The 72,089-nt window shown below is 36.6% G+C and overlaps 1 protein-coding gene across 1 annotated transcript; it reads right to left on the minus strand.

Moving 5' to 3' along the window:
* Nucleotides 1-29,622: 29,622 nt before the first annotated feature.
* Nucleotides 29,623-32,876, minus strand: LOC149143374 (adenylosuccinate synthetase, chloroplastic-like). The gene is made up of 4 exons (XM_089453205.1): nt 32,272-32,876; nt 31,488-32,180; nt 31,049-31,360; nt 29,623-30,144 (listed from the first exon to the last, which is right to left on the minus strand). Exons 1-4 carry the CDS (start codon nt 32,602-32,604, stop codon nt 29,974-29,976), a joined length of 1,509 nt encoding a protein of 502 aa, XP_089309331.1. The 5' UTR covers nt 32,605-32,876; the 3' UTR covers nt 29,623-29,973.
* Nucleotides 32,877-72,089: the final 39,213 nt, after the last annotated feature.

Raw genomic sequence — 72,089 nt, forward strand, 5'->3', positions numbered from 1 at the left:
AATTCACCTCCTCCATCTGACCTTATAAACTTTATCTTGCACCCTATATGATTTCTGATAGTGCCTTCAATAATTTGAACTTATCAAATGCTTTTGACTTATTTCTAAGGAATCTTACCCCTGTTAAGCTAGAATATTCATCAACTTCTAACATGAAATATTTTTCTCCTCCTGGTGCTTTTGTTCTGGAAGGACCACACAAATCCATATGTACAAACTGCAAAGTCTTACAACATGACAATTTATCCTTGACATTGAATGAATTTTGGGTTTGTTTTCCCATTTGACATAACTTGGAAGTAGGGTTTTCAGGTTTCTTTATCTTCGGTAGATATCTAACTCCTCTCTTCTTACTAAGCCTGATGATGTGACCAAAATTGAGATACCCCAATATCCTATGCCATATCCAAGACTCATCTTGTTTGTTGGTGTAGCACTCTTCATTATCTTCCTTCAATATATATATATATATATATATATATATATATATATATATATATATATATATATATATATATATATATATATATATATATATATATATGCATATATATATATATATAGAGAGAGAGAGAGATTTGTTTGAACTTCTTTACTCAAAACTTTCGCAGTTGTTGTTAACTTGATTTCAAAACACTGATATTTGAAGAGAACATCACAACCTCTATCACACATCTAATTTACACTCACAAATTATGTTTCATACCATATAAAAATAGTACATCCTCAACCTTTCCTCTTCCATTATTTAGACTAATTGTACCCTTTCATCCAATTCTTCCTAATGCATCATTTCTGAATGGGACATTTCCAGTTTTATTTTCATATATGGATAAAAAAATTCTTTCCATGTCATATGTCTCGATCAACCCATGTCCACATACATTTATTGCTTTCATCTTGAGCATACAAAACTAGGCCACACTCATTAGTTTTCTTCTCTTCTTTCTTCTTTATCCATTACATACATTCATTTTTCTACAATTGTTCTAATATTGTGATCTACTACTTTTAAGTTGGCATTCATACGACTTATGCTCGAAATTATGATAGTAGAAACACTCAATGATGTCAAAGAGAGGGGAAAATGGGTTTCTATCCAGATTCATGTTTACTTTGATGTTTGAAAATATATTGTTAGCTTCACTTTTTTTATGATTCCTCGACCCATTCCTTCTCACATAAGCTTTGAAATTTTTAGCTTTACGTCCAAAATTTTTATAATAGTAACAATACCCATAGAAAAATTTCCATACCTGGTAGTTGATGATACCTGAGGATAGAACGATTTTGGAATTTGATAGCCTTATCTCCTAAAGAAGTACGGTCTCCGATAGTTTGTTGTTTGTTTGTCTAATCCTTTTTTCTGTTGCAATTTAGTGGAAGTGATTCTTTATTGTTGCTCCTTAGGTGTGGCTGTGTTTCTCAAATTCTTATTCTCAGACTGATGTGGACTATCATTGTCTCCCTTGACAAATTTTACAAAAGTAATTGTCTTTTTGTCCTATGTCTTACTTTCATTGGATTCTCTTTCATATCCTAACCCAACTTTCATAAGAGGATACCTTTGAGCATTTAATATCACATCCAATTTTTTGGATCCTTTTATGTGTTGAATATTCATGTTCAAATTAGTTTGTGCCTTCTCCATATTTTTCTTCAAGCTTACCACTTCTTCCAATATTTCACACTCCTAACTTTTCTCTTTTATTTGTTGCAACAAAATATCTTCCACCTTCTTTGCTTATTGAATTTCAACCTTCAGCTTGATAATTTCCTTTGAATTTGATTCTTCTTTTACATATTTTAACAAAATCTCTTTCTGCTTCTTATTCTTTTGTTTAAGTCTATTTATTTTCTCCAGGGCACTGATCAACTCCCCCTCAAGGTCTACCTCACCTTCTTCATATTCATTCAATTCCTCTTCCAAGTTTTTTAGAGTCGTCAGGATAAACTCACTAGCTCCACCTTCAATAGAGGATTCACTGGAATCTTCAAGTGTACTACTATATTCTTGCACATAGAGACCCTACGTTTTAAATCATTTCTCTTTCTTCATTTTATTAAGCGTTTTCTTTTCTTTCCCTCTAGATTGATTTTCTTATTTCTTGTAAGGACGTTTGGAGGCATAATGCCCCACTGTTCCACAATTGAAACACTTAAATGGGAGTTTTCATTTGTAATTAACTGTACCTTTCGTAAATCTTATGATAAATTTCACCTCTTCTTCGTTAGAGTCTATGCATAAACATTCCTTGTCTTCTATGGACTTTTCTACTTTAAAAGTTTCATCTCTAGAAGCTAACTTTCCTTTTGAAATTCTCATTTCATATGTCGTCAAAGAACCAAGTAATTGATCCCTGTTTAGAGTCTCAAAGTTGGTTGTCTCTTCTATAGATGAAACCTTAGGATTAAACTTTGAAGGTAATGACCTTAGTATTTTTTTTACTATTACACTCTCTTTGATTATTTCTCCTAGAGCCATCATGACACTAACAACTTCATCTACTCTTAGAAAGAACTTAGAAATATCTTCATATTCATCCATTTTTAATGTCTTAAACTACATTCTATATACTTGTACTTTGGCCATCTTTACTTTTGTATCTCCTTCATGGATATTTTCTAGTTTATTCTAGATTTCTTTAGTTGTTTTACAATGTATTACCTTAATAAATTCTAATTCACTTAATCCACTAAGGAGTGCATTCATAGCTTTTGCATTGGCCATGAATTCCAATTTGTCATCTCTATCACCATTCATTATCTTTGGCTATTCATATCCCGCCAACACAATAGACCAGACTTCTACTCCAATAGACATTAAATATGTCTTCATTCTCACTTTCCAGAGTGTATAGTTTGTGGCAGTGAGCAAAGGGGATTTTTTTATTGAGCATCCTTCTTGACTAGTCATTCTAATGATTTGGGACCTCTTTCCATTTGTTATGCTGATGTTGAAGGAAACTACTCTGATACCAATTGATGAATATTTAGCAATTACTAAGAGGGGGCGAATCAGCAATTATATTTTTCCAATTATTTAGCTCTACTTAATTTGATTTTTCAAATATCTCCTTGTGCAATTAATGGCTTATGTATATGTTCAGCTATTAATTGTTTCTTTTGCATTTACTAGAGAGGGACATTTTCATATATACATATTCAAAATTCAAGAGCATTCACACAAGTGGAACATTCAATAAGAAACACATGAAGACACCAGATATAAGTGGAAACCCATAAAGGGATAAACCCACAAAATTTTGGTTGAAAGTGATGTGAAGGCAAGATCCTACTCCCTTATTAAGAGGTTGTTGCCTCAAGGAAGCTCCAATTGCCACAAAATTTTATGCAAGCTACGACCCACAAGAGGCTCATACCTCAATAGACTACAACCTATTCTTTATCAAGCTACAATTTGAAAGGATATTGCAATCTCCCAATCACAATACAAAATCAAGTTTGCTTGTTACCTAATATTAATTTCTCCCTCAAGTCTTTGTTCATCTTCTTTTCTTATATTCTTTAACTTTTTTCCTCTTATGCAACTTTTCTCTTTTTTCTCCTCACCATAATGTTGCTCATGAACACTCTCACACAAGATTCTTAACATCAAAAAGTTATTTTTCTCATTCAACAATGCATATTTTATAAGCATAGTTTATTGATTATTTGTATTTCATGCAAGAATGTGAAATGAGGAGTTGTCTCTTGGTCTTCTAAGGTTCTTCATAATCTGCCTCTTTATTTCTAAATCTAAAATTCAGTTCAAGAATTTTGTAATATAAAAAGTAGTTGAAATAATATAGGCTAGCAATAATGATTGCAAAAGACAAATCTTGAAAACTTTTCAGATTTTAATTAGCTACATTTTTAGTTTTATTTCAGATTTCTACCAGCCACATGTTAATGACTTTGAGGATTCTTCTGTAATGTATTTAGCACCAACAACATGAAGATTCATGAGTTTCATGACTTGTAATATACTATAATATTGTAAAATTGATTCTATTTAATAAAAGCATCCAATTTCCAACTTATGCCTCAAAATCTCATGTGTCATATTTCATTTTAAATGTAACCAAAAGTAATCAACCTTTGCACTTCACATGTTGGGTTGTGCCACTATCCTTCTAGGGTCTCCAACTTGGGTTGGTCATGGATGTCTCAGAGCCTTATGGTGTATAGGAGTTCCATTTTTCGTTGGGGATTTAGGTACTCTCCAAACTCCACACACAAACATTTGTGCCTACACTCTTACCTCTATAGTTCTAGCCTTTCACAAGGAAACCCAAGGAGAATTGCACTCACAACATTGTAACAACGTGCATATCAACATGCCTAGATGCCACTTGTACCATTATCTCATCAATACCTTATCTTCCATAGCCTTGGTTCTTCAGGACTACACACAACACCTTTGTTGGCTTCCAAATAATGTTGTCAACTTGTTCCCATGTTCACCATTAACCACTATTAGTCATCTAATTCATGTTATGGAAATAGATTACTCCTAGTATTTATGCATGCACATCCATTAATGTATGCACCTAGAATATCTTAATGCATCTACCATATCATTTTTTAAAATCTATTCAATGTACATGCATATTTGAACTATTTCATCTCTTGAATTTTTATCATGCCTATGCTATTATTCACCATCATATGAAAACTTCTCAAAACAATAAAGATTCAAGCTAGCAAGAGATAAGTTAAGGTATTCCCCCTCACAGTTATGGTTACATCACTCGGCCATAAAAAATTTCAATTCTGTTGGCCCGCTCTAGGGAATCCAGATGCAGTTTTATATTGTTCCATTAAAATCAAGTCAATCTTCAAGTGTCATTAGTGTATTCATACTATTAACAAAGAAATTTCACATAAGTACACTTGCATGCATAGATATTAATTTAAATCTTAAATTCTTTCTTATACTGAAGCCCTTCCTGGTTCAATGTTGAACCTTACTGCTGATACCACTTTGTCACATACCCCTACTAAATTTATACTAACCACACTTGCAAAAATGTGATTTTCATCTCTCAGAATTTACATGTAAATTTTTCTTCAAATACTTTGTATACAACCAATTAAGTAACCCATTTCTTGTAGACATTTTGTCAAACATGTTGAAATAAATCAAATAAGAAACATTTCTCCAAGTTCCACTTGTAATATAGTAGCTGAAATATACCACTCTATCATGCAACTTTTGATTTATGTCTTTGAGGTATTTTATCAAATATTTTGTATGAAACTTGTAATAAAACACCTTTAACATGTTTCTACAAATACTTTGCATGCAAATAGGCATATATCAGCTACAATAGTACTATCATACAACAATACTAACATACATCAACACTATTCCCATCCACAAAACATCATTTTCATTGGGAATTTAATCAAATAGTTTGTATAGATTGGATCATTCAACCATTTATGAATTTCTTCAAACACTTTGCTTGAAAATTAATATAGAAATTTCCTCATAAAATTTATCCTAAAATGTAGAAGTCCAAGTTCTGAAAATTAAATCAGCTGATCAGTGGGATTTTCCCTCGCTACGGTCAAAGTTTCAGCCTCTGGAACCTCCCAGATGAAAATTTATAACAAAAAATCCAGCATGCCATGTTTGATGCATGATTTTAAGAGCGTCAAGGAATCTTTACTTCCTCTAATCATATATCCTAAAGTATTGTGACCCAAGATTTGAAAGTTCAACCAGATAATCAGCGAAATTTCCCCTTGACATGATCCATTTTTCAGCTTCTGGAACCTCCATGAAGAAACGTTATAGCATAAATTCCAACATGACCTATTTCATGCATGATTTTAGGAGCATCCAAGAAGCTCGACTTCCTATGATCATATATCCTAAAATATCGCCACCCACCATCTAAATTTTGGATAAAATGATAAATGGGATTCCCCTTACTATGGTCCAAGTTTTAGCTTTTGTAACCTCCCAGAAAAACATTTATAGTAGAAATGTCAGCATGACAAATTTAAAGATGCATTTAGGAAGTGCAACTAACTTTGATTATATTTCCTAAAATTTCACAATCCAAAATCTGTAAATTGAACCAAAAGATCAGTGGGATTTTCCCTCACTATGATCTAAGTTTTAGCTTCTAATACCTCCTAAAAGAAAAATTATAGCAGAAATTCCAACATGTCTTGATTAAAGAAGAATTTAGGAAACCTATCTTTGTCAACTAGTGTTGTTACAAAAATTAATAATATAAAAAGCTACAACCAAATAGTATAACAGCTACAACCATGATAAAAGTTTTGAAGGGTAAATGCACGTACATATAAACATAATGAAAAGAGAGATGAAATACTCATGCATGTCACTAAACTATCTATGCTAGAAATACCATTAACATTGAAATAAATATTTATCTATTGCAACCAAAAAAAAATTGGAAACTGGAGTGGTTGGTGCAATGAGATGTTATCTCCTTCCCTTGTTGGTTTCAAATCTCACAGGATACCTTTGGTTTGTTGTGATAAGACTCAAGGAGTAGGCTCCCCCACCATTGTGGAATCTCGACTCTTGCTAGAATCATAAATTCCTGGTATAGTTGGCTTACAAGATGTTGGATATACTCTTGCTCTTGATGTTATAGTGGTAACTGCAAGGCTTGATCTCGAGTCTCACCAAAATTACTTCAATAAATTATTGATTTACTATGGTATAAAAAATAAAAATAAAAAAACCTTTAAAACTTAAGTTTAGAAATTAAAAATATTTAATTACAATAAAATTTTGATAATTATATTAACTAAATACTCCATCGTTCTTTAAAACTATTTAATTAAAATAAATTTCTAATAATTATGTCAATCAAAAAATATATCAAACCAAGGTAATACATCCCAGTCAATTAAATAATCTATCAAACCAAGGTAATACATGCCAATATGAAATAGTGAATATAGTAAAGATCTTCAATATACTAAAGTGAGAAAATTCCTTTAATAAAAGTTTTATTGAATATAGTAAAGATCTTCAATATACTAAAGTGAGAAAGTTCCTTTAATGAAAGTTTTATTGAATATAGTAAAAATCTTCAATATACTAAAGTGAGAAAGTTCTTTTAATATACGTGCATTAAACACGCGTAAATCAAAATTGTTAATAAATCATTAGATAAATTAAAAATAAATCTCCAAAATTTAAATAAAAATTATATACAAATTTTTTTATCTTAAAAATTATTAACATGTTTAATTAAATTTCACACATAAAAAAATAAATAAATAAATAAATTATATATATATATAAATTTCAAAATAAATTCCTTCACATATAAACATAAATTTACAATATCAATATAATTATTTCTTATTTCATTCACTAAATTATAACTCAATAAATACCTATACTTTATAAATTAAATATTATAAATTAAATATCGATTTATTAAAAAACCCATAATAATACTAATAATATTATATATATATATTAAATACAACTTATTTTAATATTAAAAAATTAAAAATCCAAACATTGCACTTTAAAAATTAATAAACTAACCTAACAATAAAATAGAATATAATTTAACTCCATATTCATGTATAAAACTAACCCTGCAAATAATCTATAAAATTACCTACGATAAAACCTTGTTCGGTTTTTTATTTTATTTTATTTATTTATTCCCTTATATTGTCCAAATACCTACTTTAACCACTATGACAATACGTAATTTGCTCTTTAGACTAATAATCATTCAAAATATTTGAAGACTTACGATTTCAACAACCATCTAAATTTTCTAAAGATTTTTCGTTAATATTATTATAATTGGATAAATAAAAAATTATGATAATCCAATATTATAACAGTATTTATAATACTGATAATAATAATTTAAATGTAATATCTTTATATATAAATATTGAAATTAATATTAACCATAATTGAATTTATACTATTTAAAATAGATAAATTAAAGGTAAAAAGCTTATTATAAACTTAAAAAATAGTGTTAATTAAAAAACTTCTATTTTGGTATTATTATTTTATATTTATGTGAAGTTTGGGATTGAGAATTTTGAAAAGGATAGGGTATAATTTATTATTTTTAATCTAGAGGTGTTTTTATCTTTTTATGGACATATTTTCTAGTTGATTTTGCTCAAAATCCAAAAAGGATTTAGTGGAATTGTAAGTTTGACTTGTGTAATTTGTTTAATCTGAGTGTATGAGGTTTTTTCAAAGTGCTAAATCTATTTATACATTTAAAAACACATTTCAAACAATAAAAATTTGCAATCCCCTGAAAGATTCTATCATTCGAAATTAGCCAAAAAGGCAAAAACATCGAATAGTTAGATTGCGCGTAATATTAATATTAAAAGCAATATACCCTATCCTATTGTCATATAAGCGAACCTCTCTCCCATTGAGTGCATGAGCATGGTTAGGTACTTAATCTACAAGAACAAGATAAACAACATTGATGACAAGAGGCTCCCAAAAATTACTTTCAACTTTAGCCATAATCATTGACCACTAAAGTGAGGATGACATCAAAATGCCAGGTATTGGTTAAATCATTAGGGCATACAGGGAGCTGTCATCCTACATGATAACACCAATATTACAAATATACATTTAAATTTAAAGAGAATTTGTAATACAATAAAGACTTAGACGATAAAAGGATTCTAAGATACTACAAGGAGGTGGTCAAACCTAATTTAAAAGATTAGAAGTATCTTTTAGTTGTAACTAACACAAAGAAGAAAATCAACATAGCTAAAATATTAACGACTTCGTCTAGCTACATAATAAAATCGGCATTGAACATTTCCAAAACATTGTGGGACACAAAAACTTCTTGTGACACTAAAAAGATTAAAGATGATATATATATATATATATATATATATATATATATTAATGCTTGGTGTACGCTCAAATTAACATTTAATTTCAAAATATTTATTACAATAATGACTTTATAACATTTTAAGTCATCAAATCTATGATAATCTTGAAATGTTGTTGTTGTTGTTGTTGTTGTTTTTTTAACCTTTTGAATATAAAAATAAAATTATGATGATGATGATGATGATTAATGTCCATTAAGACCAATGTGGTCTATTATACCTTAAGAAAGTAAGAGATTAATTATGACCCTTTGATAATTTATTTTTATGATCAAAAAGAAGGGAAAGAAGTGCTCCTAGATAACTGTTGTTTTGTTGACTTAACAAGTCAAAAAGGTTACTACTGTGGCAAATGTCTTGCAAATGAGAACGGATGTGACTAAGAGTTGGGCAGTCCAAGAGAAAGTGTTCTTCATCTTTAACCCTCTTAGTATCACAAATGTGACAAATTCTTTCGTCCGAGGGTGTTTTGGGAACGTTGGTTTCACTCTGAAACTCATGATAATTAATTTTAATCTTTGAAATGTTGATTTTCTTCTTAGCACTAGTCAAGACAGAAAGATAATTCTAGTTAGCAAGAGTCGAGTTGATCACCTCCTTATAATACCTTAGCTTCCTTTTTCCCTCTAACTCCTTATCATCTCACAAATTATCTTTAAATTTGGTGGCAATAGTATTTTTAGCATTATCCTTATTCTCCAAGATGATTTACCTTTTAAAAAATTCTATAAACAATTATAATATTAAGGATAATTATCATCATTAAAATAAAAAGGGTTTTTTAGTATTAATAAATTAATGCTCTGAAATCATTTTAGGAAAGTGAAAATCGTCTTTTTTTTAGTTTTATATTTTAAGTGAGGTTAACTATCATCATTACTAATTATTAATTGACCACTCAATTATAAAAAATTATTTAGAAAAAAATAATAATAAAAGTTCATCTTAAATATAAATTTATCAAAATAAATAAATTAAAATTCAATCTATTAAAATAATTTATATTTAAAATTATTTAATTGAGTTAAGAGGCGCTCTCCAAGCCAACCCAGTATGGTAGACATGTTGTAATGTCATGTAAACATTTTGTCCCACTTGAAATAAAATAAAATAAAATAATTAATAATTATAATTATCAATAAAACTTTTTGACTAGACCAAATTACATAAAACTTAAACTAAAAATAAACTTTAAAAGATAATATAAAATTAAGAATTATAATTATAATTATAATTAATAATAATAACAAAACTAGTCTAGATCCATTTTAACTCTAGATCTACCAAGTACCAAGAGGGATCAAATCTCTTGAGATGTAAATGCAAATCTCTTTTAGAGTAAAAAGAGATTTGATTCATCTTTGTGTTTGGTAGATCTAGAGTTAAGTTGGTATTTTTGAGTTCAAGCTTATGTGATTCATAATGTAGTTCTTCAGGATCCATCACAATGAACAATTTTGGGTGGAGGTTTGAACCAACTAGTGTGGTTTATCATTAAGATAATGATGAAGGATCAAGAAGAACTAAATAAAAATATTTAATATTTTAAATTAAAAAAATCAACATTTATGATAAAAATAGAAATAATTTATGTAAATTGGTTCACTAATAGTTTTTGAAGTAACCATTCTTCAATATAGAATAAAGTAGATGTAGAGAGTTCCCGTAAGATAGTTTAATTGGTGATTGTTGTTTTATGAAGTATATTATATTAAATTAAACTTAATATATTATATTAAATTAAGACAGATAACAATCCATCAGAGTATTATCCACTTATTGAAATAGATTCAACAGCGGCTAGATCCAGAGGAAAGTTGTGAGCATTACGTTCGTGCATAACTTCCATAACTAAACCATGATATATCTATATAATTAAATTGGTATATGATCCGATATAATAATAGCTACAGGCTTTACGGGAAAAAATATATGGATGAAGTGAAATATCTAGTACTTACGGAGAAAAGTATTCGTCTATTGGAAAGGAACCAATATACTTTTAATGTCGATTCGCAATCGAACAAAACAAAGATTAAAAATTGGATTGAACATTTCTTCGATGTTAAAGTAATAGCTATGAACAGCTATCGCCTCCCTGAAAAAGGAGGAAAGAGAGAGTCAATGATAGGACATCCAATACGTTGTAAACGTGTGATTATTACACTTGGAACCGGTGATTCTATTCCACTCTTTTCAGAACAATAAGATTTAAAATTTGAAACTAAATGGCCATTCGTTCATATAGAATTTTAACTCTGGATACACGCAATAGATATGTATCAGGTTTCGATGGAAGAGTGCAGTTGGACCCGCAGAAGAAATTGACCTCTGGATTGTATGACTGATTTTTTCTGCTTTTCTTGGCCTAAGATTCAACAGATCCTCTCTGTTTATCGGGAATCAGAGATGAACTAATGGACAAATTATTGATCATAAAAAAAAAAAAAACACACAAATTTTTCCAGCGCTTAATTTTTTTTCGAGTCAGAAAAAAGAATTAGATCCATTCTTTCATTTTCATGGTTCATATAATAATTCTGATTCGTTCTGTCCGACCATTTAAGAAAAAATGGTCAGATTCTTCCTATCTTCTTGGAGGAACATCTAGTTTTAACCTATGGCAAAATATGATACAAGATGTAGAATCTTTTCACATTGATGAAATAGAACAGACAGATTGGTTCAATTTTTGCCATATCCTGAAACTTCATTGAATCAATCCATTCTTTCTTTTTTACGAAAACGGAATTGAAGAAAAAAATTTATCAATTAATAGTTAGGGGATACATACGTATTCTCAACATTGTGGATCGACTCCCATCATTTGTATTGAACCAATATCTATTCATGCAAATCATAAAGAAAACATTTAATTATTTGTGTTGTATCTACGCTAAGATGTTGGTCTCTTCCCATGAGTTCTTCATCATTTTGTATGTCTTTTCCATTGGACAATCCTACATGATCGTTCTCCAGATCAAACCGACTCAAGATTCGAAATTCTCTACGAAATTTTGGAAGCAAAATATCTTCTAAATTGAGGGAACTAAAAATCTTTTTTTCATCCCCCGGAATTTTCCCGGGTTGCACAGATCCATCATAAAAATCTCCATCTATCCATTCCCCGGCTCTTTTTTTAAACTTCAATGAAATACTTACGATTTTATACATCGGGAATTGGTCATCCACTATACTTGATAAACGATATGGTTGGAAGACCATTATTTTTTTATCTTCCCTTATTTCATTATCATTGCGTACATTTCCCCGAAAATTCATCTGAAGAGAAAGTTCTTTCGATATTTTATTTGCACTGTTATTCCTCTGAATAGCAATGCAAAAGGCCATTAGACTCAGGTCAATATTTCCCTCTTGGATCCGAAGATATGTTCCTGAATCCTTCATTCCGGACATAACCCTGCCAATATCCACCAAATAGAAGAAACGTTCTTTCCCTAGAACATCTACTACTTTGCATTGAAAAATACCTTTATTAGGTTTTTTCTTTCCATCAGTTTGTTGATCTTCTACTTGACCATCTTCTACTTGACCATCATCTTGACCATCTTGATCTTCTACTTGACCATTTTTATCTTGACCATCTTCTACTTGTTTGTTCTGAACCCCTGATCTAATACCTATTATTTGTTCTAGAACATTTGTTGTTTCCTTCCGTTCTTCTTCCTCTATCTTTTTCCACTCTCCTTCTTCCCGTAAAAGTGAATTTCCTGGTATGAATTTCGATTTAGTTTCATAATATATATTCTTTATCCCCGAAAGTTCCAGGAATAACCAGAAATTGAGATCTAATTTGGATATTCTCTTCTCGATTTTCGGAGAATCCATAATGCCAACATTGTCTCTTCGCGTCTCATCAATCCCCTGTTGATTCGTAGTAAGATCAATCCTTTTCTTTTGCCTATCAATACTTGTTGTATGATCGTAATCACAAGAACGTATAGCATCGTAAATATCAACAGTAGAACGAGGACCATTCACGATATTGAAATCGGTACCCTTCCAATCCTCCTCGATAATATCATTAAGAAACTTTTCCCTGAGAATTCCTTCACAATCGGTAATATCTCGCTCATCTGGTATAGCAAGTTGTACTTGTGGTCGGGGAATATCTGTCAAATTGAGAATATCCGAATCTTTTGTAGAATTGAGATAACTATATGATAAGAGATCGTATCTGTAACGTTTGTTCATTTTCCGAAGTAGTCCCAAAAAAGGTTCCATCATAGTCACAAAAGTAGAATCTTCTTGTTGTTCATAAGGAACGAATCGTTCTTCATAACACGTACATTGCTTATTTACTCTATTTCTCCATTTATTTGGGTTTATCCTAGACTATATCTGTGGGGATAAATTGTACCGGTCAAGACATCTCAACCATTATTTCTAGTCATTCTCTTTCAGAGCTTGTGGTTTTTCGTGATCCAATATTCTTTGTATATCTAATGCCCTTATCTACCATATCTTGTGAAATATATATGCTTGGGACATTGAGAACATGTTTCGATCATGACGAATTTCAAAATCTTGTATTTTTTCGTTGATTGAATAGTAGTTGGTAATTTTACCTATATTGATTCTTGAAATATCTTTATTGATAATGAATATTCGTCCGTAAATTGTTGTTATATTCCTCGTGGATCAAATCCAAGCAGATTGAATCCAAAATTTGATATTTGACGCAATGAAACTAATAAGACTTGGTAAGAGATCTCGGTCCATTCTTTTGATAAAAAAATTCATTGAATAGAACATTTTTTGGATTAATTGTACACCTTTATTTCAAAATAAACCAGGTATTTTCCGAATCTGAACCAATCGTTTTTTTAATGTTGATCCCAATATATTAAAACTTCCCTTCAATCTGGTATGAATCTATGAATCCACCAGAGACATTCCAGTTATAGGAGAGCTATTTATGATCGCGATAGATTCGATCCGCTCTTTCATTGTGGTCATCCAAGCATTTTGATCTTTCACATTAATTGTTTGGGTTTCATATCCAAATTGATCATTAACTTCGGATGAATCATTTGCACTACCCATAGGAGTAGTCTCACTTAGTAATTTATTTTGTATCTGGTCATTAAGTTCACTCTTGTCTATATATCCAACTCGTGGAACGTGTCTTATTCCTGTAGATCCCATCAATCGTCTCTTCACTTTTTTGAAGATGGGTTTTAAAAATTTGGAAAAAATTCCTAGCTTTGAGTTTGGATCACCAAAAGGTCTGTCAGTTTCTAATCCAAAGGTCGTTAAATAACTCCAACGCAATCTTTTTGCAGATTGGGGTTTGGATCTATGCCAAGGCTTCAAACAAAAAGGAAATAGAAGCTTTATCTGCATACCTTGTGTTTCCCATTTGTATGGGAATTTTGTTTTAGACAATTCAGTACCATCAGAAGCACATATGACATGCATTTCTCTCCTCATTTCTTCCCAATCTTTGGAAAATTCGGTGACTTGAAATAATAAAATACGACCCATATTTTTGGCTATAATAAGTGATGGTAATATCATATTTTTTCTAATATTTGATTGAGCCATTAATAATAAACCTCTGAAATAGTGCAATTCTGGCCACGCTAAACATAAGGACTCAGCAATTGTCTGCTGGGATAATGGATGTTTGGCTCTCTAGATTTTTTCCCTAACTTCTTCCTTGATTTGTTCCTTATCCCCTCCACCAGAATCGGACGTGTCATAATAATCTTTAGGATAAGCGGGTATTTCTTTTCTTTTCAAAAAGAAAGGGGAATGTACATTCGGTTGTATCCTCTTCCATATCATAATTTTCCGTCTTTTAGCACATATGGATCCTTTGATTAAGTTCCGACAATAATCTGCCTCGACAGAATAACGATTTTGAACTATCCTATTCGTCTTTGCCCAATATCAAAGGTCATTGTATCTTTGACCTTTCTTGAAAGAATCCTATTCGATGGGAATAGAATTGGGTCTACGTCATCATATTCACCTATTATCAAACCAGAGGACCATCGAGGCACATGTTTCCGAATTTCTCTAATTTGGAGAGGTTCATTTAATAGTATTTCCCTGTAAAGGGCAATAAAATCTTTCTTTTGCATTGAATCATCTGCATCCGTAGATAAATTGTCGCGGGAATTTCGTAATATTGTCCACTCATATTGCGCCAAAGACTCGAAAAGGAAAAGCAAAGTCTTGTAAACGAAAAGATGTTCCTTATTAAAAATATAAAGAATCAATTCCATTTTTATGATATCTGTGGGCGAAGGGTTACTTATACCGTCAATTTTGGTGGAAATATAAACTAAATAGTTTGTGTAGATCGGTCCATTACATGAAGCTATTTGCCGTGTGAGACTTATATCGGATACTCTCAAGGCTAATGCCAACCAATATCTTGGATAGAGTTCTAGGATCTGATCAGAGGGCATTTTCAATCTATTTGAAGAATCTAGACTGGTTATAGTGATCGGGACAAGCGAACGAACAGTATTTGTAGGTAAGGGCTCCCAGAGTAGTTGAAAGGTTTCGTGTTCCAATTCCTGCCAAAGATAAGAGATATGGTACCCATACCCAAATGGATCATTCAGGAATCCCTCTTTACGGTCTTTCATAGATATCTCTATGAAATCTGAAAGATTCGAAATGATCGAATCGTTCAGCATTTGGGGGGACTCAAATTGGTTTATTGTTCCACGGAATGCCCCACTAAGGAATGGATCATACATTTCAGTAAAAGAATCCCCCTTAGAATTGGAGAATTTCACTCTCCTTTCTATAACATTTTCAGTGGGAGATCCATGGCTTAGAGCTTTCACTCGATCTGAAAATTCATTCCCTAAAGAATCTATTTTTCTTTTCATGGTATGATTCCATCTATAATAAGGATCCTCAGATGAGCAAGAAGTATATAAAATATCTCTATATTTACCAAGATTTTCCCCAAGGACCAATACACTAGGTAAAAACGTAAAAGAGATTCTTTTTTTTCCATCACTTGAGTATGCACCAAAAAAATATTGAGACTTCGGTCCTCACAGGACCTAGGCGAGTAAATGGGCTATTTCCAATATATCGTATCGGTTGATAAACCCTATTATGATCAAAGCACATAATGGGCCATGGTTGCTGGAAGAACTTTTCTTCTTTTATAAGTTCTTGAAGTTTTTGTGGATCTATAACCACAGAGCAGTTATTTCTAGCCATAGCCACGGAGCGGTCATATCTAGCCATAGTCACAGAGCGGCCATTTTTGTCTTCATCATTTTTACCTTTAAGAAAAGGTAATGGGGCTCTACCCAAATAAAACGAACAATAACAAAGAATAAGTAAACTAAAGGTTCGATTGATATAACGTCTTAATAAAGTATAATCGATAAGTGAATTACGATCTATACGGAAAGATACCCATTTTATAAAAATTGTTAATAGAATATGACCGCCCAACCAACCGCAAAGACCACTTATCATAAAGGATATATTAGGGCTGTAACGAAAAAGAAAGAGGTTCGCCAGTCTTGTTAATACCGGATTTGCTAAAAGAATGGGATTCAACAATTGAAGAATTAGACCATCCATAAATAGACTTAGAGCTTTTGGATTGTTGATCGAATTCATGAGGTGCGGAGATTCAAAACTTGAAGGTTTGTCCATAATTTGGAAAAACGAAAGAACATATATGGTACGACTAATAAAGTTATTGCATAAGGTTTCCACAGTGCTACATAGATGGGCGAATAATACATGGACAAAAATCCTATTAATTGTCCCGTAATATAACCACTTATGGCTATTATACCACAGCCAAGTTTTCCCAAAAGGAAGGATCTCGTGGAATATATTTTAGAGGGACCAAAAGGCAATGTAGCAAGAAATCCATAATATAGCCCAAATATGATGATCGGACCTGAAACTTCTACCCATGAGGATAGTGGACCCAATAGTAGACCAAGTACTTTTGTCATATTAAAACTCCCTTTGATCTTGATCAAAGAATTATTTTGATAAATTTATGATTTTATGATATATATTATTTCTAAGTATAGAAATAGTTTTTATATTATATAAAGAAATATTCGATTTAACATAATTGATTTATAAGTAATATTCTAATATCTGGATATTGCATATGCTATTAATATATATATTATCTGTTATCTTATTTAACAGGAGTACTGGTATATAACTCGTTGTTCTTTCGAACCAAGGTGGTCCGATCCAAGTTATCTAAATTTTCGTTACGTCGTAGAGGGCGGGTAACCAATTCGAGTACATCTCTCGCATTGGCAAATGCATGAATATGGGCAAAAGTAAATTCAACTGACCATTTAGTACCAATTCCTCTCACCCCTAACGGGTTAGCATGAGCCATTCCGGTGTGGCTAAGTCGAGTTGTAGCTCGCGCATACGTCGTATCTGATTCGAATTGTCTGGTTTCTCTACAATTCTTGGTATGGGCATACACATTCTTATACATGTATTTTGTAATAGCACTAATTCAGCAGCTTGATATCATTTATCCATATATGGAATACCAATTTCATAAACGATCATACCACATCTGATTGAGAATCTGGCTATAGATATTTCTATTAGATTATCTCCCATGAAAAAGACCGATTTTCCGCGTACCAAATCAAGATAATCTTTTAAACTCTCCCATATCCATTCCTCTATTTCCTCCAGACTCTGGGCCTCAATACCAAATACAGGACATCCTTTCGATCCAAGCACATGTTCCATCCGGACCAATAGGAAAAGGAGCTACGATTAATTCGCATTTTTTTTGTCTTATCAAAGTTGTTGTTGTACGACTAAGAAATGGGTTAACCCCACAAACATAAACTCCATCACCCAATAAAGGGAGATTGGCATATCTCTGAGCGGGCAACCAACCTGATACTTTGATGAATTGGCGTCTTAATTCTCTATCAAGTTGAGAAACCAAATTCGAGGGTAAAGACCCAAAAATAACTAAGGGAGGATGATTTGCATATTCCACCAAATCATTTTCCTTCAAAAGAGGAAAAGGGAATAACTTGGTTTTAGTTTCTTTTGATTCACCAATGGGGAATTCTTGGTCTGGACAACGATATGCCATTACAGCTAAGACAATATCTTCCCCCTGAGTAAAAGCATAATCCAGTCCATTTGCTCTTGCCACTAGAATTGGTACTCCAATTTCATATTCCAATTTGGGTGCCATACCTTCCAAATCCATTTTTATTATTTCTGTAGTACAGGTGCCTATCCATATGATGACGCTGGGGTCTCTATCTTTTCTTATCTGAATACAAAGCGTTTTCAATTCCTCCTAATCGTTCAAATGGGCCGATATATCTCCTCCTTATAATTCTGCCATTGCATAGCGGGGTTCTACAAAAATCATAACTCCAAGTGCATTTTGGAGAAAATAACCACATGTTTTTGTGCCCACTACCAAAAAGAAATTGTCTTCAATCTTTTGATACAACCAGGATACACAGCTAATAGGACAAAAGCTATGATAATTGCATGTTTCACATTCAAGCGTTATAGTTTCAACAATTTTTGTCGACATAATAGGGAGAGAATAAAAGGCTAAGGATAAATAAGGAAAAGAAATAATGAATAAAAAAACTAGTAACACAAAAGAATGATAACAAGAAATAATCAAATTGTCAACAAATTTACAACAAATTGTGGAGAAGTGGAGAAATTGTTGATTCTAAATCCTCGTAAACCCAAGTAAATTTTCCTTATTATTTTTTTTCTGTCCCCCACCACCAATGGGATTTAGATAAAGATCAGAGAGTAAACTGAATAATTCCCGATCTGGAATCTCTTTTGGGACAATACCTTCTGGTTGGGACAATATTTGATCTGTTATGCCTAGATAATAATGACAAACATAGTTAAGGGATGGTTCAGATCCAACCATTTCAAATAAGGTTTTACCCTTTACTCTGGAAACTCAGATATCGTCAATAATAGGTAATACTTCTATTACGGGCATTGGACAAGCTTATACATATTTATTTATAAGATCTCTTCTAGATGTACGATTTCCCACCAAGCCTGCTAATCGGAGTGGATGTGTACGAGCTTTTTCCCTTATAGAGGCAGTAATATGATTAGCTACAAATAATGCATCGAATTCATTATCTGTAATAGTAACACAATAATCTGCATAGTTCAATGGAGCGGAAAAACCTCCACAGACCACGTCACCTAATACATCGAATGATATAATATCATATTCGTAAAATGCATTTAATTCTTTTAACAACTTTACAGTTTCTCCCACCACATAGCCTCCAGACTCGGCTCCTGCGGGTGGACCCCCTGCTTCCACACAATCCACCCCTCCATAACCCTTGTGAATTACATCTTCGGGCCAAATATCCTCATAATGATAATCCTTGGATTGTAAAGTATCTATAATTGTAGGTATTAGAAATCCTGTAAGAGTAGAAGTACTATCGTGTTTGGGATCACACCCAATCTGTAACACTTTTTGACCACGTCTCGCTAGAGCGACTGAGATATTACAACTAATTGTTGATTTACCAATTCCGCCTTTCCCGTAAACTGCTATTTTCACCACCAATCCTCCTTTATCTAAATCTAAAAGTTATCTCTTTATTTCAAGGTTATATATAATCGAATTATTATTTTTTTAAGTAATACCTAATATTGAATGGTAGCAATAATTATAGATCCTATTGTATTTATAGGTCAATACCTCTAGGGTGGGGTGTCCAAGAGTTGATAAAAAACCTTATTGAGTTTCTCGTTTATACACTGATGATCATGAGTCGGTCCAAAGAACAAGAATCTTGCCCGTATATAGGAACCCTCCGTTGTTACTCAGTAGCTCAGTGGTAGAGCGGTCGGATGTTAACTGATTGGTCGTAGGTTCGTATCCTACTTGGGGAGATCCGTTTTATTCAAAATAAAGCTCGTTTTTACCATTAGGAGTAAGTCAAACGTTACCTATCCTTGTTCATAATATATGAATGCACAATCGCCACAGGATCAAGATAGGATCCCAGTTGTCCAGGAAAGGCAAAATGGAAACAACGGTCTCTTCGAAATACTGAAAAGTTCGGAGAAACAAATCCATTTTTCTCCTGATGTGATGACATTTCCAGAGCTGAAGGTGAAGAGGCCTCTATTTGCTCGACCCGTTACTAGTCACTTGACCCGTTACCAGCTGTTAGAACTATAAGTTCGTTCCCTGGAAGTCAGAATTGGATCCCTGCAGGCTGTCAATCTATTTTCCCTCATATTTTCCCTCGGATTTGGAAGAATCTCTCGTTCTATAACCCTAATCTAAATCTAATAATGAGGAAGATTTATAGGAGTTCAAACAAAAATATGTTGGTTACTCTCGGACGTACCGGGTATCATTTTCGATAAATGACCCTTTGTGAAGACTAAGTTCCATAGCTTTACGTCTGCTATCCCAATCATAATCTCCCTACCCCTGAAAGGCCTCCCTTTTGTCCCCTTTCGAGGTGGACGAGAAGGGATTCGAACCCCCGACACCGTGGTTCGTAGCCACGTGCTCTAATCCTCTGAGCTACAGGCCCCGTCTCCGCTGGATTCATTCCCAGGAGTCCCTCCCAAAAGGAAGGGATTCCTCTCTTCGGGGTAAGAGGATGCAGAAGCAAATTTATCGCATCGCTATGAGCGAGCGCAGGTATTGCGTTTCAAATAAAAGTAAAGTGTGGAGTGGGAAAGAAAACATGTAAGAAATGGGTTTCAAAGAAGACGACCTTCTAATGAGAAGAGGCATTAAGCTTTTTATCATCCTGGCACCGAGCTATTTTCCCGCAGGGCTTCCCCTATAGTATCATCACCGCAGTAGAGTTTAACCACCAAGTTCGGGATGGGTTGGTGTGGTTCCTCTACACCTGGGACACCAGAATTTCAAACCATGAACCGGGAAGGGCATAAATGCAAGAAAGGCATATTGGCTAATGATTGCGAGGCCCCAATTCTGAAAAGGATTAGGGCCAGGTAGAGAACCCTCCTCTGCCCTTCTATCCAACGGAGAGGGAGGGCAGAGCTTTTGGTTTCATAGTTTCATGTTGTCAAACAATTGAACAAAGAAAAGAATAGATGGCTAGTACCCGATCAGATCGATCGGGTCATGTAGGAACAAGGTTCAAATCTCTTGGTCTGTTAAGATGCCTCAGTTGCATACATCACTGCACTTCCACTTGACACCTATCATAATTATAAACGGCTCGTCTCGCCGTGACCTTATCTTGGATTCTCAATACTTTTGTCGCTCCATCCCCTGCACAGAGAACCCGTCGTTGTCCCAGCCATGTTCGTGACTAGGGTCTCTCAGGGAAATAAGAATAGGAGAGCACTCATCTTGGGGTGGGCCTTCTACTTATATGTTTTCAGTAGTTATCCGCTCCGCACTTGGCTACCCAGCGTCTACCATGGGTACGATAACTGGTACACCAAAGGTGCATCCTTCCCAGTCCTCTCGTACTAGGGAAAGGTCCTCTCAATGCTCTAACGCCCACATCGGATATGGACTGAACTGTCTCACGATGCTCTGAACCCAGTTCACGTACCACTTTAATGGGCGAACAGCCCAACCCTTGGAACGTACTACCGCCCTAGGTGGCGAGGAGCCGACATCGAGGTGCCAAACCTTCCCGTCGATGTGAACTCTTGGGGAAGATCAGCGTGTTATCCCTAGAGTAACTTTTATCCATTGAGCGACGGCCCTTCCACTCGGCACCGTCAGATTCAAACCCTCGATACGAATGATCCGTACTACGGATTAGCAATCCGCTGCTTTGGTCCGCTCAACCATCTCTCCAAGATGGAAGAGTTCATGTGTAACAAAATGAATGGAGTAAAGGTGTATACCATAGTATGTACAGATTGTATTGGCAATATAATGAATATTGCAATTATTCGGTTGGATAAAGAACAATCCAGTGAATCATATTGTTCATTTCGTTAAAAATAATTTTGTATGACTGTTTTTTTCTGATTTTTCCTGCTTTTCTTGGCCTGTTGTTTTATGAAATATATTATATTAAATTAAACTCAATTAACTCTTAAGCATTTAAATATCCTAACAATAACAAATCAAATCAAATCATTAATAATTTTATTTACTGTGTTAAAATTTCACATCATTAAAAAATATATAATAATAATACTATTATTATTATTTACATATCATTAAAAACAAATCATTTTTGTTTTCTTTTATAACAAGTTTGCAATCTCCAATATACTTCATAACTTTTGAAACTAAACCTATATATATATAAATCCTCTTCATTAACTAAACATGTCAAAATCATCGGTTACAATTTTTGAAACTATCATTATAAACCTTGATCCATGTGCAATTCAATTTTGAGACTGTCATCATAAGCTTTGATCTACGAACATTGATAGATAAATTACCTTAAGATGTCCTTTTCCCTTGAACAAAAATGGCAAACAAAAAAGGTGAAAATGTAATTTCGTATTTTAATAGTACATTTTCCCTATTTTAATTAAAAGAACTCGTGAACAAAATCGCTAAATGCTTTTGAAAATATTTTTTAATATTTAAAAGAAAATAAATATCTAAATATTGTGTTGGAAATAATATAAAGGGCAAGTAAAAGAAAAAAAAAAAGAAGCAAAAAGTCATTAAAATATCATCATTAAATCACATTATAAAAATTATAAAATATTTAAAAGAGAATAAATATGGGCAAGTAAAAAGAAAAAAGAAGAAAGAAGCAGCAAAAAGTCATTAAAATATCATCATTAAATCACATTATCATATCAAACAGAAATTAAAGAGTTTAAAAAAAAAGAGATGAGAAAAATCGAAATAAAACAAAAATTAAAACCTATAAAACTTTAAAAACAAAATATTAACTAATTGCACTACATATATAACAAAATTTTAAAATTTCTCTTGAAAATATAAATTTATAAGAAAAATAAATTAAAAATACAATAATAATAATAAAGATTTACCACTTTACTTGGTTCCAATGTATTAACTAAAATTACTTTATCTTATCTAAGAATTTGTATTTCTTGGACATGAGGAAACATGTTAATAACCCCAAACCTAGAGATGTACCAATAATGAAACCCTAATCTTAGTTCAAGGGTCTCCAAGGTCCAGAACCAAAAATACCTTGAAAGTATTAACTAAAATTACTTCATCTTATCTAAGAATTTGTATTTCTAGGACATGAGGAAACATGTTAATAACCCCAAACCTAGAGATGTACCAATAATGAAACCCTACTCTTAGTTCAAGGGTCTCCAAGGTCCAGAACCAAAAATACCTTTCGTTCAAGGGTCTCCAAGAATTTGGTTTTTTAGTTGAAAGGTCTAAAAACACTTGACGATTCCCATTTGTCAAATCAGATACTCCGTCAAAATAATAACAATTTTCTGGCAGTTAAGTGAACGGTAAATCTAGTTTTGATATAATCAAAATATCATTAAAAAATTCTTGTAGTGTCTAAAATGTTTTCAAGCCCCTCATCAGATTGTACTTCCTCATTCCAAACCAAAAACTGACCATTCAGACGATCAACACATCTTTTACCTAAAATAGAATACTTTTGCACATGCTAATTTTCACCACAGTGCAATTTGATTTCTTCTCTATTTGAAGATCGGAAAGAAAAAGACAGAAAGATCTTCGGATGATACCTTCACTGGTCATGGAACCCATTATCATCATGAACCTTTTAATACATGCTTGACATTCCTTTTTACGACCCTTGGGCATGGCAAGAGCTAACCAGCCTGCCATAGGGCATTAAATGCCCTTATGGAGGCCCCTTTACCATGCATGCCCATGGGCTTCCATGCGAACATACTCCGGCATCGTGACCCTCATCGCATCAAATTTTCCGGGAGCGGGTGACCCACCACCTCCCTGCTGGCGCCCGCCATGCTGGCACATTTTCAAAATGAAAGCTCGCGCCAAATCAGCAACCCGTGTTCTGTTTTCATTTTGTTTTCGCTCCCTTGCTCCATTCGCGCTCCCTTGGCTCACCTCGCAGGTCCTCTGCAACCCTCTAGCAGTCACCGCTCCCGCTCACGGTGCTGAATCCCTGCCTCCTGTGTGCGCTAAGGTGTAAGGTGATGCTCTGTAAGCTTACAAATATTCCAACCACATTCATGATTAATGAATAACCTTTTCACGCCTCGTCTTCATAAATTTCTTTGTTGTATTTTTAGATGATGTCATGGTCTATGGCAAGAACGATGCAGAGACTAAAACATATTTAGAACTCCCTCCATGCTAAGTTGAATGCCAAGCATTCAAAATATGATTTCTTCGAAAAGCTAAAGTGATTAGGCACAGATTGAACGAAATACAATCAACCCTGCAAAAAAATGTAGCTCTGAAGGAACATTGACAACCTTTTTTGACAATATACAACAGCAAAGGAGCATCCGATGTTGCTGTCCTCGGATATTGCTAAAATACTAAGGTGCCAATTTTTGGTATGGAAATGGAAATGGAAGTAAGATACATGGAGGGAAAAGAAAAATAAAATTTACTCCTTCCAAGAGTGTACACCTCTCATCTAATGATATTACACAAAAATGATGCCACCAATCATCTCATTCACTCAAATATTGTTTATTCCACGAATCTGGATGTAATAGAAGGTAAAATCCCCTTATAACTGATCACAAAATTAAGTACTTACCAGTGAAGACAATACACAAGGGGTTCAGCATCTGGTCGTGACCCGCTCTTTTTCGTCTGTCATCTTCTATCGATCGACTTTCTTTTGCAGTAAGCTACATTAGCAGTTAGGGATCTGTATGTTTCCAGGGGTTTTTTATGTTTTGACGCTTGTTCTCATAATAACGCCTATTATAAATTAGTAAATTACAAGTTTCTAACGACTGTTGAAGTTATTCAAAATTGTTGTACAATCAAGTGTTCCCATGAATTCCACTCATTTAAATCTGAACACAAAAACAGCAGATACCCGCAAAAACAAGGTTTAAAAACACAAAACAGACCCCTGATTACTCGAAATATTACAGGGATCTCAGAGAATAAATAAATCCCTGAAAATTGTATTAAGTTTCTCAAAACAATAAGAGAAGTTCCATACCTCTTTAAAGAACTGTGGATGGGATCGAATTGTATAGAATTGTTACGAAGAGTATCCTAGTGTTTCTGTTTCAGAAAGGAATTTCGGGGTCACCCTGGATGTCTTCATTAGAAAGATAATATAGCTGCTAAATAGACAGCTACAACGTCAGTGACAACAGGATGGGCTGTAGCAAGGGCGAAGGCACGTCAATTTCTTATCAGTACAAATAAGGTTTTTCACAAACCTCTTCTTGTATGAAAATGTCTTTGTCATAAATAAAGAGTTTTGTGATTTGAGTGACCCCTATATTTACTAAGAGGTAATCACAATTGACATGTTATCTTGCCAGTTGTAGTATTGTGCTCGTCATTCCAGGGCAACAGAGTATCGGATTCTGTTCTGCGTATGACCATGACATGATATCTTTGATTCCTATATTTTGTCTTCAAGTTCTGAATTATTAGCTATACCAAAAAAGAAGAAAAAAAGAAAACTAGCTATCTTCAAGCAAAACTTGTGCAACAAATTCCTTCTTTATTAGGAATCATCTATTACGAGCAAGCTCCAACAGCTGCCAGTTGTGGCAGTTCATTACATGTACGGGCAAAGACTCAAAGCTGGGGTTCTGTTGTGACAAGTACTGGGGATACATGAATCTTTGCTTTCTTGTTTAAATAAAGGAGTGTTAGTGGTATTCAAATAGAAGGAAGACAAAATCAAGGCAACAACTGGCCATTCATTAGCCTAAACAAAGGAATTCTAATTTTGCAAGACTGACAAAACTTGGTAAAAAATACAGATGGCAAAGATCAACAGGAATAAAATTGTTTCCAAAGTTACGAACATGAATATATCAGTAAAAAGGATAGCTGGTTAAATATGTGGCCAAATTTCCCTTTTTAAAGAGAGGTGGAAAAAATTTCAGAGCTCTATCATCAACAACTCAGATTTTCAGGATGAGGATCAACAGTTAAAGAAGCATTATCTAGATTTCTAGGCAAATAAATTTCTATTAATTCCATATTGAAAGAGAATTTGACTCCAGAAGCTCCAAATGCAATGACAGAGCTCCCACAGGCTCCCAAGGCACTATCCTGATTATAACACACTCCAAATTCATGATTATATCAAGTCAGACTTGCATTCAGAATTTGACCCAAACAATGATAAAACTCTATAGGTGCATTTTGACAGTGTTCCCATTTTCGACCCTGCTGATGACAATGAAGGAGATGAGGACAAGTTTGACCTTGTACTTAATTTGAAGCAAGGCGGTGCCAGGTTACTCATCGATTTTGAAGGCCTTCTTGTATATGATAACTACAATTACTGCAATAAATAAAAGCACAAGACATTTTTTATGCCAAGTTCATCCCATGAACATTGTACAGGCCCAGGGAATTATTTTTCATTCATTGTAGACCCTTAGAAGACACAAATTTTGATTATATTGATATGGCCAATGGATGTTCATGTTCGGCAAGTTGTGAATACAGAATTGAAGAAGCCCCCAGCCACAAAGAACAATGGTAAGTTCCAGGCAACCCTGTCATTGTTCAAAGTTATGATAACTAGATCTTAGGAAAGATTTCTTTCCAGTTTTGAACAACATTCATCCCTTCATTTCCCAACAACAGAACAATGATCCAGGAGATGTGGATTCCAAAATAGCAGATGAACAGGAATATGTGCCAAGTATTATTTCATTTAATAAAGTTATAGTGGATGATGTGTTGTGTCGTTGCTGCAAAGGGTTAAACTGTCTTAATGATGGCTATGTGTTTAGTCAATCATGCATTAAGATCTCTGATAAAGTTTATCAATATATAAATGCTAGTAATCGACCACTGGTTTGCTTAGAGTTACACCAGTTCTTGGAGCAAACATAGCGTGTAGACTATGCCAAAAGATAAATGGCAATTATTGTCTAGAAGAATTTACAATAGCGTTGTGAGGACTACCCTAGATGCATGAAAGACGCTGGCAAAACAAGTACTGAAATGCCCAAGATCCTCCGAGGTGCTGGGGGTGATTATTGTGGGGTGATTCTGAATGAAGGAACAAAGTATAATGCATCGCCATGAATCTGTAGAAGTCAACTCATGCAGGATGTGCTATGAGAGGGCTTCAACATTCCCTAGGCATTGCAATCAACAGTTACATCGTGCATTACCTTTGCCATTGAAGCATTGTGTGTGCCATCGGGATCATTCACTTCCCCACATTGAAGCATATAAACTTATGATATTCATCTGACAGATAACTCTTTGGATTTCTGATAAGGTCATACAACACCAAAAGCTAAAATCTAGGCCCAACGCTTTGAAAATTATCTTTGAAGGATCCTATAGCCCCAAGTAGACCATGTCATCCATCTCACTGTATGGACGAGGCAATAGTGAGATTGGATTCGCAATGCATCCACTACCATCTTGTTGAGGGGCTGACTGAGAATGTTGAGAATTTTACAATAAGCCAAGGAAATTCCCAAACGAATTCTCAACTGGGGAATACTAACGTTAAGACGATAGCTATCAATTAACATAGTTTGATTGAGTTGCTTGAGAGCATCACTCTCAGGAAAAAGAATTCTGAAGGAGCACAACTCAGTGTTAAGATCCCTGTGCAAACTGACTTCCAAGCCGAGGCATATCTTGAAATCTTAAATTTAAGTGTTGTATCAGACAAGGGTTACCATGATGTAAGAAGTGGATCAGGTGAGGTGGTGAATGGTGTGATAGTTGAAGACCTCATACTCATCTTTCTAACAGTCTTTTGTGACAGCATACATGAAGTTACAGGTCTGGCCCTTAACAACATTGGTAGAAAACATACAGTAAATGAATCCCCTCTCCTCCCCCCTCTTTCTGTTACATGCTTTAAAGGAGGAAACCAGTTTCACTCCAACCAATACAAGGATCTGCAGTGACAACATTTGTGCCTTTGAAATGTTTTTGAAGAGCTCTCCATATGCTACAGGAACTGGTAGGGCGAACCTAGAAATTTGAATGTTTTCTCCCCTTTGTTTAAAGCATTTGGCAGTTAACAACAATTCTATGCAAAGTGAATCAGCGTTGGACTGTAAGGCCGCAGGAGGGTCAACGTAAATTTTTATTTGGCAGCTGAAGTGGGTTGGAGGGTAAGGACAGATCAGGTAACAGAAACAATAGCACAACCAATCCAGGATCATTCAAACTATTTGGTGGTAGAAAGTTCTAACCCAGGGCTACCAGAAGCAAAGAGGGTCCCCCTTGATCTTTTAAGAGGCAACGGTTTCAAACTTGGAACAACCTAACAGGGCATGTTGAATTGTTGAAAGTAGGAGAAGATTATTCGAACCTCTGTGGCAAGACAACCAACGCAACTGTTACAACAAGGATTTCCCATCACAAGTGGAACTTGGAGCAAGGGTAACATAACAGTTATCTGGTAGTTAGACATTAATCTAGTAACCAGTTATAGTTAGAAGATTGGATTATAGAATTTTAACATTGCACTCAAAGTATATTGGTGGTCGATTTACTACTATGTGGGCAATTAGCCCTATCTTTTGTGGTTTTGCTATAGAATCATATTACTGTTAACAATCTAGTACATTAATAGTTGAAGTGCTATATTGTGCATCTTTGGTCGAATCTACTGTCATACCTCAAAGATTTTAGATCATAGCCAAAATTTAAGACAAAACAGAGGCACCTGTGTCCATCTTTAATCCCCCTTGCAGAAGTAATCTTAAACTTAATGCATCATTAGACTGGATTTTATGTATAAGAGGTGTATGTAAATGCAGACTGATTGTTTGATTTGTTTTATTGATATACGCACTGGATTATTCATGGCCGAAAAGGCGTTGGAGTGTTATAAACTTTGTTTCTCTAATGATTTGTCAGTTGTCTGGTAAGATAACAATATTAAACATTATTTTTTTATGGCAAAAGAATGTAGCAAGCCCTAAAACCTAATCCGTTGTACCAAGTAATGAAATCTCGTATCTAAGCAGTCTGCATTTTTATTGTTATGGTTTAATTCACCTTACACCTTAGCGTGCACAGGAGGCAGGGATTCAGCACTGTGAGCGGGAGCGGTGACTGCTTGAGGGTTGCAGAGGACCTGCGAGGTGAGCCAGGGGAGCGCGAATGGAGCAAGGGAGCGAAAACAGAACGCGCGCTGCTGATTTGGCGCGAGCTTCTATTTTGAAAATGTGCCAGCATGGCAGGCGCCAGCAGGGAGGTGGTGTGTCACCCGCTCCTGGAAAGTTTGACGCGATGGGGGGTCACCGCTCCCGGAGAAATGCACGATGCCGGGGTATGTTCGCATGGAAGCCCATGGGCATGCATGGTAAAGGGGCCTCCATAAGGGCATTTAATGCCCTATGGCAGGCTGGTTAGCTCTTGCCCTTGGGCATTAACTGGACACTAATTCCAAGAATCTTGAAAATATCAGCTAGAAACATTGTGAGTTTATCAGCCAGTGGTGAAATAGTGGCAGAAAATCAGGAGATGATGGAAAATTTCATTATCCAACACAATTGCACTAGCTGAATTTTACCAGCCACTGCAAACAGTGTTTTATAGCTGAAAACACATCATTATCATGCAAGTAAACTATATATGCATTAGTATAATTTCTCTTTTTAGCTGCTGCTTTTTCTTCAGATACGGTAGTATGATTTGTTGGTTACGTACCCTTTTTCAGTTTCGCAGTGACGAGTTACTAATACCTCTCTGTCATCAAACGCTCATGCATTGTAGAAAACAAGAGCCTATAATTTCTTGAATTTATTCCTGCTTAGACTAACCAAAGTGTTCTGGACAAGGGACTGATATAAAAAAGTCACAAAAGCCAAAAATGACACAGGGAATGTTAGGCCATTAAAAGTTCCCATGCATGTTTTTGACCTGCTTCTTGGACAGCAAACTCCATGGGATGACTTTAAAATCTGTTGATCCTATTACTTCACTATTAAAGCATCACGGCCTGGCCCAACACCAATATAATCGATTGGTATTCCAAGTAAACTCTCGATCCTTTCCACATAGAGGCAAGCAGCAGATGGTAAGTCTTGATAGCTTCTCACTTTAGATATATCAGCCTGCCATCCAGGCAGATCTTCATAAATAACCTGCATGTGACCAAGTTATATTAGAATTGGGTACCAGAGAAGAGAAAAATGCTTTTATCAAAATTTGAGTTTGAAATGAGAAACTTTCTCAAGGAAACAAGATTTCAAATAACCTTGACATGACATAATGTTAGAAACAAACTGCAAGGAAAAAGGAATATGACATATGCAGAATATTATCTACAAAGATACAAATAAAACTATATACCGAGAGAGACTCAAACTGGTAGCAGGTCCAACACAAATGACCAAATAAAATAAAATTAACAGTTAGATCCATGAAATTTATTAGTCAAAAGAATGCAAAAATGTGTTGTCAAGAACAAATTGAGGGTCAAAGGTTCAAGAGGCGAAAATTATGGGGCCAAAGCCTCAGTGCAAACAAGCTTTCTGTAAGTTTTAGCAAAATAATTCATACATATACAATGTAGAGTACTAAAATAGTGGATTTCTGATTTTTTAAAGGTAGAGATTGCAGCATAGCACTCGATATAATGATCATCGTAAATGAAGCTGTCTGATTAAACCTCACAAGGATGTGAAGCTTAAGCAGACAGCATCAGATAGGCTGACATTAATGTAACTGTTGCCTCCATGGTACAAACAAATATGCTTCATTTAGTTGTTGCCTACATGGTACTATTCTACTGATTATGGATTTGAACCATATATGTATTCGTATAATCTAAAGATCAAAACACAGGCTTGTAGATGCCGGCCTGACATCTAGTCACAGTATTTTTTCACTTATTATGCCTGACGTTCCCCTTTTTCAACTGTTATGCATCACAAAATGTTTTTCAAGATACTTGCAATACTCATACATAATAATTACAGAAGCATACTATTTTAAGTTGCCCGTTAAGTAATTGAGATCCATGGCTCTGAATTGAAAGGAAAGTACCTCTACTTTTTGCAGAAGGTCAAGGTCCGCAGGAAAAGATTTCAACACATTTCCATCAGGCCCTTTATAGGCTACCCCAAGCCTAATTCGAGATAACCCAGAAAGTACGTCAAGCTTTGTCAGATTAAGTGCTGAGAAACCATTGATTTGACAAGAATATTTAAGTGCAACCAGATCTAGCCAACCACAACGACGAGGCCGGCCAGTTGTGGTGCCATATTCATGTCCAGCTGATCGAAGATCTTCACCCGCTTCATCCAAGAGTTCTGTCGGGTAAGGACCTGAACCAACTCTTGTTGTGTACGCTTTAGCCTGCAGATCAAAACCGTGGTTAGTCATCAGTAAATTTTTAAAACTTTCTTGATGAATCCAATTTTCATTAGAACTTTAACCTGCATGAATTTGCATATGCATGTTAATAAAAAATCATCTCACATACCACACCAATCATATCACCAATATGTCTTGGAGCAATACCAAGTCCAGTACAGATTCCACCGGCAGATGGATTAGAAGAAGTGACAAATGGATAAGTTCCAAAATCGACATCTAACATGGTCGCCTGGCCGCCTTCAACCAAAATCTTCTTCCCGCTTGAGAATGCATCATTCATCAAATGAACAGTGTCAGCAATATAAGGTTCTATTCGCTTAGAATATCTCTTGTAATGCTCCACTTCAGTCTGTAACATGCTTTTACTATACTCAAAGCCTTTAAAACGGGATGCGGCATCATGCAAAAGAATATCCAACTTCTCAGGAAATGTATCCATGTGCCTCAAATCACTTACCCGAATACCATTCCGGATTGCCTTGCTTGCATAGCAAGGACCAATCCCTCTTTTTGTCGTTCCAATTAACGACCCTGCAAGTTCTGCTTCTCTCATTCCATCAATAGTTTGATGGAAATCAAATAGTAAATGAGCACGGTCAGAAATCAACAGTCTTCCTTTGCAAGAAACTCCATTAGACTCAAGCCCGTCTATCTCTTCAAATAGTCCTGGAAGATGCACAACGGCTCCATTCCCAATAACGCATAGGGCTTTCTCATTCACTATTCCAGAAGGGACAAGGTGAAGAGCAAATTTCTTTCCCTCGCTATTGTATATGGTGTGACCTGCATTTGCCCCTCCCTGCGATAAAGATGTAGTATAATCGGTAAATATACTTACCAGTTAAGATGGATTTAACGACAATGAAAAAAAATGGAGGATGGGTGAGTACCTGACAATGGGCCACAATATCATAGCGCTGTGCTAAAACGTCAACGAGCTTGCCCTTTCCTTCGTCACCCCACTGAGTTCCCAGCACTGCACACACTTGACTCAGGGATTTAAAAGGATCTTCCGCTTTCTCTGCCTCAACAATGGCGTCGGCCTCCTCGACGCTGGCATTGCATTTTATCCTTCTACTCTGCAGTACAATTCGACCTTTAGCCAAATGCAAGTTCACAGAATGCGCAAACCCTGACCGCAACCCCTGCTGCCTCTTCTTCTTATCCTGCGAAAATCCGTGCAAATTCGGAACACAGAGATCGCTAATCAGCGCAGATGCCATTTATTCCCACAGACCGCGGATTGAGCAACCTTCAAAACCCCAAATCCCTGGCAGAAGCTATGATCCAGTTCAGGCAGATAGCTTTTTTTTATCTCGAAGGGTAATCCAGAATGGAACTGGGGTAAAGGGGCTGAAACTGAAGGAAACTGAAGGATTTGAACAGAAGGAAACAGCTAAACATTCAACTTTATGAGACGGATGCTAAATACTTCTGAGAAGAGGTATTTTAGAAAGACCGTCATGGTGACAGTCTCAAAATTGAATTGCACATGGATCAAGGTTTACAACGATAGTTTCAAAAATTGTAACCGGTGATTTTGACCTGTTTAGTTAATGAAGAGGATTTATATATATATATATATAGGTTTAGTTTATGAAGTATATTGGAGATTGCAAACTTGTTATAAAACAAAACAAAAATGATTTGTTTTTAATGATAGGTAAATAATAATAATATTATTATTATTATATTTTTTTTAATGATCTGAAATTTTAATACAGTAAATAACATTATTAATGATTTGATTTGTTAGTGTTAGGATATTTAGGTGCTTAAGACTTAATTAAGTTTAATTTAATATAATATATTTATTAGATAAAAAATGTGTTTTTTAATTTTTTTTAATATGTATTATTTGTATTGTAATGTTTTAGTTATAGATGGATTTAATGGTTCATATTTTTTTTTGATAGTATTATGATCTATGATTTAGTTGCGTGAATGGTTTTCGAAGGTATTTGTCTTATTTGAAATACTTTGTTTTCTCAAATAATTACGAGATATGTCGCATAGGGAACGGAAATCATCTTTGCACTCATTAAAGAAGTCAAAGCATGTGAGCTTTAGTTGTTTTAAAATGAGCAATTATAGTACATAAGAATGTTTCATAGATATATGTGCTTATATTGCAAAACAATTTTGGCAAAGAAAATACATTTGTTCAACATTTTTAAAGTTTAATGATATTATTTCTAGTCTTTAGTATCGAAATGTTATTTTTTATTTTTACAAAGCAATATTGTCCCGCTTTCATGTATTTTAACAACATATTAGAAAGGAACCCCAATTGTATAATAATGTCACAAAGGTTATATGTAGATCTTTAGTAACATCAAATGAAGATGATATTGACGTTGATGTTATTAAACTACAGTTTATAAGTACTACAATTTGGGTTTGTTTTTTACCAAAAATAATGGGAAGGGAAATTGACAATCTGACCAAAATAAGTTGGAGGGATAGAGTTGTAGGTACTAAGTTTCCACAATACAAAATTGTGTTGTAGTGGGGTTATTTGAGGATATTGAATCTATTTTTGCATTTTAAACAATGATTCCATCAATCCAAAATTACATTTTTAACAATGATTTAATGGTTGGATTTCAATGATGACAAAACAAAAAAGAGTCAAAATAATAGAACATTTAACCTTCTTTGTGTAGTAATGTTGCCACTTTTGTTCAAAAAAATCACGTTCAAGAATATTTTCATTAATAATAAGGAACTTATCGTTGATTTAGATGAAATTGCTTTAAATTGTAAAAGGTCTATTGTTGTTGATCTTTGTAGTAAACTATGGTTAGCTTTGAATATGATAGTAGAAAATCTAGATATAATAGGGACACCATAATCTAATGTTGATTTAGATGGTGGTGTTATGAAAACAATGTGAAATACCATGCGAAATTAATTGACAATGAATGACTTACTTAACAATGGGTAGACATTTCAATCAAATGTGAAACAATGTTACATTTACAAACCCATGCAAGGCAAATTGAAATTTCAAAATGAAATGACACATCATTTGCATATTCCCAGCTTGAAAATGTTGGTGTACAATTTATATGCACTTGGTTCTTGTTAACACACAGGATGTGCTTAGTAGAGATGTCTTTGATTGATCAAAGTGTTTGAATATCATTATTATGAGATTAGTAGAAATCATTCTACACACTAGGGAAATTGATGCAAATCTATCTACAAAATTATTTTTTGAAATGATGAAATGTATAATTTATGATATGTCAAACATATATAGAAACAAAGTTATTGGCATATACAATATAGATAGTGAGCATAGGATGTTTATAATATTTATTTTAAAAACCAAATTTATTTGTAATAAATTTAAAGAAAGATGTTACAAGGACAAATCATATCCTGCTCAGAATTTTTGAAAGTTATGTTGTATGGAAATGATTTTTTTAATTTATGAAGTATAAAAAATCATTAAAAAATGAGGCATTCAAAACCATAAATGATATTTACCAATTGATAATTAAAACTGGACATGAATTAAATTTTGATTGATGAAATTTTTATCATGCAGAAAAATATTGGTATAAAAATTTAGAAGCGAAAATGTGCAATGTTTTTGTAATAAACAATGATAAAACATGTATGGAATTCAAGAATATACTCAAGTGATAAGGTTTGTATAAAAAAAAAAAAAAAATTGTTAGTTTGTCGAGTGAAGAGAGAGACTTGGGGTGATCTTAGATACTACTATTTGGATTCATAATGGTTTTGTGAAGAGAGTTGGGATGATAGTGGTTTTGTTTTGAGATCGCTATCTAGGTTTATAGTAGTTTTGTTTTGAAACAATTTTTATTGTATTCAAAATTTTATGTTGATTTCTTATGTTTATTCATTTATATATAAACTTCTTGGAAAATCCAACAAATATTTGTTCAATTATGGGGTCTATCTTGAAAGGAACTAAGAGAATAGAACTTGTGACCTCTCAATTCTAAGAAGTTCCATATTTGGCTTTAAAAGTAATTGAATTAATCATTCATATGTATGCATGAGAAGTAATATTAAGTAATTATGAAAACATTGTAAATCTCTTCAATTATTGCAAATATACTTCATGGTAATAACACCAAAACATTTATTATGATTATGAATCTTATGCTACCAAGCATTCAATAAAATGGTTATGAGATTCTTATATGTTACAATCTCGTAACTTTGGAAATTTGTGGCTTTTCATTTAACGCCACAAGTAGGATTAATGTTATTAACCTTTAAAGGTAAAACAAATTGAAGGGAAACAACTTTAAGAGTAAAACAAATTAAAGCAAATTTTTTTTTGTAAGCAAGTCAAAATTCTTTATATTATCATAAATTTACAAAAAGTACATACATGGAGAAGTTTGAGTGGACTATGTCCAGGATGAGTTTTTTTTGCAAAAAAAAAAATCTAGTCTTGAAGTAAACTAAAGAGACACCATCTACCCATGAGTGGGAAACCAGATGGTCACTCGGAGAGGTTTGAGACTAATTTAAAACAATATAGAGCCATAGAAAAAATATATATTACATACATTGAGAGGACATGGACAACAAAACTACATGGAAAACAAATAAAGAAAAGAGGCTAAATGAGCCAGGAAGAGGACTTGAACAACAAAATTACATGGAAAACAAAGAAATAAAAGAGGCTAAATGAGCCTTTCCTGAGAGTAGTTAACAAGCTTGGTGAAGCTGGGCCAGAGCTTGGTCATACTAGGCCTAGTTGCATTGAGCCTGATCACTCTGAGCCTTGTCATGTTGGGCCTTGTCATGCCATGCCTGGTCCTGCTAGTTAAGATATTGGAATGGGTGTTTGTATCCTTTGAGTAGCCATGAAGGGCGCTCCCATTCAACAACCACCAACCTAGTGTAGGTGTCTACCTCCTTCTGAGAGTTTTTTCCCTTGGTTTTGTTTGCAATAGCTGATTGGTTGTCCAAGTTTTGCACTTGCACGAGTCACAACTATTTGAGATATTTTTATTATTTTTTTCTGAGTCCTTGGATGTACAAAACTAGAAGGTTTGATTCCATGATGAGTCGATTCGGCAACTTCTGAGCTTTCAAGCGAATTGGAGGAAGCCAAAGGAGGGGGCAGAGGAGGGAATGGGATCCCAAGAGCTCTGGATAATTTTCTTAGAGCTGTGTGGGTGTGAATCAGAAGAGAAGATATGTCTGCAATTTGGCTTTCCACCCCCCTTTTGAACTTCTTCCTGGTCTCGAAGATGGCAGCCAAGCAAGTTCCTGACAGCCTAATGGCCATTGCAAATGTTCATGTACTCTCGCGCTTCTATGGTAGCGACTAAGAAACGAATGTGCAGAGATAAATGTTCATCAAAACACTCCTCTCCTTGGTCATTCCAGGGGGAGAGGTTGACGCCCGCATCCTTTGCCACCTCTCTTGGGTCAACCCCTTTGCCAGACCATGATAGTCAAACCTGAAAATTCACTGCCCTTGACTTCAAGCACCTTGAACCTCTCAACCCTGCCAAAACTAGAAAGGCAAACCACCTACAAGGCGAGATGAAGGAGAGAATGAATTTCCTATTGAGTTCTAATGGAAGAATCCATGTTCCAGATTGGGGATAAATGCGTTTTCCTTGATCGATCACTCCTTTCCTTTCTACAATGAACAAAACCAACTATGTGTTCAAAGAATGATCGCCACCCAATCTTGTTCATAAATGAATTATGTGATGTTGGCATGAGGAGTCTGCATCCCTTAGAGAACGTGAGGACACCTAGATTTGGGGTTAAAAGGAAGCAACTTTATTGGTAAGAGATACCCACTATTGTTTTAGTGTGCATAGTTAAAATCAATTTTAAATTTTCATGAGTTAAACTAAATTGTTTATTTAAGTTACATTCAAATTGCTAATATTTGTAAATTCATTTCTAAGTGATATTGAAATTGTTGAAAAGTGTAACTAGGTTTAGTCTTCATAATGACGTGTAATTGTGATTTTATGTAATTGATGAAAAGAAGAAAAAAAAATTATTATTGTAATGTTTGTCTCATGGGTTTCATGAGCAAGGAAATTTATTTTAGTGATGGCTCCCATTGTAAGCCTTAAGGTTTTGTCATCTAGTCATAAAAGTCAATTTGAGTCTATGTCATGTATGAAGGACCCTTCTTGGGCATGTTATATATTTATATAAGTCCTGAAATAAGTTAGAAAGCCCTCCAAGACCAAGACAAAGTCACCTCCTTCAAGTCGATTGCAAAATAAATAATAATATCTCTCCAGAAGACATGTCGACTCATCTCTGAGTCATGTCAGCTTATTACAGGCTCCAACAACTATAAATAGGGCAATGCAGATTTCATTTAGGCACAAAATTTCAAATAAGGATTTCAGTGGTCTATGATTCGGTTAAGTTATGAGGCAGAGAAAAAAGTGTGAAGATCTCATAGGAAGTCTCTCTATCCAAGCAAAGGAGGAAAACAATAGGCTGATCTATGTGGTACTACTTAGGGTCATTGTTGTAGAAAATTTAGGTGAGGTTATGAAGTCAGCAAGTGATGCAAAGATCAGCGAAAGGGTCAAAAAGTATAGTCCTAGAGCCAACAAAGTGAAGCAAAGGGAGAGGGAGGTTTATGGCATTATTTAGATCTGTTTTGGGGGTCTCTTTTGAGACACACATACAAGACTTATGTTGAAGTAATCAAAGTCCTCTTAGATAGCTGAGATTACAAGCAGTTTAAGTCATAAGGGAGGCCGAATCATGCTAGGAAGGGACTCCATCCCAAGCAAGGGAAATCAAGGCATAAGAAAAGTTCTTATGTACAAGTTAGGGTTTCTTAATTAAGGAGGCTAAAGGTTTGAAGCAGAAGGTCACAATGGAAGAGGAGCCGAGTGATCTAATTTAGAATATTAGTTTACAGTGCTAAGATCTTTCTCAGATTATAAACAAAATTCTTTCATTGTGCTTAAGGATTCATCAATTTTTGCAAGTGAAATGAAGAGTTTTTATGTTAATTTCATGAACAATTTAACATAAATCAGAAACTGAACAACAACATAAACATGTACATAACAACATCAAAAACACATTACAACAAGCACATGATAAAGGGGTTCACCCCTCCTGGGCTACATCTCCTTGGTTCAACTTCCAATGGCTTGGTCCTCTCTATTCTGCTCAAAAATATAAAAATCTTTGTTTACAATGGTCAAATACTTCTGAAACCTGCTCCAATGAGTCCAAAATACTAAAAAATGGCTATCTAGCCTCCTTTTGCATTCAGTTTGGTGGAAAACTGAAGAATTTATGACTTCTCCTAGTTCTCTAATTATTTGTTCTACAAATTGCTCCATATCCGACAAGAACGCACAATTTCGCTCCAAAAATCTGCTAACCAAGTGAGAATTTTTCCGCTTGGCGGACCATAATCCATCGGCACCCACTGTCCATCAAAAAACACAATTGGTGGACTTCTGCGGGCTTATGGTCTGTGAACAATTGGGTAATGTGTGATTGTGATGTGGCGGACCCAACTGGAGTATTAACCGGAACCTGAAGTCACTTTGCATCTGGGATCCTTTTGCATTTCACAATCGGTGGATATATTGGGGTCTTGTATATGCGGGACTTTGAAATGTGTTGCGATTGGCATTGCGAGATCGCATCGCAACCTAGTACCTATCAGGGGCTGACTCTGTAACGTCGATCCTTCATTGATCTACAATTGTGATCCATCGCATCACACCTCCAGCCGTTTCTTGAAAACCTTCCCGCCTGTGTTATCGCATCGTACCCTTCCCTTTTCGGGGGCTAGATTTTAACACCAACCTGCCTACGATTGTTATTTGCGACATTTGGGGGCCACTGGCATCTTGCCATGTGAGCAAGTCAAACGTGAACTTTGACTTCTCTAACTTCTGCATATGAGCTTGGATTTGAGTGTTGTTCACATCGTTGGAATCAAAATGATGAGATTTTTGATCTGAAGCTAAGTTTAACAAGATTTTGACACTTTGATTTTTGAGCCTAATTTTGAGCACCTGATCACTCCTCACTGGAAGCCTTTTGGACCGCAAAATGATCACTTTCAATTGTTCAGCAGGTGAGGGTACAGTTCCCTCACCTTTCCAATCTCCATCCATTTGGCTTTTGAAGGAATTGTACATTTTGAGCCCCACTCGAAGATATTCGATACTTCCCCTTTTTGTTGTCCTTGTTCTTCTGTCAAGTATAGTGTCTTGTTGAAGCACATCAAGGAATTCTAGAGAAAAGTCTTCAATAGATATAATTTGAATATCTCTCCTTGATCTTCAATCGAAGGAGGATCATCAACCTTAAATTCTCAACATTAACAACAACATAAATTTGCATATATGATGTTGAAAATGCAACAAGATGATGGATCTTAGTGGAAAGGAGTCGCCTTCACTAAGTGGTCCCACAGGCAAATTTTGGCGCAAAGTCTATTTTTAGACTATGTCTATTTTTAGACATATGGATCATGGTCTATGAGTTGCAGTGTGTTGTTTATGGATGATTGGTCATGTTGGGAAAAATAGATGGACTTCTATTTTTGGATCACAACAGGAGTGATGAGAGTCTATTTTTAGACTGCTAGTCAAAAATAGAAAAGTCAAATATTATTGTCTCATAATAATATTTAGACTATAAACTTTATCTTATCCTCTTGGAGCACTTCAGTTTGAGCTACAAATGTGGCACATGCAACTGTCAGAAGGAAATACGCTTTTCTTGTGAGTCAGTTGAGCTATTGCATGCAGGACATTAGTTAGAAACTCATGCATGTGAGTTCTGTGGAGTTGGATGAGCAGTTAATGGAGTTGTGTACAGTTTGACTTAGTTGAACTAGTTGTATTTAGTCTAATTGATCAATAGACTAAGTGATGAGTTGTGTGAATTAGTTATTAATTAATTCAATAATTATTAACTCATAATGCAACTGAAGAATACATCAGTTAACTCAATGCATGGACAGTTCAGTGGAGACAGGTGTTAGAGGTTGAGATTGCTATCATTTGTGCATGAGATTTTGCACATGCATGGATTGAGTTATGCCAATGACAATTGCGCAGCATGGGGCCAATACCAAGTGATTATAGCCTCTACTCACGTGATTCCCAGTGTGGGTGATTCTCTTGAGGTAAAAACGAGTTTGGTTCAGCCATTCTCATTCATTCTCAGCAGGTATTGTGCAGTGGAGGCAGGCAAGCAGCGGAGGAGATTTGGAGATCAGATCTGAGCTGTATTGTGTGTAATAGATGGAGATAGTGTTGGATACTTGTGAGGAGTATTGTACTATGTTTGTTACATGTTCTCAATCAATATAATATACAGATAGTTGGGGTTTTTAGTGAGATGCTTTCCCTGGGAAAACACTGTGTTGATATGTTTGATTGATGCTTCTATGTGCGCATGTTATTGTTTCTGCTTCTGTAAATTGATGATCAACGTAGAGGAGGTTATGTATTATGCATGTTTTCTGCAATAGTGTATAATCGGGATAATCTATGTTGAATAAGTGTCATATTATTCAAAATTTCTACATGGTATCAGAGCTAGATGATTTGTAGAAAAAGTTTCTACATGGTATCAAAGCTGGTTGATTTGTAGAAAAAGTTCTACAGGATATCAAAGCGAGGATTGATCATCGGATCTATTATTCAGAAAGTGTTTACATTTTATTTCTTCAGGCAGAGTCTGTAATTGGGCCAGGTAGCCTTTGGATTCATCCTTCTTTTGGAAGGTGAGATATCCGGTGAATTCCCATACAGTCGATCTCTGTACAAGAAATACTTTGTTCTCACGAATTTTATATCAGAAGCGGTTGAGTTTTTGAGCTGGTGGAATGGTGCTCAGGGATAAACTCAGAAACATTAAGTGTGAGAATGGAGACAGTATGTCCTAGTATCTCACGAAGTTCACCCAATGCCGGGATGAGATGGGAAGTGTGGGGGTAACTGTTGAGGATGAGGATATGGTGAGTCTAGCACTCCTTGGCCTTCCTAAGAGTTGGCATATCTACCAGGACTCGGTGAATGGAAGGGAGAAATTTCCAGGATGGGAGACACTTTGGTCGGATCTTGTGCAAGAGGAGATTAGACGGCGCACCAGAGACAGTTCTTCATCTATGCATGATGAGGAGAATTGTGCCTTAGCGAGTAAGGTGAAGAAGGGGAAGGGGAAGGTTTCTCTTTCCGAATCCAGTTCTTCCAATGATGGGAAGAAGGTTGACAAGTCGAAGGTGTGATGCTTTCATTGTCATGAGTTGGGCCATTATGCTACTAATTGGCCAAAGAAGAAATCCAAGAAGGGATCTGGGGAAGGATCTGAAGGTGAGGCAGCCTCACTTGCTTCACAGTTTGAGTTGGACTTCACACTCTTCGCATGCATGGTTTCATCCATGGTGGGAAGTGGTTGGTTTCTTGACAGTGGATCTTCTTTCCACATGACCGGTGACAAGAGTTTGTTCAGCACTTTGGAGGAGAAAGATCTCCAGATACTCATAGCGATGGGTAATGATGAGAAGTATAGTGTCTCAGGTGTAGGCACGGTTCTTTTTCAGAGGGAGCATGGAGATCGCCTTACCTTGACCGATGTCAAGTATGTACCAGGACTGAAGAGAAACTTGGTGTCGATCGCGGTGCTGGAAGATAGAGGCTATGATGTAGTCTTCATTAAGGGAAAGGTTTTCCTTAGACATATCATCACTAGACAGGTGAAGCAGATTGGTTCACAGGTCAAGAACCTGTATGCTCTTGAGGTTCAAGATGCATGAAAAGCCTTGAGCAGCGAGGCAACTGATGGAGACTTGGTGGTTGAGAGGGAGCGTATATTACCGCTCAACATGTAGAGCCAGAAGAAGTCTCAGACAATTGTGGAGGAGCCACGATTGGTGCAGCAGCTTCAGGAGGTTGTGGAGCAGCCACAACAAGGGAAGTTGAGAGGAGATTGAGTAGAGACATCTACTCATGCAGAGACCTCCAGTAGGGGGAAACTTCGAGCCAGGTGGGCTGAGGGATCACATGCAGCCATACCTCCAGGTAGGAGGTGTGGTGATGTGGATTGATCGTCCCAAGGAGGAGGGGTAGGATCCTTGAGGTACCCAACCTCTTGGATGAGACCTTGCTACGGGAGCCCCGATGTGGAGTAGCAGGAACTGACTGATTGGGTAGAGACAGATGCAGATGGAGCGGCAGAGAGAGTGACAGTGTAGGGAATCCCAGGATAGCGCATAGCATGCAGGCTGCAGAAATGCGAGAGGCACAAGTGTTTTGCATAGTGCTAGGTGGCACAGAGAGGTGTGCAATGGTGCGAGATGCATGGAGATGTTGCAGTAGCGCAGATGTCAGAGAGGGAGCACTTGTCAGCAGCAGGTAGAGCTTCAGCATCAGGTAATGTACCTAGCCCAACAGAGTGGTCATTTGGGAGTGTTTTTTGTTCCAAGTGTTGTTGGAGCAAGTGGACCGGGCAAATGTCTTGCATGCAGAACATTCCATAGTTACAGGATAAGGATTGCTGATAATCCATATCTTGTTGAGAGGGAGTGTTGAAAATGAAACAAGATGATGGATCTTAGTGGAAAGGAGTCGCCTTCACTAAGTGGTCCCGCAGGCGAATTTTGGCGCAAAGTCTATTTTTAGACTATGTCTATTTTTAGACATATGGATCATGGTCTATGAGTTGCAGTATGTTGTTTATGGATGATTGGTCATGTTGGGAAAAATAGATGGACTTCTATTTTTGGATCACAACAGGAGTGATGAGAGTCTATTTTTAGACTGCTAGTCAAAAATAGAAAAGTCAAATATTATTGTCTCATAATAATATTTAGACTATAAACTTTATCTTATCCTCTTGGAGCACTTCAGTTTGAGCTACAAATGTGGCACATGCAACTGTCAGAAGGAAATACGCTTTTCTTGTGAGTCAGTTGAGCTATTGCATGCAGGACATCAGTTAGAACTCATGCATGTGAGTTCTGTGGAGTTGGATGAGCAGTTAATGGAGTTGTGTTCAGTTTGACTTAGTTGAACTAGTTGTATTTAGTCTAACTGATCAATAGACTAAGTAATGAGTTGTGTGAATTAGTTATTAATTAATTCACTAATTATTAACTCATAATGCAACTGAAGAATACATCAGTTAACTCAGTGCATGGACAGTTCAGTGGAGACAGGTGTTAGAGGTTGAGATTGCTATCATTTGTGCATGAGATTTTGCACATGCATGGATTGAGTTATGCCAATGACAATTGCGCAGTATGGGGCCAATACCAAGTGATTATAGCCTCTACTCACGTGATTCCCAGTGTGGGTGATTCTCTTGAGGTAAAAACGAGTTTGTTTCAGCCATTCTCATTCATTCTCAACAGGTATTGTGTAGTGGAGGCAGGCAAGCAGCGAAGGAGATTTGGAGATCATATCTGAGCTGTATTGTGTGTAACAGGTGGAGATAGTGCTGGATACTTGTGAGGAGTATTGTACTATGTTTGTTACATGTTCTCAATCAATATAATATACAAATAGTTGGGGTTGTTAGCGAGATGCTTTCCCCGGGAAAATACTGTGTTGATATGTTTGATTGATGCTTCTATGTGCGCATGTTATTGTTTCTGCTTCTGTAAATTGATGATCAACGTAGAGGAGGTTATGTATTATGCATGTATTCCGCAATAGTGTATAATCAGGATAATCTCTGTTCAATATGTGTTTATTATTCAAAATTTCTAAATATGAAGGCAAATCCAACCTGAAGGCATTATTACCAATCTTTTCCAAAATTCTGAATGGACTATATCTAATTGGTTTGAGCTTTTTACCTTATCCTTGGAGCCTCTCTTTGTTAATGTGAAGCCAAACTTCATCACCAACTTGGAATTTGTGATCTTGACGATGCTTGGCATGCCTTGCTTTGTACTTGCCTTGGCTTTTCTCAAGTTGTTCTTGAACCTTTTGGCGTACTAATTGTATTTGTTCAATGAAATTTCTTGCTTTGTCTATGTCGCTATGACCTTCATGAGAAATTAGTCAGTTACGACTACCTCTCATGGAAATGGTCATACGTTTGAATGACTTACTTAACGCAGTTGAATCCCAAAAAATGATATCTAAAGCAACATCTTTGCCAAAAATAAAATCCAAAGGAGATTTAGGCAAGTATCTCGTGCATGCCTCAAATAGCGAAGTTTGAGTGGAAGAGTGCTTAGCTCGGTTGTAAGCATGCTGAATATAGTGCAACTATTCATCCCACAAATCAGGATGCTTGCTACAATATCTACGAAGAAGATGTATCACTGTTTTTTTTCACCAATTCTGTTTGACCATCAGTTTGTGGATGAAAATCTGTACTCTTTTTCAGTTTGGTGTCCATGAATCCCCACAAGTTTGACCAAAAATTCCCCACAAAGCAAGAATCTCGATCACTAACAATGGATGTGGGCAATCCAAAATGCACCCAAACATTCTAAAAGAATAACTGAGCAGTTTGTTCAGCTATAAATTGCATTTTACATGGCATCAAAATACACATTTTGTTGAACCTATCCACAACTACATACAAATAGTCATGACCTCTTTTCGACAATGGAAGACATCCTACAAAATCCATAGAAACACTCTCTCGTAGTCGTGAAGGAACCTAAAGTGGTGTGTACAATCCTAACTTCCTATTACTAGGCTTACTGATTGCACATAATGAACATCCCTTAATAAAATGAGACACACTTTCAAGCATACGAGGCCAATAACAATACCTCTGTAGATGTGCCACCGTCTTACTTACACCGAAATGACCAAAAATAAGAGAAGTATGTGCCTCTCTTATGATGTTAACTCTTTCTCCATGTGAAATAAAAAGCTTGCCAAGATGGTACAACAAGTTATCATGCAAATGATAATCCAATTCCTCTACTTGGTTACCTTGACTCAAGCTTGCATAAACATCTTGAAATTCATTATCTAATGCATATTGCTCAATATAACTTTCATGTAAAACAAAATTATGCTTGAGTAAAGTAGTTGCACTAACAATCGGCCTAGAAAGCATATCAACAACTTTATTGTAGATACCTTTCTTATACCTAATTACCAAGTGGAATTGTTGAAGGAAACCCATCCATCGGAAGTGTTGTAACTGCAACAATTTTGATTGAGATTGAAAGTATTGCAATGGTTGATGATTAATGTGAATGATTGTTTCCTTACCCATTAGGGAGTGTTTCCATTTTTTCGCGTTTTTCACCAATGCATACAATTCCTTGTCATATGTAGGATAGTTAATCACTGCACCATTAAAAGTTTCTGAATGAAAATAGATAGGCTTACCATGCTGCATGAGGATTGCACCCATAGCGTAGTCACTAGCATCTGTCTGAATCTCAAATGATTGTCTCAAGTCTAGAAGTGTGAGTACGGGAGTTGTACTGATATTTTCCTTCAACGCATCAAAGGCCTTTTGTTGTTTGCCTCCCCACTGAAAAACCTTTTTCACGCTAGTCAATGCATGCAAAGGAGTTGCTATAAGAGAAAAATTAACAATAAATTTCCTCCAATATTGGGTTGCTCCCAGAAAACTTCTTACCTCTGTAACTGTCTTGGGCCTTGGCCAATTTACAATGACATCAACCTTGGAGGGATCTATTTTCAGCTCACTCCTCCAACAATATGACCCAATTAAACTAAAAAAGTCTTTCCAAACTCGCACTTTGACATCTTAAGATACAACTATTCTTTTTTCAAGACATCAAGTACTTTTCTTACATGCATGACATGTTCATCACGGGATTTACTGAAAATTAAGATGTCATCTAAGTAGACTATGACAAATTCATCAAGAAATGGCCTCACCACATCATTCATCACACGCATGAATGTAGCAGGAGCATTACATAAACCAAACGACATAATTATCCATTCAAGCAAACCCTGTTTTGTTTTGAACCTTGTCTTCCAAATGTCTCCTTCAACTATTCTAATTTGATGGTAGCCACTTCTTAAGTCCATCTTAGTAAAATATTTTGCATTTTTCAATTTATCCATTAAATCATCTATTCTAGGCAGTGGGTAATGGTTCTTTATCATAATTTTGTTCAATGCATGGAAGTCTATGCACATGTGCCATGTTCCATCCTTTTTTGGCACCAAGACAATAGGTGAACCACATGACGAGGAAGATGGTCTGATGATCTCTTTATTCAACAACTATTAGATTTGCGTCTTAATTTCTGCGCTTTCCATCACTAACATCTTGTACATGCCAATGTTAGGAAGAGGACAAGCTTGTTGCAATTGTATCTCTTGTTGAATTCCTCTCTTGGGAGGTAATCCCTTTGGCTATTGAAACATTTCATCATATTGGTTAACTAGGTCAACCAATTCAGATTTTAAATTCGAATCACAACCTTTAAAAGCTTCATTATCAACATCATTTTTGGGTTTGATAATGAGAAGCACAAAATTCTTGCTCGAATTCACCAATCTTTTCATATACCCTACATTAACAAGTGAAATATTTGTTTTCTTATTGTGAGCTCTCACAATATATTCTACTCCAGTTTTGAATAAATGATATTTATTTTCATGTCAATGGAAGATAGTTTTTTTGTCATAAAGGTACGGGCTGCCCAAAACCATGCCATAGATATCTAATGGCACAACGTCAAAATCCAATTCATCTATGAAATTTGCAGTAATAGTGAATCTCAGTTTACACTTTCTAGTAACCTGCAATTGTGCATTGCCACATACCCCATTTAAGTGGATACGGTTTATGATGTGGAAAAGTTTCCAGATTTAAACTCTTGACAATGTTTTCAGAGATGATATTGGCTTGAGAACCACTATCGAACATCGTATCAATCTTGTTATGTTTTGAGATCTGTCACACGGAATAAGTCGATCTTGCGGACAAGATAGACCTTCCTAGAATCTAAAGAAGACCTAATGACAAGCAAACCAACCAGACACTATCTTTCTCTAAATATGCTTTAATAAACAATAGCAAACAAGTGTTTTTAGGGCCTACCTTAGGTCCAACGCAAGCTTGTGGATGCCCTCGCTCCTTCGATCCAAATGAGCTTCTTTTCGCGAATCTGCAAACACAAACAAGGCAAACAAATTAAATAGCACCTGAAAAGCCAATTGCATAAAACATATTTAACATGAAAGTCAAGGAGTCCATGAAACAAATAACGTAAGATACTTGTTGAGAAAAATGAGTTTGATTGTATTAATTCAAAAGAAGAAGAACTTTACAACCTTTGCCTTGACGTTGTACAAGCTCCTCCCAGGGTCCAGCAAGAAGTCTCCTCTACTTTGACAAGTTTCACTCACTCCCCAATGAAGCCAAAAAGATGTGTGATCTCTCCTCTTAAGCTCAACTAGGAAGTCTTGATTTCACCAGCATTTACCCTAAAAAATGTTCAGTTTCTAACCTCCTCAGCAACCAGCCCAATGCCTGTATTTATAGTGCAATGGAGGGAGGTTACTAGGTCCTCCTTCAAAGGGATAAAGCCCTCCTTCAAAGGGATAGCTCCTCTCATCAAGGGATTAGCTCCTTCTCTTTTGGGATGCATGAACCACCTTAGAGCGAACAATCCACGTCAAAATTCCTTCTAGAAACCTCTAGAATTAACCCAAAGTGAGTTTTTTAAGATAAAACTTGCGCCTTTTGACTTTCACAGGGGTCCGCACCTACACCGTTAGGGACAGAGCGGGCAAGTCCGCAGTTTTTGTACACAGAAGGTGCGGGACCACAGGTGACCATGAGAGAAAGTGCGGAACCAGAGTTACATTGATTTTTAATGTCTTTCTCTCATTTCCAAAGCTTGATTTGAAGAGCTGAGGACTGAGACTTGCTTAGGAGGACAGTACAAGTGATGATAGACCCATACTGACTGCAAATAATCATGGTGACGATATTTTTGTGTAACGGATTGCCCCCTAAAGTGCGAAGTCTGCAGTAGATGAGGATTTCTTATCATTTAGGAAGAGTGAAGTACTTTATCATTTCGAGGATCATCTTGTGGAGAGCCCAGTTGGAACCTGTAAAAACATTCAATGCAAGATATATATATGAGATCATATCATCGCTGAGGTAGGCATTCCCATACTCAGATCAAAACTGACTAGAAAAATTAACTACTGCTCTGATACAAGAATGATCTTGTAAAACATCACAAGTATAGACTCATGTGGATACAGTATGGACGCAACCATCTGTTTATGAATAGTCCATTATATAATGAATACAAAATTCCTCGTAGCCTGGATTATGGAAACTAGATCCAGGGTCTTCATTTCTACTTCCCGAAACAGTACGATTCTATCCATGCGAATGAATGTGTTGATGTCGAACATGGTAGAAACCACTTGATTACCAGTCAATGATGTAAATTGTTAACAAGTGTGAGAGAAACCACTAGTGATGTCAATGGCTCTCAAAGTACCCAGTACAATCCATGAGATGCGAATAAATGTGTTGATATCGAACATGTCACGGAATCCTTTGATCGAAAGTCAATGATGTAAACTGTCGTCAAAGGCGAGAAACCTGCCATTGAGGCATGCAGACTTCAAGGTACTGACAATTTCTAGATCATCTTTCTAGATAATGAGCTGATGTCGATAGAAAGCGATCCGTCGTAGGCAAGCCCACAACACGAAATCATAGATCAAGTTGAAGAAATTTAGTTGCAAGGACTGACTCAGGGATGGTCAAGACGGATGACAGATATTTTGCAAATGAATGGCTTATTGGCAGTGACCTCTTGAACACATAACGACATGGCAGATGGTTTGGTGACAATTGACCCAAAGTTAATACCCAGAAACCGGCTGAAAACTTTCAATGTGGTTTGATCAACTGTTAGGCAAAGGATTTCCCAACCCAGGTGAATGAAAGTGTCGTGTTCAAGAGTGGTTACAAAGTATGACAAAGAATCTCATTTTTCTCTCTTTTCCCCCACCATTTCTGGCAAGTACCTCTTTATTTTTGACAAGCTTGAGGAGGATAACATTTGCTTGATTATAAGCTCATCCTTCGGATGAATCCAACTTAGTTTAAATTCGAACCCTAAGAAGGAGTGGTTCGTTCCCGTTTGTAATTGAACAGGTCCTTTACTGTGAAATTTTAATGAGTCCAGTATAGGAGAAACTCGGTGTTTTTCAATTTTAGAGAGTCTGAAAAAACTTAAGAAGACTCCAGGGTTGACCTTTTTCGTAAATTTGTGTCTCCCAAGCCCGAAAAAGTATAAAATAATACTTGAGAGAACTACTTGATCTTTTACGACCAAGGAGTACTTTTCGTTATTAGTGCCTTTGACCCGAAAAAGTAAAAAAGCGATCAACGACACATCGTTTTATGACCGATATCGAATTTGAAACGACAAAAATCCGGCAATCTTTTCATGTTTTTACGGTCGGAAAAGAGTTGTAAGTGGACCATCTTTTAATTTCGTTTTAACGAGTTTAAAAGAAACACTCGGCAATCTTTTCATGTTTTAGGAGTCAGAAAAGAGCTTAAAGATGACTCTACATGTTTTTTCGTTGAAAATGATAGATTTCGCTTGAATAATCATTTATTATGCACAAAAACACAAACATCACTCATACCTGTTTGAAATGGATAAAAACGTCGCAAAATACCTTTTCAAAGTGAAACATAAACAAATTTGCAATTTATTTACTCAAAAAACTTATAAAAAGGGCCTTTGTCAATTCATTTTTACCGTTTGAGTTTGGGTGAGAAAATAGTGCTTTTGCTCAGAAAACTTCCCGTGAAGATTGCGGAAAATCCAACCATTGGAATCGAACGCTGTCTTCTCTAGGTAATTCACATCATCCCACTCTTCATTTTTAACCGTTTAATTTTTTGTTTTAGTCCTTTATTTCATTTTTGGGAGGATTTTTAGGCGCAAAACCCGCGCGCGGGGGCCCGCAAGTTTACCATTGCGGGCCTGCGGACCCCGACTTTTTCTCCATTGGGAAAAAGCTCGGGGTCCGCACCTTCCATGTAGACAAAGTGCGGTCCCATGCACTGTGTCTAACCTAGAGGGTGCGGTCCCCACCGCAAGGGTTTTTAACCCAAAAATTCTCAAAAATGGACCACACAAAATATTTTCTAGCATTTTAATTTGTCTTTATACTTGATGCAGAGAGTACATCATGCTAGATTGGTGTGAACGAGAGCATGAGGACGTGGATGCTGCCACATGGAATCATCAGCCTTCACTTGATGCTTTGAGGGCGTGCGGTTTGTACAAATTCTGGGCCATTCCTGGCATGAGGGCTCAGGTGGATTTCTTACAGTGGCTGGTTGACAGATGGAGCATACAGGACCAGTGCTTCTTCATTGGCGGCCACCAGCTCGAAATCGAGCCAGCAGACATTTATTTCTTGACTGGTTTGCCTAAGAGAGGCGAAGACTTGACTCTGCACGGGAGTAGGCCAGGTGGCCAGTCTGTCGATAGCCTCCGGCTAGAGTATTGCAACAGCCAGGCTAGAGACAAAGGGATAGACATAAAGACCATATCCCATCCTGAACTCATGGTGATTGCGTTTACTGTCACCAGACTTTGCGGAGCTGCTGCATTACATATTGCCACCGGATCCCAGATGCGTATGGCAGTTGATTGCTTTCGAGGCACCATCTTCAACTGGTGCGATGCCGTGTTGGCCAATGTGAAAGGCCAACTGACCAGGGCCAAGAACGGACGACTAAAGACCTTTGGTTATGGGACTTTGGTTGTGAGTTTTGGCCTGGAGAGGGTTCCTATGCTGATCCCACAACACCTTACTGTTGGACAGTCATAGCCCATCACCCGGACGAGAGGACAGAGGTTGCTCGATTCAAACCTGAGTATTTCCAATGGCTAGAAAACCAGGTCTTTTCTATTCAGGACTTCCCTTACGTTGGGATAGATTTTCGTGGTGACCCAGACATGGTTCTTCCACCAGGAGAGCAGTGGGACGAGTCAGGTAAAATCCTTTTCAACATTTTTCTATTTTAATTTTTTGTTATTTTTTTATCGTCTCAAAAATGATAGTAAAAATTTCAAATGCAGATGTGGGTCCACAACGACCAGCTGCTCTCCGGCCTTACGAGAGGAGGCAACCAGTTGCACCCTCGCCAGCCCCACAGGACGAATCAGCAGAGGTCTTGGCCGAGTTGGAGGGTCATCTCGAGCGCTTGACAGGAGATATTCCTGAGACCATTATAGATGACATTCCTCGTCGACTTCAGCGCTATGTGATTGGAGTCCCAGGACCTTTTAGGAGGTTCCTTTGCAAGGTGGCCCGTGCAGTGGTTTCTTATAGAGATCATCACCAGTGATAGGATGATCGCCTATTGTGGGCACATGTGACATTTTTGTTTTTTGTACTTATCATTTTTGCCGATCATAAGGTGTTTTTCAACCTATGATCGAGGACGATGTATTTTTTGACACACTCCTATATATATATATATATATATCACTATTACCGGCTTATCTTGTAAATCATGTTATGGAATGGTTTTAAATTTACATGTATGATTATTGCAAATGTCTATTTAACATTCGAGAAGCAATTGCATCTGCTAATGTATTTAAAGACCTTGGAATATGCTGATATTCAATATAATCAAATTCATGTTCCAAGAGACGCACTCTCAAAAATAATCTTAATAACACTGGATTTCTAATGGCATACACTCTATTAAGCTGTAATACAACGAGTTCAGAATCTAACCTCACTATCAAACTCCGAATCCCAAATGAAATAGATTCAGACAATAACTCAATCACTGCACTATACTCGGCAATGTTGTTCATTGTTTGACCGAGGCTTACCCCATGCATAGATACTAACTCGTCAGAGGGCGAATAGATAACCCAAGCTGCGGAAGAGATGTTCCGTGTATTATGACAAGCACCATCAGCGAAACCAATGTATGTTTGGAGAGGCATCGACATCTGCAATATCAAGAGTAAAACCAAGATAAGCAGGAATAATGACGAAAAAACACTCTCTAAGCTAAGCACATTGTTTAAACTAAAACACACCAGCTAGAAAGAAAAAACTATCCTAACTAAAAATCTCCATACCCATTCTTTTAAGCATAATACCTCTTCAAGTAAAGACCATTTTTGGGTTTACCCAAAGAGTCCCCGTCAAAGTCTACCAATTCATAGGCCCCTTTGGCTAGCTTTCGCTTGACAACATAGGGACCATGCCACATAGGAACGAATTTTCCAGCGCCTAATTTATCATTAGCTTGATCATAAACTAAGACTAGATCTCCTTTCGAAAAATTTCGAGGGGTCACATTTCGATCATACTGAGCTTTCATTCGTTTTGCGTGAGTCTTGATCGCCAATGCAGCATCACGTCGATTCTCATCTAATTGAGCCAAGTATAACAAATGCTTTTCCTCTTCGGAAGTGGTTGGAAGTAACTCGATGGCCATTTGCAGTGACGGGATTTCGCATTCAATGGGTAACACAACTTCCAAACCATAGACTAGTTGGAAAGGAGTGAACCCTGTTGATGTTTTTACTGAAGTCGGTACGCCCAAAGCGCTGAAAATAGCATGTTGTGCCAATTCGACCGATGAATCCCAATGATTCATCAGATCATGATAACTAAAACTTTGTTGATGGATTCAACCAGACCATTTGCTTGTGGATAATAAGGGGTTGAATTATCGTGACGTAAACCAAGCTGGCCTGTAAGTTCGGTCATCATAACGTTTCGAAAATGACGCCCATGATCAGTGATTATCGCTTGCGGGACACCAAACCTAGCAATTATATGATTGAACACGAAAATTGCAACTGTCTTGCCGTCTGCCTCAAATGTAGGCATCGCCTCGGCCCACTTAGTAAAATAATCTACCGCAAGGATGATATGTGCATGCCCCCCGGCCGAGTGAGGGTTACATGTAATAAAATCGATACCCCATTTGGCAAAAGGACCAATGGCAATTATAGGGTGGAGAGGAGCAGGTGGAGCGCGCATCTTACGATAAAAAATCTGGCAGTTGTGGCATTTTCGGACCGCCGTAATACAATCTTTAAACAAAGACGGCCAAAAGTAGCCAGCGCGCAATATCTTTTGGGCTGTGGCAAACCCAGACATATGACTGCCACACGCTCCAGAGTGACAGTCATTTAGAATCCTTTCAGCTTCCTTGTGAGTTAAGCAACGTCGAAAAACAGAGTCCGCCCCACAACGATAAAGAGTATCTCCAATAATCCTGAATTGTTGGGACTGGAATCGAATTTTTCGACGTTCTAACCTTGAAATTTCTGGCCGAAAGGATTGGGTCTGGAGATAAATGATGATATCCCCATACCACGGATCTAAAGTGCTGATTAGAAACAAGGATTCGTTGCAATGGGCTCCTCCGCCACAGTTTCCGTGTCAGCACGCAGGAAGTCACACATTAACTCTGCAAAAACTAAAGATTTCTTAGACTTAGATTTCTCAAATTCCAAGTCGAACTCCTGCAGGATAACGATCCATTTAGAGTACTTTCCCCCTAGCAATTGCTTGGTCAAAATGTAGATCATAGGGTTGCAATCCGAAATTACCGTAGTTTTACGTAGTAGAATGTAGTGACGAAAACATTGGACAACTTGAATGGCTGCCAATGCCAATTTCTCCACATGTGAGTATTTTAGCTCAGTTGGATTTAAAGTTCCACTAAGGTAATATATCACATGTTCAGTTTCTGATTCATCTTCCTGAACTAATACCATTCCAATGGTGAAATGAGAGGCGGCGAGATACAAGAAGTAATCTTGTTTGTAATTGGGAGGATGCAACAACGGTGCATGGGTCAACGCGTGTTTGAGTGCATCAAAAGATTTCTGAGCTATCTCATCCCAATAGAATGGAGTATTCTGCTTCAACAACCGGGTAAAACCCTTTGTAACCTCGGCGTAGTTAGGAATGAATCGTCGTAAAAAGTTTGCTTTCCCCTGCAAACTTTGGAGTTGGCGAAGACTCGAAGGAGGAGGCAATTTGATGATAGCTTCGACCTTTGAGGGATCAATGCGAATGTTGGCTTTCGAAACTACAAACCCCAGCAATCGACCCGTTTCTATACAGAAGACACATTTGTGTGGGTTCAACCGAATCCGATAATGCCTACACCTCATAAAGATTGCTCGTAAATGGACGAGGTGATCAGCTCGATGTAATGAATGAGCAGGAAAGTCATCGAGATAGGGTTTCACAATGTGCTTGATGTCATGAAACGCATAAGACATCACCCTTTGAAAAGTTGCTCCGGCATTCTTAAGCCCAAAAGGTAATTTGCAATAAGAAAATGTCCCCCATGGACAAATGAAAGCCGTTTTTGGTTGATCGGCAGGTAGAATATTGATTTGATTGTATCCGGAAAAACCGTCCATAAAGGAAAATATTTTGCTGTCGGCACAATCATCAATGATTTGATCGATATAGGGAGTTGGGTAATTGTCCTTTGGACAGGCTCGATTAATGTCCCTATAGTCGATGCATATTCTTATTGTTCCCTCATTTTTGTTAACCGGAACAATATTCGATACCCAATCCGTTAACGGGATCGGATAAATGAAACCTACTTTCAACAATTTTTCAACTTCTGCTTTAATTGCAACAGCTTTTCGTGGGTGAATCTGATGCAAACGTTGCCGGACGGGTTTAGCGTCCAGGTAAGTCTTGATCTCATGAACAACAATCGCGAGATCAATTCCTGGCATTTCCTCATAGGACCAGGCAAACACATCGCGGAATTCTTGAAATAGGGCCTTATATAATTGAATTTCGTCATCTGTACATGAGGCACCTATATGAATGTTCTCAACAATTCCGGGCTTAACCGAAATGTCAATAGGAATAGTTCGAGAGATGTTTCCCAAATTTAACTCTGAATCGGGATGTTTCATTGGATTCTGAGTTTCCTTGACATATTTAGTTGTAAAAATTGATGAGAAATCATTTTCAAAACGATCATCCTCAGGTAAAAACGAAGATCTGTGATGGAGATCTTCCCATGGTAAATCATCTACACATAGGATTTCACGAATTTGCTCATCAGAGTGAACAAGTTCAGAAAACGTAGTTAAATCCGAGGTTGATGTGAAAAGTGATTCCTCACATACCACATTCATTAAGTCATTTTTGGTTGAACATGGGTCGGTAAACGACTGCACGGCTTCATAGGCAATTTCATATGGACTCAAAGGCATGGAATTACCAAATGAGTCTATCTCAGATTCAGAAGGAATGATCCAAGGATCATCATAAACAATGGTGTCTGATGTAATCATATGAATGGTTGCAAATGAAGATGATGCGTTGATTGGAGGAAAAGGAAAAGTTCCCAGTAAATCGACATCTTTAACTAATCCTACTCCAACATCCTTATATGGGATAGTCGTTTTACCAACATGCTGAATACTCTCCGAAGAGGCTGGGTCGGATGAAAAGTAAGCCAGCTGGTCTATTGTTACGATCTTTCCATTATGTGGAAACTTTATTACTCGAAAGACCGATGAAACGACCGCTGTCATAGCGTAAGACCAACTTCGACCCAAGAGAAGGTTGTAATCTAGAGGGGCATCAACCACCTCCACATCTAGACTAACGGTTTTTCCTTCAACCCCTATAGGCAAATCCTGTAGAATGCCAAAAGGATGAAACCCATGGCCATCAAAGGCCTTTAGAATCGTCGGGGATTGATTTAGCGAAGGAGAACCAAGTGATCTCCAACACTGTATCGACATAATACACGTTGAGGCTCCCTCATCAATTACAGTCCGATGAATAGGCCTGTTTTTGACTATCACTGGAATCTGGAAAGCCATTTGATGAGGCAAACGCGGTGTACTATTTTCTAGATCGAAGATTATTAGGTTCGGGTCCTGAACATCAACAGCTCCTATAGCTGACAAAAGTAATTTACGTTGTGCTGGACATGATTGCAGCACTTCCAAAGCCGACATTGCTGAGGGTGAAACAGCTAAATCCTCAACAATGTTATAATTCTGGGCTGCTCTTGCATGTGGATTGAAAGCTGACTTTCGAAGTATACCCTTGGCGGGTGGTTTGATTACCAAGTCTGGATTAGGTTTCTCGATCTGTAGTGGATCGGAACCGGGAGTTGAGTTTGATGGATTAGAATGAGAAGATTCTGCTTCTTTACCATCAACAGGACTTTTACTACCATAATCTTGCGATCGAGTCGCAATCCTAACATGGGACATCATCAGTATGGGTTCTTCATTGGCACTCGAGGATGAACCTATCATCTTACTGTCTTGAGCTGGAAAAGGATCCTTCAAAATAGCAAGAGTTTGGGAACCCTTGACAATCTTCGCAACCTCTACACGATGAGGGCAGTCTCTTGTAAAATGTTCATCGTCACAAATGAGACAAGGATAACGAGGTTTGCGCTTTTCATCATTGGATTCCGCCTTTTCAGGTTTCTCCTTTGAATTTTTGTCCGTTTTATTCTTCTTCTTTCCTTTCTTCTTTCCACCGAATTTTGATTTGGCTGTAGATGAATCTACAACGTGAATATCGACGGAAATCTCTGCAGAAGAATCTCCTGTTGGGGAATCAGGCAAGGTTATAATGGGAGAAGAATTCTTGGAAGACTTCTTCTTACTTTTAGTGTTAACCGTGCCAATCATACCATCGGCGGCATGAGATCCCGAAGGAGCTGCAACGATTTGATTTTGCTTGGGAAGATCGGGGATTTTTTCGTGTAACGTACCTGACTGAGTATAGACCAAGTCAAGGTACTGTGCTTGAGCAATGACTTGCTCCTCAGTAACAACTCCGGCTTTAGCAACATCTTCAGTGATCTTTGGCAACAAAGATTTTACAAACCACTCAGCCAAGATCTGATCCGGAATAAATACCTTCACTAAACGTCGTCGACGTCTCCACTCATGAATATGATGTGAAATGTAAGTGGATGTCGATTGTTTTAGCGAAGTTAACAATTCCGTGCCATTGTCATATCGGACTGGCAACTGAAAATGAGTTAAAAACGAGGTAGCTAACTGACTAAAATTATAAAAAGTGCCTCGCGGTAACTCAATGTACCACTTGGCCGCGAGACCAATTAGAGTGCATTGGAAAAGTCTAAGACGGATCAAATCATCTGTAATGGAGTTAGACGCACACCAGAGGTGGTAAGTCATCACATGGTTCGACGGGTCCTCTCCTGATTTACCTTCGAACTTGGGAATGTCACTGGGCAACTTATTCGGCATTGGCGGCCAAAACGGAAGATAATTAATGGGATCGTTTGTTAGGCGCGACAAGTCAGGTAAGTCCAAAGTTGCGATAAACGGTAACTGCCGATTAGGATCCCTAAAACTCTGGGTCATGAGACCAGCCCTAGGAGGAGGATATCCAGGATAACTAGGAATAGGAATCGCGTTCGGGATATTGTATCCTCCCGGAAAACCAGGATTAACCGGACCGTACTGGGGTTGTTGAGGTTGTTGATAAGTGTACCCAGGATACGGTTGATACTGATAGACTGGCTGCTGCACAACAGGACTGAATTGGTACTGTCCCTGGTACGGTTGATAGGTAAATTGTGGTTGACTTTTGACAACCGTACTTAAACTAGGTTGTCCTACAGGCATCTGAACCGAAGTTTGAATCGTAGATCCAAACGGTGGTAAAGATGTCTGAGGAGTAGATATAGGAATAGTAGAAACCGGAGCTGTCGATACTCCAGAAGTAGGTGGGGTAGATTGAACAGATGTTGCGGCAGTTGTAGCAGTCGTTTGAGGCGGAGTACGAGGTGTACTAGGCCCAGGCTGAGAAACTACCGAAGGTACAAAAGTTTGAACGTTAGACTGGACTAGTTCCTGGGGTGTACCAGAAACTAAGGGTTGTCCAGTTTGAGATGACAACTGTACACTTGGCTGCAACACCTGTTGAGTTTGCAGAGGATCCCACACTATATTCATTCCAGGGTATTAACCCATTACAGGTTGAGAATACTGAGGACCATAACCGGGTTGAGGGTAGGATTGATAATTGAAAGGTACATTTCCCGTTCCTTGAACATACGTTTGACCTTGGGGTGGTTGGAAACCTTGGTTCGAGTATTGACCTTGGGGTTGATACCCTTGAGGCACATACTGATACTGGGGTTGACCTTGAGGTATAAATTGATACTGGGGTTGACCTTGGGGTACATATTGAGTCTGGGGTTGACCTTGAGGAACGTACTGTCCCATAGGTATGTACTGTCCTTGAGGTTGCCCCCCAGATGCAAACTGTGTACCTTGAGGTTGCCCCCCAGGCGATAACTAGCCACCTTGAGGTTGAGGATTGGGAATAGAACCTGACATCATAAGAATGTCTTCTACGCTCAACGGCTTAGTACCATTGTTTCTAGTTAATAACCCTTGATCAATGGGTTGAAGAGGTGCTCCCGAAAAAGTACCAGAAAGTGACTGATACCCGGAGGGAACAGAAAGACCGCCGTACAAAAAAGATTCGGGCGATTGAGTAAACATAGATGACTGTCCTGCCATATTGACGGGAGTATAAAAACCTCTAGGTGTTGGGTGATAAGGAGCATGAGGTGGTGAAAAACTTAACCCTGAGTTTTCTAGAAAATTAGTCAAAGAAAGATACCAAGAACTACTCCTACGTGGACTGTAAAAAATTGATTCACGCTCCCTTAGTTCAATAACAGGTTGATTTTCAGGGATAGGGATGCCTACTTCTTCTTCCGGAGCAAGTTCTTCAATAGCAATAAGTCCAGAAGGAAGATCTTGGGTGATTACTCTTTCTACCTTAGGTGAACCAGGACCACTAGAAGTTGGAGAAACTGACCCCGATGTCGGAGTAGCAGCAAATTCACTTTCAGGCTCGGATATTTCGGGTTCTTCACCTATATCACTAGTAGATGAAAAACTACCATCGATTTCAGAGACAGACACTGACTGTGGATTATAATCTGCTACTAACGGTTGAAAATCAGGATGTACTATCAAAGAAGATTCTCCTTCCTCAGGTGACCCAACTCTATTGTCTCTAGGAGTTACGAGGACTTTCAAGCCTTCAAGATGGCTCGGTACTTCCTCAGGAGGTTGGCCCCGAAGTCTACGAGACCTCTTCAGTAACTCAGCCACTTTTACAAACTCAGGAGACTGGCCCCGAAGTCTACGGGACTGTCGTGGTAATTCAGCCACAGTTAAAAACTTTTAACTACTTCACACGCAAACAAAGTAAAACCTCAATGAACAACACCTAAAGTCTCTAAAGAACCAAACAAATTTGAATCACACGCCTAAAGAATCTAGGAGATCACACACACAAATAGTAACTTTCTGTACCGAAAACACTAGTTGGTGATGAAATCCAACATCGCAGAGTTCAATACAGAAATGGCGGTTGGAACAGTTACCCCGGCAACCTACTTACTGAAGAGACTGGCACAAGTTCCTCCACTTAACCGTCTCGAGTGAAGTGAACCCCCCAGAAAATCCAAGTGAGTCTAGCCGACGTCTGCTCCAGGTACAGTGGGATCTTCCCACCACTGTCACCTCAGGAAGAGTCCTAAAGAATATGGCCACTGTTGAGTCTTGAAAATGTCATTCATTTGCATTATACTTTCACTATTATGTCCATTATATCACCTCCATTTCACCTCCATTCCACTACTATGTCACCACATTCATCCCACTTTCATTATCATTGGGCCACCTTTATGTTTTTCCAATATTTATTATTTCTAAGCCTTTTAAGTGAATTTGTGGTTAAAAATTAGAAAATAATGTGCATATGCTTATACCTAACAAATGGGTTGAGGTTGTTGACATGTGTAGGTTGAAAGGAGACTTCTAGAAGACCCTTATGTGGCACCCCAAGGCCAAATTCGAATTTGAGTGGAAAGAATCATGGGATCATGAGGATATGTGTCACATCTCCTAATTGTATTGTAACTCTAAGAAGACATGTGTCTTATCAGTTCCTATTTTGATTAGGACTCTAGAGGTAGAGGGAGAGATTCATGGACTATCATTAATGAGATGGCTCTCATCTTTTTATATAAATAGGAGATCTCTCTCCTTCATTTGTTAGTCCTTTTTAGTCTTTTAGTTCCTAGTTCTTAAGTTTGTAGTTCTTCCTTGATGGCTTTTGAAAGCTTTGTTGTACTTTGTACTTTTGAAGAATTTGAATAAAGCTTTGATGTTCTCAACATGGAAGGAGATGTGAAGTAGATGTCATGGAGCACATTAGGATGTAAGGTAGAGTAGATTTCATTTTGTAAATATTGCTTTGTAGAATGTAAGGTAGATTAGATTTTTCATTCATGCAACTTTAATTCATGCAAGTGTGTTTAATTTTGCTTTCATTTCATGACTAGTGGCATGTGTGATCATCTTGTCTATGTTGCTGACCTTTATTTTTCTGTAGTTTGATTTTCATTAGTATCATTTCTTTAACTTGCACTTTACTTTCTGCTCTTAGATATCAAGTTGTTTATCTATTGATGGTTCTTTTTCCATAATCAAATAACTTTATTGGAGCCAAAATATCACTTAGTACAGCTTGGTTTAGTTTGCTTTAAGACTCACATTGCTGACTTGTTCATAACTGTTCTCACATGATAAATCTAGCTGAAAGGCAAAAAGGTTAAGAAAAGGTTAAAGTAGTGTGATTTGTCTCCTTTATGTAGTGTCACTTAGATTTCACATTTCATTTTCATTTTAAATCAGCAGCAGAGATACTGGGCCGATGTCATTAGTCCTTTATTTGATGTCTTTATTTTCCTTTAAGCATTTGATTTCATAGGTAGTAGGGGGCCCCTGTCTTGTATAGTTGTCATTTTATTTTTGCATTTTATTTCACCATGTATATTAGCTGTACATAAATTGCTTTCAAGTTGATTATAGATTAGTGATGCACATAGCCTTTTAATGAACTAATGACGTGATAGAATCATCTTGTCCTTTTGCTGAAGCAGCAAGGATACTGGGTCTCATAGTCATTCTCTCATTATTTGATTATTGCATTTTATTTCGATTGAACTAGTTGCATTAAACACTTTAGAAAAGCAACAAGAACAAAACCTCAAAAACAACATAAACTATAAAACAACGAAGTAAGAGAAAGGTTAACTAAGCACATATGGTGCACCACACTTCATCAGTTTACGATACCCGGATTGATAATTTATGTAGAGCAATTTAAGACGTTAAATTGACTAAACATTTTGGCGCCGTTGCCGGGGAAGTGTAATTAGGAGACCTTATTTCTTACATCTGAAAAAAAGGTTAATAATTCTTGAGTATGCTCTCCTCTTGCACTTTGTGTAATCTAGAGGATCAGAAAAAGGATTGTTAAGTAAAAAATAATAATAATTCTTGAGTATGCTCTCCTTCTACACTTTGTGTGATCTGGAGGATCAGAAAAAGAATTGTTAAGAAAAAAATAGGAGACAAAATAAACTTCATCACTTCAATTGATTCAAGAAAAAAAAGAAAAAAAAAAAAAGAAGAAAAACAATCTATGGCTATCTCCATTCCTAGTTTTCGCTATGGCTTCAATAAAAAATCTGCCTCCCTGATCAAGCTTTGGTCCATTTGGATTCAGTGGTGGATTTTGTTGCCATGTGTGGTTTCAATTTGGGTTCAAAACTCTCTTCAATCATGCATGGGCTTGCTGGGTTATGTCATGGGAATGATTGTCTCAGACCCTAAGGACTTTGGAGTGTTAATACTTGCTTCCTTCCTATCAGTTTCATGTGCAGCGCTTCTCTATTCTCTTCATACATATCGTATATAATTGATGATGATTCTTGTAATTAGATATGCGGCTATCAACAAGACAAAAATGGAGTAATCTGTTCTTGCCTTGATTGTTTCCTTGATGGAGGAGCGCTGTACCGTTTTGAATATTCTGTCAATCCTGCCTTCTTTCTTGCAAAAGTTCGAGGTGGAACTTGCACACTCGCTGATGAAGACCCAGCTGAGACTGTGGTGCATAGAGCGACATACTTATTTCAGAAAGGATTTGGGTTGTACAATGTCTTTAAGAACAACTGTGAAGATTTTGCTATCTACTGTAAGACTGACTTGCTTGTGATTGAGGGAATTAATGTTGGTCGAAGTGGTCAAGCAGCATCAATCCTTAGTGTGCTTGTTGCAATATGTTCTTCACCTCTTCGATTCCTGACCACCAGTATACCTGGTGTGACTGCGGTTGCAAGTGGATTGTATTGTATTAGTAGGGTTGAACCTGTCTAACACACCTGCAAAACAGTAGATCAAACAAGAAAAACAAATGCAAATTCATAAAAGGCAGAACAGTGAGAACAGTAAAACTCAGAAAAAACGTAAACACAGAAAAAACGTCAAACTTCAAACATTCGATTTGACCAAACAGAGACGAATTTAGAAAAACTAAAACATGGGTTTTTTTTCCAGGTGGGTTAATTAGATAACCCAGAAACCGTTCGAAGAAATTTGTGGCGGTCTGGGAGAAATTCTCAGTTCTTTGGAGCCTCTTTTTTGCCGCCGCGTGAAGAAAAACGTGAGTTAACTGATAGTCTGATGTGTGATTGAAATCGGCGTGCCTGAAGAAGGGGAATTCAAATTTGGTTCTATGCTGCCACCTCTACCACGTCCTCTGCCCATATGCCACCCATTGCAATTCATTAAAACCTGTTAAACAGTAGTTTCAATCCAACACGGCTCTCCATTACGTGATCTGGTTGGATACGGCTCTTCACAGCCGATTGATAGACGTGGTGTGAACCAAGTGACCAGTTTTATTACGGCTCTTCTCCACCGCATAACTCCCGCTACCTATTATAGACTGGGGTTTAACCATTGTTGCAGGGTTTTCATCTACAAACATATTCTAAAGCCCGATATCGGTGTACATGCTTAGCTTGCTTGGTTGCAGAGATGGTGAAGGGCATCTAGAACTCTGAGACGCTGGACCAAGGTTATGGTTCCAGTAAGCGGGAGTCTCAACTTTAGATTCTCTTTGCCTAATTCCTTTAGAAGTCCTGCATCAGATACCTACATAGTGTTTGGCGAAGCTAAGATTAAGGACTTGAGTTCAATTGCAGACAAAAGTAGCTGAGAAGTTCAAGGCGCCTGATATGAGTCATGTAATGCTAAAAAAAAAAAAAAGGAACATCTACAGCTGCACAGGAGGAAGATGAGGAAGTAGATGACACTGGAGTGGAGCCCAAAGACATTAAACTGGTAATGACCCAAGCTGGAGTATCGAGAGTTAAGGCAGTTAAACCTCTAAAAGCTGCTAGTGGAGATATTGTTAGTGTGATCATGGACCTTACAACATAGGTGTATGAACTGATATAGGCAACGAGAATGGAAAAGGCTATCATATGGAAGATCAGTTCGTTTACACCTTAACTTTCTTTTGGCTGATGCTATAAACTATTAATGTCACACAACGTTTCCGCAGCTGAAAACTGTTTCCGCAGCTCGCACCAGTTTCCGCAGCTCGCACCAGTTTCCGCAGCTGATCCCGGTTTCCGCAGCCAATCCCGGATTCCGCAGCTGTTTTCTTAAATGCTATGTTCCAGGTGTCCTCCGGGTAGAAGAGCCACATGGGCAAGTTTGTGGGATCAAGGACATGGTGTGTGTCCTTCCAGCTCATCCAAACCGGTCATCAAAACCCGTGGTCAACAAGGAGGCAAATACGGTCAAACTGAACTAAAGGCAGAACCGGAAGGGCTTAAGTCTATGAAAGGGTCAAATAGTCATGATAATGGTTATAGACTGTTTTTTTTTCATCAATAAAACTATTTTTCTCTGCAGACAATAATTTTATTTTTTTTTCAAAATTGATGATCAAACTGTTTTAGCCACTTTCCGCAGCCAGCCCAAACTTTCCGCAGCTGTTTTGTTAAACTCTAGGTTGCAGGTGTCATCAAGCAAAACAAGTCACATGGGTAGCTGGGGGAATGTTAGTACATGGATGGTGTCCTATTCATTCGATCAAATTTGATGAAAAAGACCCCGGTCAAAGGGAAGTCAAATTGTGTGTTATCACTAAGTCGCCACACTGAGTCGCTGCATGTCAAGAAAAAAATAATAATTTTGAATCAATGAAATGAACAAGTTATTTTCTCACTTTTCTGAAGGTATTGATTAATTTTGGATTGATGATGAAAAATGAATGGCTAACTTTGTATCCAAGATTTTTAGCTACAGAACTGTGCACATTCCGCAGCTAAAGTCCAATTCCGCAGCCAGAAAAACCTCATTGTTCAAATCAGCCTATCTTTCTCATACAAAATCAGATTTTGATGATTTAAGTATCGTTGGAAAGATCTCAACAAGATCTATACAATGAGAAATCTATCATTAGAGTTTGAAATGGCAAATAATGAAATAAATTGTTGGAAAGAAGCAACATTCAACTTGGGCACCAATTCCAAAGCAGGTATAAATTCTTTTGATTTTTCCTTTGAGAACTTGTTTCATTAATACAAATTCTTAGTTTTGTGTGTAAATATCATAACTAGAGAGATTAATCACCTCTCTCCTTTGATAATCCTACATTCCATTGCAGAAGAAGTATTAGTTTTTTTTGCAGGTTCTAGGAGGAAGGACAAATGACTACAAGAGAATGGTGTCTCTCTAAGAGATCAATTTGTTTCATAAGAGGATGATCAACAACAAAGAGGAAATATGCTGATGCAAAATCAGATCCAAACACTTGAAAAACTTTCAGATACTATTGTCTCCATCATATCCATCCATCACATCCAGACCTCATCTCATTTTCCTCCATATTTTCCATTTTCATTCACATACACTTTCCATCTCTTTTTGTACATTCATAACCCACAAATAAAAGCAAGAGGCTCATTCACATGCTTATTGCCCATTGTCATTTCTGTTCTCCATTGCCATTTTCCATTTTCATCTTCCATTCCTTGTCATTTTCATTCCGCAAATAAGCCCTGCTTCAATGCAAATTATTGAGTCCATAGTGCTTTGAGTCTAAGTTCTTTGTAAAAACACCTTGAGGCTTGCATGCCTTAATGGCAAGTCCTCATGCTGAAAAACAATGGGAATACATTAATGTCCCTTGTTCGTTAGATCTTCTAGGTGACTCGACATCAACAAATTCATTCGTACCTAGCAAGATGTGTTTGGGCATCTTGACTCTCATTGTCATCAATGGTGAGAGTTCTCGTGTTGACTAGTGGCATCCATTAATGGCCACTAAGCCAACAATTTCCTACTATGTTCGACATCAGAACATCCTTTCACATAGTAGGAATTGTGCCAATGAGTTTTGAAGACATGAAGACTATTATTTTCAGCATTTTGGAGCAGATTCAACAAGTTTTAGTAGAAGCAATAAAAAGCCATCTTATCTCTCTATCCATGACTCCTCTTGTTCAGCCACTTGAAGAAGAATATGATCAGAATTTTTCAACCACCACACATACAACTCATCCATTCCAAAGGGTAAGTGAAGGTACGTCATTTTCTAACTTTTGACCATAGAATTCCATAAAAAGCTAGAATGATAATTGTTGGAAAAACATTTCTCTTCCTCATTTCATAAAATTGCCAATACCATCAGTTGGGGGGGGATACATTCATATTCATATCTTGCCATGTCCATATCATATTCAAGAGTTCACATACTTCCAACATATATTAATTATTACATTGCTATTATGAGCATACAATGGCTTTTGAAAAAGTGCTTAAAGGATAAATTGGATACAAACAAAATCATGGTTGTCACACAAGAACCAACCATCATGCAATCCAATAAAGATATACTTTGCAACAATAATCAAAATATCATTATGCAAAGTTCAAAGATCAAAATAGAAGGCAACAAAAAAAAAATGGTTGTAACACAAGAACCAACCATGTTGCAATTCAAGTGAAACACTTTGCAGAAATATGAAGTTATTAAATGATATCATGCAAAGTTAAGCCAAAGCTCAAGGATCAAAAGAGTTAATGTAATATATATTGCATGAGGACATGCAATAGCTTCAGTTGGGGGGTATGTTGAGTCTTGAAAATGTCATTCATTTGCATTATACTTTCACTATTATGTCCATTATATCACCTCCATTTCACCTCCATTCCACTACTATGTCACCACATTCATCCCACTTTCATTATCATTGGGCCACCTTTATGTTTTTCCAATATTTATTATTTCTAAGCCTTTTAAGTGAATTTGTGGTTAAAAATTAGAAAATAATGTGCATATGCTTATACCTAACAAATGGGTTGAGGTTGTTGACATGTGTAGGTTGAAAGGAGACTTCTAGAAGACCCTTATGTGGCACCCAAGGCCAAATTCGAATTTGAGTGGAAAGAATCATGGGATCATGAGGATATGTGTCACATCTCCTAATTGTATTGTAACTCTAAGAAGACATGTGTCTTATCAGTTCCTATTTTGATTAGGACTCTAGAGGTAGAGGGAGAGATGCATGGACTATCATTAATGAGATGGCTCTCATCTTTTTGTATAAATAGGAGATCTCTCTCCTTCATTTGTTAGTCCTTTTTAGTCTTTTAGTTCCTAGTTCTTAAGTTTGTAGTTCTTCCTTGATGGCTTTTGAAAGCTTTGTTGTACTTTGTACTTTTGAAGAATTTGAATAAAGCTTTGATGTTCTCAACATGGAAGGAGATGTGAAGTAGATGCCATGGAGCACATTAGGATGTAAGGTAGAGTAGATTTCATTTTGTAAATATTGCTTTGTAGAATGTAAGGTAGATTAGATTTTTCATTCATGCAAGTGTGTTTAATTTTTCTTTGATTTCATGACTAGTGGCATGTGTGATCATCTTGTCTATGTTGCTGACCTTTATTTTTCTGTAGTTTGATTTTCATTAGTATCATTTCTTTAACTTGCACTTTACTTTCTGCTCTTAGATATCAAGTTGTTCATCTATTGATGGTTCTTTTTCCATAATCAAATAACTTTATTGGAGCCAAAATATCACTTAGTACAGCTTGGTTTAGTTTGCTTTAAGACTCACATTGCTGACTTGTTCATAACTGTTCTCACATGATAAATCTAGCTGAAAGGCAAAAAGGTTAAGAAAAGGTTAAAGTAGTGTGATTTGTCTCCTTTATGTAGTGTCACTTAGATTTCACATTTCATTTTCATTTTAAATCAGCAGCAGAGATACTGGGCCGATGTCATTAGTCCTTTATTTGATGTCTTTATTTTCCTTTAAGCATTTGATTTCATAGGTAGTAGGGGGCCCCTGCCTTGTATAGTTGTCATTTTATTTTTGCATTTTATTTCACCATGTATATTAGCTGTACATAAATTGCTTTCAAGTTGATTATAGATTAGTGATGCACATAGCCTTTTAATGAACTAATGACGTGATAAAATCATCTTGTCCTTTTGCTGAAGCAGCAAGGATACTGGGTCTCATAGTCATTCTCTCATTATTTGATTATTGCATTTTATTTCGATTGAACTAGTTGCATTAAACACTTTAGAAAAGCAACAAGAACAAAACCCCAAAAACAACATAACTATAAAACAACGAAGTAAGAGAAAGGTTAACTAAGCACATATGGTGCACCACACTTCATCAGTTTACGATACCCGGATTGATAATTTATGTAGAGCAATTTAAGACGTTAAATTGACTAAACAACCACTAAGGCTACCAACTGAGACAAATACACCTGGGGGAACAGTCTACAATCTGATACGCACGCAAGGGCAGAGTAGCAAGCTCAATCCCCTTGAAGGCTCATTGACATAATCCAAGGTTTACCAACAAGTGACCCCCGGCTCCTCGACAATGGTTAATCCGAGGTTTACCGTTTTTAATACGTGAATATCTGGCGTCGTTCCCAATGAGGAAGGATTGATTCCCACACTGGTTCAGACACGATCTCGTGCTTCTCCTTTAAGAGGAGCTTTCCCAGAGCATAAATGCAACAATTGGATTTCTTCCCTACCACAAGATCTAGCTACTTGTTTGTTTTTACTGTCTTGGAGAGTTAATTACTCTCCTACTCCAAGACACTAGCCTAAGCTAAGTTGGTGTATCAGAGCCCTAGAAATAAAAATGTTACTAGGTGAATTTTACTTTAAGCATTAATTTTAGTGGTTTTTGTTTAAGTCCAAAGGTGCGGAGATGAAACTCGTGGTATGAAGACTCGACTCAAAATCACTAAAATGCACCTAAGATGATCTAAACAATCTTTTTCTCTTCGATGAACTTCTAAACTAAGAAAGAGTTTGAGAATGCAAATAATTTGTAAACACAAATCTTTCTCAATTAAACAAATTAAAAGAAGAGCTTTTTCTTTTCCAAAGCACTCAAAATGAGACAACTAGTTATTTCACAAAAAATTCCCTTTTTCGTTTCAAAGCACTCAATCACTACAAAAACAAACTTTTTTCCAAAAGAGATTTTTATATTTTTTAATAAAACACTCAAAACTAATGAAAATGACTAACTTTGAGAGCTACAAACTATAAAAACCTATTTGAAGTCAAAGCCTACTAAAAGTCTTTTTTGAGGATGTTTTACTTAGATAGATGTAAGCTAAGGACCAATTTATGCAGAATCACAAATAAGTAAAGAACAACCAATTTTTTTTTCTTTTTGAAAATGAAAATCCAAACTTTCAAATACAAGCTTTTCGAAGTTTTGTAAAGAGAAAACTCAAAGCGGATTTCTCAAACAAGGGGAGATTTCATAAATGGTCAGACTCATAAGAAGGCTGGTAGACACTAAGGTGATCTGAAGTCCCTACAGCTTCTAAGCTTAGAGCCACTACACAACCACAATGAAAAACAAACCCAACAAGCAAAACTCCTAGGAATTTCACCTAAAACCCTAACACTAACGAAATCAATCCAAGGAAAGCTTCTGACAAGTTATGTGCAGGTCTGGGCAGTGGATAACAATTTCTAAACACAAACTAAGCTGACTAACAGAGGAAATCTTAGGGTTTTCAAAATTTTGACAGGGTCCGCAGGCCCACAGTTGGCACAGGTGCGGTCCCGCTCTGTGCTAAAAGCCAAGCTGCGGGTAGGTACGCACTGTGTCAAACGGCTAGGGTGCGGTCCTCTCCCAAAGCTATGAAAAACGAAAAATAACCTTGGATCTACAAACTCTACCCACTTTTACACACAACAAGCCAAAAACAGAAACAAAAATAGAGTTTCTCAGGTCAAAGTAAAAACAAGGAAAACAATCAAGTCCCCAACGGAGTCGCCATTTTGTCACACGGAATAAGTCGATCTTGCGGACAAGATAGACCTTCCTAGAATCTAAAGAAGACCTAATGACAAGCAAACCAACCAGACACTATCTTTCTCTAAATATGCTTTAATAAACAATAGCAAACAAGTGTTTTTAGGGCCTACCTTAGGTCCAACGCAAGCTTGTGGATGCCCTCGCTCCTTCGATCCAAATGAGCTTCTTTTCTCGAATCTGCAAACACAAACAAGGCAAACAAATTAAATAGCACCTGAAAAGCCAATTGCATAAAACATATTTAACATGAAAGTCAAGGAGTCCATGAAACAAATAACATAAGATACTTGTAGAGAAAAATGAGTTTGATTGTATTAATTCAAAAGAAGAAGAACTTTACAACCTTTGCCTTGACGCTGTATAAGCTCCTCCCAGGGTCCAACAAGAAGTCTCCTCTACTTTGACAAGTTTCACTCACTCCCCAATGAAGCCAAAAAGATGTGTGATCTCTCCTCTTAAGCTCAACTAGGAAGTCTTGATTTCACCAGCATTTACCCTAAAAAATGTTCAGCTTCTAACCTCCTCAGCAACCAGCCCAATGCCTGTATTTATAGTGCAATGGAGGGAGGTTACTAGGTCCTCCTTCAAAGGGATAAAGCCCTCCTTCAAAGAGATAGCTCCTCTCATCAAGGGATTAGCTCCTTCTCTTTTGGGATGCATGAACCACCTCAGAGCGAACAATCCACGTCAAAATTCCTTCTAGAAACCTCTAGAATTAACCCAAAGTGAGTTTTTAAAGATAAAACTTGCGCCTTTTGACTTTCACAGGGGTCCGCACCTACACCGTTAGGAACAGAGCGGGCAGGTCCACAGTTTTTGTACACTGAAGGTGCGGGACCGCAGGTGACCATGAGAGAAAGTGCGGAACCAGAGTTACATTGATTTTTAATGTCTTTCTCTCATTTCCAAAGCTTGATTTGAAGAGATGAGGACTCTATAAGAAGAAGAATTTGTTTAGGTTTTCCTCTCAAGTGAGAGGGGTTTTGACCCTGACTGATAGCCTATATTATGTGTCTCTTGTCTCTTTATGATTTATGCATTGATAGTTGTTTGATGAAGAAGAACACTAATAACCTAAGTAAAAAAAAGATCTTAATTTAAAGAAGTAAAAAACACTCACAAACAATTAATAATAAAAGAAAAATCACTTAATCTCTATGTCCTAAATTTCTCAACATAAATCATACATCTTATAGGTTAAACAAAACGAAAATTTTATTTTCATATAAAAAAAGATAAAACTACATAAACTCATTTATTAATTTATAATGCTATAGTTAAAAATATAACATTTCTAAAAAACAAATAAAATAAAGTATTTTAAAAGTATTAATTAATTATTTATTAATACATTTGTGAAAATTTAAATTTTAAATCAAATGAGACTTATGATTTAATGAAAACAAAATTGTATTTCAGTGATTTATCATTATTTATCTATTATATTATATTTAATTATTTTTCTATATCTATTATATTATATTTAATTATATTATATTTAATTATTTTTCTATTTAACATATGTCTTAAATAAATTAAAAAAACTATCCACCCATTGAAAATAACTACAATAAGTATAAAATTAACGTTATTAAAGCTCTTCCAAATAAAATGCAAGAAGTAGAGGTGAATATAGGATATTTTTGTGCGACATATGTTATAAAATGTTAAAAACCCCCATGACCATTAAAATAATTATTCGGAAATAATTACTTTTCAATAACTGGTACACAAAGTAGATGCAATGAAAATATGGAATAATGAAAAAAAATCAATTTCTTAAAACTGAAAATATGCCTATTAAAAACGATAAATTTTACCTATCAGATATAATTGATTAAGTTCAAAAAGCATTGGACTAAAATGTTCAATTTAACCTACTATTAATATATAAACACAGGTCTCGCATATTCAGTCTCGCATATTTAAACGCAGGTCTCGCATATATAAACACAGATCTCGCATATTTCAATTTCAGTCTCGCATATATAAATGCAGGTCTCGCATATTTAAACGCATTCGGGCGATCTTGAGGCTCGCATATTTAAAAGGCTCCGGTATCGCGTATCGATCTCATCTGGTCTGGCATATATAAACGCTCCGGTCTCGCATACTTAAACTCATTCGGTATCACGTAAACTGTATATATAAATCATCGCATTCGATCTTGGTTGTGAGGCTCGCATATTTAAAAGGTCTCGCATACTTAAACTCATTCGGTCTCACATATTTAAACGCATTCAGTGATCAATATCCTCGGTGATTCCTCCTCCGGCTCGAAGGCTCCGGTCTCGCATATTTAAACGCATTCGGGCGATCCAGAGGCTCGCATAAATCCAAAGATCGGTGATCTTCCTCGCTCCGGTTCTGAGGCTCCGGTCTCGCATATTTAAACGCATTCGGCTATCTCGAGGCTCGCATAATCCT

The sequence above is a fragment of the Pinus tabuliformis genome, chromosome X, assembly GCF_031772625.1.
Source record: "Pinus tabuliformis cultivar Carrire ecotype Pingquan chromosome X, CPIR1, whole genome shotgun sequence".
NCBI classification, from domain to species: domain Eukaryota; kingdom Viridiplantae; phylum Streptophyta; class Pinopsida; order Pinales; family Pinaceae; genus Pinus; species Pinus tabuliformis.

What these genes read in the sequence shown, in the direction of transcription:
- LOC149143374 (XM_089453205.1), bottom strand. Translation starts at nt 32,604, where the DNA reads ATGGCATCTGCGCTGATTAGCGATCTCTGTGTTCCGAATTTGCACGGA. An exon ending in TTGGTGATATGATTGGTGTG is followed by an intron (nt 31,361 to 31,487) that starts GTATGTGAGATG and finishes TTTGATCTGCAG; the next exon opens with GCTAAAGCGTACACAACAAG. An exon ending in ACCTTCTGCAAAAAGTAGAG is followed by an intron (nt 30,145 to 31,048) that starts GTACTTTCCTTT and finishes GGTCACATGCAG; the next exon opens with GTTATTTATGAAGATCTGCC.